The sequence below is a fragment of the Amblyraja radiata genome, chromosome 11, assembly GCF_010909765.2.
Source record: "Amblyraja radiata isolate CabotCenter1 chromosome 11, sAmbRad1.1.pri, whole genome shotgun sequence".
NCBI classification, from domain to species: domain Eukaryota; kingdom Metazoa; phylum Chordata; class Chondrichthyes; order Rajiformes; family Rajidae; genus Amblyraja; species Amblyraja radiata.
Genome location: NC_045966.1, coordinates 10314446 through 10386534, shown reverse-complemented (window position 1 = coordinate 10386534; position 72089 = coordinate 10314446). Strand labels below are relative to the sequence as shown.

The 72089-nt window shown below is 43.8% G+C and overlaps 1 protein-coding gene across 1 annotated transcript; it reads right to left on the bottom strand.

Moving 5' to 3' along the window:
• Positions 1-36814: 36814 nt before the first annotated feature.
• On the bottom strand, positions 36815-53129 carry LOC116978268 (cytochrome P450 2U1). Its single transcript, XM_033029289.1, has 5 exons — positions 52719-53129; positions 45091-45726; positions 39090-39251; positions 37824-37991; positions 36815-37417 (listed from the first exon to the last, which is right to left on the bottom strand). The coding sequence occupies exons 1-5, from the start codon at positions 53104-53106 to the stop codon at positions 37239-37241; spliced, it is 1533 nt and encodes a 510-aa protein (XP_032885180.1). The 5' UTR covers positions 53107-53129; the 3' UTR covers positions 36815-37238.
• Positions 53130-72089: the final 18960 nt, after the last annotated feature.

The following is a 72089-nucleotide window of genomic DNA, read 5'->3' as shown; positions in this document are numbered from 1 at the left end:
CACCTAACCCCATTTTTCCGCCTTCTCCCCATAACCTCTGACACCCGCACTAATCAAGAATCAATCTATCTCTGCCTTAAAAATATCCACTGAAGGCCTCCACAGCCTTCTGTGGCAAAGAATTCCTCAGATCCACCAGCCTCTGACTAAAGAAATTTCTCCTCATCTCCTTCCTAAAAGAATGTCCTTTAATTCTGAGGCTACGACCTCTAGTCCTAGACTCTCCCACTAGTGGAAACATCCTCTCCACATCCACTCTATCCAAGCCTTTCACTATTCTGTATGTTTCAATGAGGTCCCCCCTCATTTTTCTAAACTCCAGCGAGAACAAGCCCAGTGCCGACATACGCTCATCATAGGTTAACCTACTCATTCCTGGGGTCGTTCTTGTACAAGCAGCGACCAGCGATCCCCGCACGTTAACACAGTAGGGACAATTTACGTTTGTACCAAGCCAATTAGCCTACAAACCTGTATGTCTTTGCAGTGTGGGGAGGAAACCGGAGCACCCGGAAAAAAAACCCAAGCATGTCACAGGGAGAACGTGCAAACTCCGTGCAGACAGAACCCCTGGTCAGGATGGAACCCGGGTCTCTGGTGCTGTAAGGCAGCAACTCTACCGCTGCGCTACCATGCTGCTGGAAGGCTCTCAGAAATATAGTAAGTTTGTACAAATATAACAGGAATAATCAAAATGGAAAATAGAATAAAATTGTAATACTTATTATATTGTAGTAAGTCTGTGCCAACCAGCAATCACCCATACACCAGGTCTATCCTAGACACTAGGGATAATTTACAGCAGCCAAATTAACCTACAAACCCGCACGTCTTTGGTGTGTGAGAGGAAACCGGAGCACCCAGAGAAAACCCACGTGGTCCCGGGCAAGAACGTACAAACTGTGTACAGACAGAACCCGTAGTCAGGATCGAACCCCAGGGTCACAGGCGCTGTACCGCCGCGCCAGAGTGCCACCCATGTCTTTATATTTTTTGACCAAATCTTTGCTGATCTTGTTAACTTTTCCAGGTACAATTAGTACCCATCTTTTCTACTTCTCCCTTTGAAATACAATAGATAAAATCACCACTGGTTTATATGTAATTGCAATCCCCAGATTCGTCATTCTTTTGTGAACTAATATCAAATCCAGGGATAATTCTTAATGAATTTAACTTTTTACAATTTGTTTCCCTTCACCTCCGATTTATACTTCTGACATTTTGCAATTCTCTTCATCAGGTGATACCTTGGACAGTCTTGACAATGAATGAATGAAATATGAATGAAATATGAATGATACTCTATTATCACAAGTGACATGTTACAATGACAAAGGGTCAATAGACAATAGACAATAGGTGCAGGAGTAGGCCATTCGGCCCTTTGAGCCAGCACTCAATGTGATCATGGCTGATCATCCAAAATCAATACCCCGCTCCTGCCTTCTCGACCCGAAACGTCCTTCTCTCCATAGATGCTGCCTCACTCGCTGAGTTTCGCCAGCAATTTTTGTCTACTTTCGAATTTTCCAGCATCTGCAGTTCTTTCTTAAACATGTTACAAAGAAATTCTTTGTTTTGCACGCCATACACGAGGTATGCAAAGAGTGGCCACATAAAGGGCGCCGACAACGTTACAAAGTGTACAATGTAGACTCCAATTGTCTGCATCTATTCAAATCACTTTTCCCCATTAACAATTCTTCACAAATGTCTGATGTCAGAGAGCTTTCCGAGCTTTGCAATGGTCTTTTATTCAAACCTTCATGAAACACTGAGAGTCCAGAATTTAGCGATGGGAAACCTTGACAATCAATTCTATCATCGCAGAAATTTGCTACATTTGCAACTAATCTTTGCATCGTTTCACTCAAACAATTTGTTATTCACTTCAAACGCTTCCTTTTTATCCTTTCCCCTTATACTTTGTAAAATAGTTTAATTTGTGGTTGAAAGTTCTTTTTTCCTACAGACTTGGCAAATACAGCTGCTGAGTTCTCATTGTTAAATGACCCAGTGACGTCAAATATCTCCCAGGGTTTGCGGAGCTTTTTTTATCATCCTTTTTCCTGAAGTTTCTCTCTTCTCCATTTCAGCAAACCCTTTATATTTTTCTTCATTAGTACCCATTAATATCCATAATTCTATAACTACTAAGGGATGTTCAAAGGCCAGGACGTTCCTATTTCACTCCTCATCTCTCCTCTGACACCCTTTGTCACCTTTTCACCTCCACATTTCTTCTAATACTCCACCCACCTGCTAGTCACCCCCCCCCCCCCCCCCCCATCACCTAATGTCCTCAAGATGGCGGCGCTGGCTTAACAGCTGCGGCCCACCTGCAGTCCGTCTGTTTTTTTTCTTTTGTTTTGTTCCTTGTCATGTTTTAGTTAATTTTGTTTTATTATGTTGTGTATGTGTGTGGGTGGGGTGGGAGAAACATGCTTTGGTCTCTTCCTTCGGGGGGTGCGACTTTTTCTTCGGTCGTATTCCCCGTCCCCGTCTCCGTCTGCGCCGAGGCCTAATGGCGGAGCTGGCGGCATCGGAGCTGTAGCAGCGGCAGCAGCGGCGGAGACCCGACTCGGCTCCGGAGCTGTGGCGGTGGCGGCAGCAGCAGCGGCAGCGGAGACCCGACTCGGCCCCGGAGTGTGGCGGCGGCAGCGGCAGCGGAGACCAGACTCGGCCCCGGAGCGATGGCGGCGGCGGCGGCAGCGGCAGCGGAGACCCGACTCGGCACTGAAGCTGTAGCGGCGGCAGCAGCGGCAGCGGAGACCCGACTCGGCCCTGGAGCTGTGGCGGCGGCAGCGGCAGCGGCAGCAGCGGTAGCGGAGACCCGACTCAGCCCTGGAGCTGTGGCGGCGGCAGCGGCAGCGGCAGCAGCGGCAGCGGAGACCCGACTCGGCCCCGGAGTGTGGCGGCGGCAGCGGCAGCGGAGACCAGACTCGGCCCCGGAGCTGTGGCGGCGGCGGCGGCAGCGGCAGCGGAGACCCGACTCGGCACCGAAGCTGTAGCGGCGGCAGCAGCGGCAGCGGAGACCCGACTCGGCCCTGGAGCTGTGGCGGCGGCAGCGGCAGCGGCAGCAGCGGTAGCAGCGGTAGCGGAGACCCGACTCGGCCCTGGAGCTGTGGCGGCGGCAGTGGCTGCAGCAGCGGTAGCGGAGACCCGACTCGGCCCCGGAGCTGTGGCGGAGGCAGCGACAGCGAGACCCGACTCGGCCCCGAAGGTGTGGTGGAGGCGGCGGCAGCGGAAACCCGACTCGGCCCCGGAGCTGTGGCGGAGGCAGCGACTACCCGCGGAGTTTGAACCGTCGCCTCGGAGCAGAGGGAGAACAAAGAGGGAAGAGACAGAGACTTTAAGATTTTGCCTTCCACCACAGTGAGGAGGTGTTTGGTGAACTCACTGTGGTGGATGTTAAATTTGTGTTGATTGTTTGTTTTTGTCATTTTTTAAATTATATGTATGACTGCAGGGAAACAACATTTCGTTCAGACCGAAAGGTCTGAATGACAATAAACGAATCTAATCTAATCTAATCTAATCTGTATCCACCTATCACTTGCCAGTCTCTATCCTGCCCACAGCTCTAATTTCCAGTTTTCTCTCTCCCTCTACTACTATCAGTCTGAAGAAGGGTCCCGACCTGAAACGTCATCTATCCATTCCCTCCCCAGATGTTGCCTGACCCGTTGAGTTCCTTCAGCACTCTGTTTTTTCGTTTTTTCTGGAGATATAATGTGGAAACAGGCTCTTCGGCCAACCGAGTCCACGCCAACCAGCGATCTGCGTAGCTAGCACTATCCTACACGCTAGGGACAATTTACAATCTTTACCAAGACCAAGCAACCTACAAACCTGACTGATTTGGAGTGTGGAGGAAACCGGAGCACCCGGAGAAAACCCATGTGGTCACGGAGAGAACGTACAAACTCCTTGCAGCCAGCACCCGTAGTCAGGATCGAACCCGGGTCTCTGGCGCTGCAAGGCAGCAACTCTACCGCTGGGCCACCATGCTGCCCCTTTTGTTTAGCTCAAGATTCCAACACCTGTAGTTCCACATGTTTGCATGTCTTGAATCAGTAATTATTCAAGGTTATTTTGGAGGTGCTAATCAATGCCATATTAATTGGTGTAGCTGCTGTGCTGTTCCACACATCCATTTCCGTGAAGAAAATTCTAGCTTTAGGCTTTCTAATTTCTTTCCTCATTGAAGTTTTGATGAATGTCAAGCGCTAAACATTTATCTTGCTAATCGTTTTTAGCTGTGATAATCTTCAAGACATTATCAGAAAGTTATAACAGTCACTGATAAATTTAAAGATTTTAAAATGAGTTCCTCAGTTGTAACTTCTTGGAATGATCGCACTTCCACCACTCAAAGGATCTGAGCCCCAAGAAATGGCACGGTGGCGCAGCGGTAGCGTTGCTGCCTCACGGCGCCAGAGACCCGGGTTCGATCCCGACTGCGGGTGCTGTCTGTACCGAGTTTGTGCGTTTTCCCCGTGAACGCGTGGGGTTTCTCCCGGTGCTCCGGTTTCCTCCCACATTCTAAAGAGGTGCAGTTTTGTGGGTTATTTGACCTCTGTAAATTGTCCCGAGCATACAGGACAGAACTAGTGTACGGGGTGATCGCTGGTCGGCATGGACTCGGTGGGCTGAAGGGCCTGTTTCCACACCGTATCTAGTTTAGTTTAGTTTAGCGATCTAGCACGGGAACAGGCCTTTCGGCCCACCGAATGATCCCCACACATTAACACTATCCTACACACACTAGGGACAATTTACATTTTATACCAAGCCAATTAACTGATAAACCTGGATGTCTTTGGAGTGTGGGAGGAAACCAGAGCATCCGTAGGAGATTCACACGGTCACGCGGGGGAGAACGTACAAACTCAGTACACCCATAGTCGGGATCGGATCCGGGTCTCTGGCGCGGTAAGCGCTGAAAGGCATCAACTCTACCGCTGCGCCACCGTGCTAAGCTATGCAATGCGTGGAAAAACAGTGGCAGACGTTCTGTGGGAATTGGGAGGAGGATTACACGTTGTTGAGAGGTGATCTCCTCATAACTAAAGGACTAAACAATCTACAGGAAACAGAGTTCTGATCATCTGCTAAGTATACACACAAGGCATTCTGACTTCTAATAGTTGGGGATTTAGATAGAGATTTTACAGGAAACTCCTGAGGCACTGAAATTGTTGGTTAGGGTTAGCATGTTGGATATTTACAGTGTTAGCAAGGAGAATGGCATGAGAGAACACAATCATGAGCAGGAGCTTCGCGTGGAATGAAATGTCAATGCTGAAAATGAGGAAATCACCACCAATTGGATGAAATGCAAAACGTAAAGAGCTGGAAGAACTCAGGGGGCCAGGCATCATCTGCGGAGGGAATGGACAGTCGATGTTTTGGGTCGGGACGTTTCAGACTGATTGGAGCAGGAGGGAGGATATGTGGCATTTTGGGTTAAGACTCTGAAAAATCTGAAGAAAGGTCTTGACCCGAAACGTCACGTTTCCATGTTCTCCAGAGATGCTCCATCGCTTTGTGTCCTTCTAAGCAGTAGTAAATCTAGATATCCAAACAAACACTTTAGTCTAGTTTATTATTGTCACGTGTATCAAGGTACAGTGAAAAACTTTTGTTTGTGTGCTATCCAGTCAGAGAAAACATAGAAACATAGAAAATAGGTGCAGGAGTAGGCCATTCGGCCCTTCGAGCCTGCACCGCCATTCAATATGATCATGGCTGATCATCCAACTCAGTATCCCGTACCTGCCTTCTCTCCATACCCCCTGATCCCTTTAGCCACAAGGGCCCCATCTAACTCCCTCTTAAATATAGCCAATGAACTGGCCTCAACTACTTTCTGTGGCAGAGAGTTCCAGAGATTCATCACTCTCTGTGTGAAAAATGTTTTTCTCATCTCGGTCCTAAAGGATTTCCCCTGTATCCTTAAGCTGTGACCCCTTGTCCTGGACTTCCCCAATATCGGGAACAATCTTCCTGCATCTAGCCTGTCCAACCCCTTAAGAATTTTGTAAGTTTCTATAAGATCCCCCCTCAATCTCCAAAATTCTAGCGAGTACAAGCCGAGTCTATCCAGTCTTTCTTCATATGAAAGTCCTGACATCCCAGGAATCAGTCTGGTGAACCTTCTCTGTACTCCCTCTAAGGCAAGAATGTCTTTCCTCAGATTTGGGGACCAAAACTGTACACAATACTCCAGGTGTGGTCTCACCAATACCCTGTACAACTGCAGTAGAACCTCCCTGCTCCTATACTCAAATCATTTTGCCATGATATAACATTGGGGTCCGTTAAAGTCCAATTAAAGACAGTGAATAGGTCTCCAATGAGTTATACATGGACAAGTCCTGGACTTTGTCAAAGGTTCGATATGAAGTGCAGTCATGGGACTCAGTCTTTCTGAAATCTCCCTCTGATACATCTGGAAAGCATAGACTGGTGACGTTTCAGGTTGGGGGTCTTTCATCAGTCTGAGAACGGTGTATTTTTTCACAGAGGGAAAAACTTTTAGTAGTGAATTTTGATGGATCACACTGGAAAGATCAACAAATCAGGTAGCATCTATGGATAGAAAAGGAGAGTTTGGCTTTCAGGTCAATCACCTTTCAAGGTTCACCCTTTCAAGGGCATTGACCTGAAACATAACTATTGTTCTCTCCCCACATACGCTGCTGGATCTACTGAGTATTTGCACCATTTTTATTTTTACGTGGGAAGGGCAGTTACTTTCTTTACAAAATGTTTTGCTACTGTGTAATTTCTTTAATGCTATTTTTTTTTTTTTACTCAACTTTGCTTCTTTAAATCTTATCTTATAATTTACTTAATTATTGATTTCAATCTTAATAGTTTATAAATGCATCTGAATGGAAGTTCTTTGATGAATGCCGGCTTTAAGTGTTTAGACATTCCTGCTGAACATAACCAAAGGCGTGACTTCAACATTTCTTTCAACTAAAGTACCATATAATTAGACACATCAAATTAGGTAGATCAGTAATGAAATGCAGACACTCAAAAAAGGCACTTAAAAATAACCTGTTATTATTGAACAGTAATTTGAACAGACAGAAAAATTGTGATTTTTAATATTCTATATTCACAATGATTTCTTTCACTGTGCTGTTTAACGTGATGTTTACAGTATTTCCTTAGGTTGCCCAAGTTCCTTATTGTTTTTGCAGTTTCGCATGCAAGATCACTTCTTCAGGGTGATTTGCAACAAGGGGCAACTCCTTTGCAAAGTTGGAAGGGGAATTTTTGATTGATATAGGGTGATACAGCGTGGGAAACAGGCCCTTCGGCACAACTTGCCCACATGTCCCAGCTACACCATTCCCACCTGCCCACGTTTGGTCCATACCCGTGCTATCCATGTACCTGTCTAACTGTTTCTTAAACGTTGTGATAGTCCCAGCCTCAACTACCTCCTCTGGCAGCTTGTTCCATACACCCACCACCCTTTGTGTGAAAAAGTTACCCCTCAGATTCCTATTAAATCTTTTCCCCTTCACCGTAAAACTATGTCCTCTGGTCCTCGATTCACTTACTCTGGGCAAGAGGCTCTGTGCGTCTACCCGAGTTGGAGGATCAAGGCCAGTAGGAGAGACGGGGAAACCGGGGTCTAGCTTCCCGTGCCTTTGAGGTCGGCTGCAGGAGGGAACAAAGGTGGACGGGCGAGGAGAGGGACGTGGGTTCGCAGGTCGACCTGCACGTCCAAGGGAAGGTGACGGCTTGAGGCCCTGCAGCAGCCTGAGGCTCGCCTGGACCGGGCACTGCTCATAACAACTAGAGCACGGACTGCACTCTGAAAATGGCGCCAAAACATAGCGTCTCTTGCGGGCGGGATCAGTGGACTATTTCTGTACAATTTACTAATCGGGGATGTGCTTAGGTACGGCAACACTCCACTGGACTGTTTGTAAGAAAATAATTGCACTGTGTGTTTGCACTTCACACGTGTGACAATAAAAGCTGCATTGAACATTGAACCATTGATTTCTAATTGGGAACTACACCCGCAAATCTGGTCTTTACCCAACATCAGACTTACATGCACATTATACTCTTTTCCAAATGAAACTAGGCCTCCTGCGTCGAGAACACGTCTATCATAATACAGTCACGAACAAGAAGGAAAGTCTGTTGAAATTGCCAACATGACAGGGATTAAATATCTTTATAGAGTGATGATGCAGCGTGGAAACAGGCCCTTAGGCCCAACTTGCCCACACCAGCCAACATGTCCTATCTACACTAGATCTACACTACATCTGCCTGCGTTTGGCCCATATCCCTCTAAACCCGTTCTATCCATGTACCTGTCTAAATGTTTCTTAAATGATGTGATAGTACCTGCCTCAACGACCTCCTCTGGCAGCTTGTTCCTTTGTGTGTAAAAGTTACCCATCAGATTCCTATTAAATCTTTCCCACCTCAAAGTACCTGCAAATGATGAGAGTTTCTGTCACAATATTGGAGTCATAGAGTCATACAGCACGGAAACAGCCCCTTCAGCCCATCAAGCCCATGATGCCACATCCAAGAGAGTGCCATTTGCTCATAAGGTCATAAGGCCATGTGATAGGAGTAGAATTAGGCCATTCGGACCATCAAGTCTACTCCGCCATTCAATCATGGCTGATCTATCTCTCCCTCCTAACCCCATTATCCTGCCTTCTCCTCATAACCTCTAACACCTGCACTAATCAAGAAGCTATCTTTCTCTGCCTTGATAATATCAACTGACTTGGCCTCCACAGCCTTCTGTGGCAAAGAAATCCGCAGGTTCACCACCCTCTGACTAAAGAAATTCCTCCTCATATCCTTCCTAAAAGAACGTCCTTTAATTCTGAGGCTATGACCTCCAGTCCTAGACTCTCCCACTAGTGGAAACATCCTCTCCACATCCACTCAATCCAAGCCTTTCACTATTCTGTATGTTTCAATGAGGTGACCCCCTCATCCTTCTAAACTCCAGCGAGTACAGGCCCAGTGCCGACAAACGCTCATCAAAGCTTAACCTAATCATTCCTGGGAACATTCTTGTAAACCTCCTCTGGACCCTCTCCAGAGCCAGCACATCCCTCCTCAGATATGGTGCCCAGAATATGGTGCTCACATCTGGCCCATATCATTCTAAAACCTTCCTATCCATAAGTAACAATTACAGAATATTACAGAAAGGATATTGGAAAGATGGAAATGGTGGAGAAAGGATTATAAGAAATGAAAGGATCAGTCGACGCTTGAGACCTTTAAAGTAATGAAAGAGCATAATTGCGGGCCATCAATATAATTCAGCTACTCAGAAGTTAACGTGGAAATCAGAATGAACTTCTTTCTCCAGAGACGGTTGGGAAGTGCTACCCCAGGGAGTGTTTGAAGTGAACAGAATGGATGCATTTATAAGTGGCATAGGAGGGAAAAGGAATCAAAAGATTAAGCTGGTAGACAGGTGACAAAAGTCTGGAGAAATTTGAGAAGTGCATATGTTCCAGTACAGACTGGTTGGGTGTATGGGTCTGCTCCATTCTTTACATCCTGGGTAATTCGGTATAATCCTACGTAAGCCTTTTTATTCCATGCGCCTTGCAGCAACACGCTGTTATCTCTGCCTCTCCAGTGACAGATCCCGGAATGGTGTGGGTCTCTTCACAGTACAAGTCTCTCTGTCAGGCCAAAGATCAAGTAGGGGTGGCCACATAGGGCGGCATGGTAGCGGTAGAGTTACTGCCTTACAGCGCCAGAGACCCGGGCACGAACCTGACCACGGATGCACGGAGTTCGTACGTTCTCCCCATGAACTGTGTGGGGTTTTCTCCGAGATCTTTGGTTTCCTCCCACACTCCAAAGACGTACAGATTTGGAGGTTAATCAGCTTGGTATAAATCTTTCAATGTAAGATCGTCCATAGTGTATGTAGGTGGGTAAGGGTTCGGGTCGAGGCCCATCTTCAGTCTGATGCTGCCTGTCCCGCTGAGTTACTCCAGCTTTTTGTGTCTATCTTTGGATTAAACCAGCATCTGCAGTTCCTTCCTAAATGAAACTAAACAAGCAGAATACCACCTGACCCTCGCTGTTTCATCCACACAACATCAACTGCATGGCCATTATCAATATATTTTATTACCTCTTCAAAAAAAATCCAATCAGATTGGTCAGACAGGAGTTCCCCCAACAAAGCTATGCTGACAAGTAATCCCTGCCTTTCCAAGTGTAGATTATTCCTGACCCTCAGATTTTTTCCAATTGCTTCTCTACTTGTCTTGTCTCTGCCGCCTTTCTTAAATTAAGGTATCAAGTAAATGGTGCTGTACCAGACATGTTGGTCCTTGGAATGATCCCAAGGTCATGGCTAATTTAAGTGACATAAAGCAAGGAGCGGAGAGGGAGGTCACCTGGTCCAGGTTCATGACCAGAGGTGGCAATTGGAAAAAATGTGCGCAGTTTTCAGGCAGTTTTAGACTTGAGCAGGGGCAAATCGTTATTTAGATCAACAGTCTACAAATATTTACTGGTGAGCACTACATGTCAATAGTGATCACTTATTTGCAAAAAGATAAAATATGCGGGCAAGCACAGTGGCGCAGCAGTAGAGTTGCTACCTTGGAGCGCAGAAGGCTAAGGGGGGACTTGATAGAGGTCTTTAAAATGATGAGAGGGATAGACAGAGTTGACGTGGACAAGCTTTTCCCACTGAGAGTAGGGAAGATTCAAACAAGGGGACATGACTTGAGAATTAAGGGACAGAAGTTTAGGGGTAACATGAGGAGGAACTTCTTTACTCAGAGAGTGGTGACCGTGTGGAATGAGCTTCCAGTGAAGGTGGTGGAAGCAGGTTCGTTTTTATCATTTAAAAATAAATTGGATAGTTCTATGGACGGGAAAGGAATGGAGGGTTATGGTCTGAGCGCAGGTATATGGGACTAGGGGAGAATACGTGTTCGGCACGGACTAGAAGGGTCGAGATGGCCTGTTTCCGTGCTGTAATTGTTATATGGTTATATGGTTACAGCGCCAGAGACCCATGTTTGATCCTGACTACGAGTTGTGTCTGTACGGAGTTCATAGGTTCTCCCGGTGACCAAATGGGTTTTATCTGGGCGCTCCGGTTTCCTCCCACTCTGTAGATGTACAGCTTTGAAGGTTAATTGGCTTCTGGAAATTATAAATTGTTACTAGTATGTAGGATAATGCTAGTGGACGGGGTGATCGCTGGTCGGTGCGGACTCAGTGGGCTGAAAGGCCTGTTTCCGCACTGTACCTCTAAAGTCTAAAGGCTGCTTGCAGTTGTTGGGTGCCCATGACTGGAGGTTTGCCTTCATTTGACAAAAGCATACAACATGTAACAGCAGCTACCCACTCACATTAGTAAAAAAAAACTATTGTGGAACAATTATAATTAGGCTACTGAGCTGTCAGCGAGTAGAAGAAATGAAAAATTGAAATGGTATTAGTAGGTTTAGCAGCCCTCTATTTAACATTCTTTCTTGTAGAGATTTTAAGTCATGATACACCCAGTTATTCTTTATTACAAAGAAAACTCAGATGTAATATACACCATGTCATTTACCCATTTTCTTGCCTTGGTATCATTAAAAAAGTTTAGTTTAGTTTAGTTTAATTTATTTTAGTCCTTAGTCTAGTTTAGTTTATTGTCACGTGTGTCGAGGTACAGTGAAAAGCTTTTACACAAGGTACAGTGAAAGAGAGATGATGTACAATATAAGGTAGACAAAAATCCTGGAGGAACTCAGTGGGTGAGGCAGCATCTATACAGCGAAGGAATTAGCGATGTTTCGGGTCGAGACCCTTCTTCAGACTGTTGTCAGGACAATAGACAATAGGTGCAGGAGTAGGCCATTCGGCCCTTCGAGCCAGCACCGCCATTCAATGTGATCATGGCTGATCATCCCCAATCAGTAACCCAGGGACGGGGCGGGACGGGGCGGGACGGGAAAAAGAGGCAGAGACAGTAGGACTTGTGGGAGAGCTACTGTGGGGGAGGGGGAAGGAGGGAGTAAGCAAGTAAAACGAGAGAAGTCAATGTTCATACCGATGGGGTGTAAACTACCAAAGCAAAATATGTGGTGCTGTTCCTCCAATTTGCGCTGGGCCTCGCTCTGGCAATGGAGGAGGCCCAGGACAGAAAGGTCAGAACTTGGTTCGGTATGAACCTCGTGGGCCGAAGGGCCCATTCCTGTGCTGTACTGTTCTATATTTTATGTTCTATATCATGTAACTGGCATCAGCAGATGAGTTGATATTAAATATTGAGAAGGTAGAGGGAGGAATTGAATGAATCCAGGGCAATCCCATGGATTCATGTTGCATTTCATCAGGGTTAATTAGTGTCACATGTACCAAGGTCAAGTGAAAAGCTTTTTGTTGTTGGGTGCTATCCAATCAGTGGAAAGACTACACATCATTACAATCAAGCCATCCACAGTGTACACACACAGGATGAAGGGTATAACATTTAGTGCAAGATAAAGTCCAATAAAAGATAGTTTGAAGGTCTCCAGTGAGGTAGATGGGAGGTCAGGACAGCTCTTTAGTTGGTGAGAGAACGGGTCAGTTGCCTGATAACAGCAGGGAAGAAAGTGTCCCTGAATCTGGAGGTGTGCTTTTTCACACTTCCGTTTCTCTTGCCTGATGGGAGAGGGGAGAAGAGGGGCTGGACGGGGTGAGACAATGAATCCAATCACTATTTATTCTACCTGCCAACTTACTCCAATTGAAAGCAACTTCTGCAATGCTGATAACAGATGAAATCAGCGAGCTTAGCCAAAGATGATAAATTAGTCTAGTTACACAAAATTGCTGGAGAAACTCAGCGGGTGCAGCAGCATCTTTCGGCCCGAAACGTCGCCTATTTCCTTCGCTCCATAGATGCTGCTGCACCCGCTGAGTTTCTCCAGCAATTTTGTGTACCTTCGATCTTCCAGCATCTACAGTTCCTTCTTGAACAAATTAGTCTAGTTGATGGGTTAGGGGAATGGTGGGCAGGCCTGTGACTAGTGCTAGTGACGAGTGTCCATCCTTGTGGGTGGTGCTATAACGATATTTAAAAGTCACTTGGCCAGGTACACGGGCCGCAAAGGTTCAGAGAGATATGGGGCAAACGCGGGCAAATGTCCAGAAATATTACAATCTGGTTTGGGAATTGCTCTGCCCAGGACAAGAAGGCTCTGCAGAGAGTAGTGCGTTCGGCCGAACGCACTATGGGAACTTCACTCGCCCCTCTGCAGGAACTATACATCAGGAGGTGCAACTCAAGAGCCAATAAGATCATGGGAGACCCCTTCCACCCCTGCAACGGACTGTTCCAGCTGCTACGGTCAGGCAAACGCCTCCGTTGCCATGCTGTGAGAACGGAGAGGTTGAGAAGGAGTTTCTTCCCAGAGGCCATTAGGACTGTAAACTCCTATCTCACCAGGGACTAACTTTACTGTTACCACTCTACTGCTTTTGTTTTTAATTGCTGTTTTTTGGGGGGGGGGGTTCCCCTTTTTCCTTCCACCCACAATATTTAATATGTAAAAGAATATGTGATTCTGTTCCATCCTGTTTGTAGTTTGTTTGGTTGTTTGTTTGTTTGTCTTTTTGCACAAAGTCCGCGAGCATTGACACTTTTCAATTCACTGCACATCTCGTATGTGTATGTGACGAATAAACTTGACTTGACTTGAAATGCAATGAGCTTAGATGGGGCAGTGTGGTTGGCATGGGCAAGCTGGGTCGAAGGGCCTGTTTCCATGCTCTAAGACTCTGTGAGAAGGTCCTGAGATACATTGAAAAAGCCATACATTCTCATAGCAACTTATAGAACTTCAGGGTCTTCCAATGCCCTTTATAGTCTTATGTGGGCATTGTGAATTGTACTTAGGTGAAGAAAGAGCCCATATTAATAAATTGATAATTACTGAATAATCGTTTGTGAGATATCAAGTGAGCAGCAATTATTTACGAAACATGCCTAACCTCTCCACTCTGAGACTGATAACTTGGCCACAATTAATACAATATCCTATGTAATCAGGAAGAACTGTAAATACCTCTGAATCAGTCTAAAGAAGGGAGTCTGCAGAAAGGACTCGACCTGGAACGCCACCTATTATTTTTCTGCCGAGATGCTGCCTGAGCTGATAAGTTACTCCAGCATTTTGTGTCTACCTTCAGCGTAAACCAGCACCCGCAGTTCCTTCCTGCACATTTAGGCTAAAGAAGGGCCTGAAACGTTGTCTGACCAATCCCCCCACAGATACTACCCCCCCCCCCCAGCACTTTGTGTTTTGCTTCAGATTCTGGCACCTGCGATTTCTTGTGTCTCTATCACTTACGACTGTCAAACTTCAAGCTTTCCCACTGTGATGTGTGCCGTTTTCAATGTTAGTATAAAAAAAACCCCATTCTCTATCAAAGTACAGTACAGTATTTGGCAAAAAAACACCTGCCTTCTGTGAGTCAGAACCAACTGGAACTGACTCTCTTGAGGAACTGTGGGCTGATATTCTTCTTGCTAATTTTAGAAGAAAAAAAAGGTGCATGAGAGTGTAAAGCTCAAAACTGCAATCTACAATTTTTCCTAAAATTTGAAGACAAAATTTCAAGCCCATAGTGACCTTTACAAAACCTCTTTGGAAATAACGTTATGGTTCGAGAACAAATAGTCTATGAATTAACACAAAGAAAAATGATGGCAGGGTGGTGCAGCTGGTAGAGCCACTGCCTTAAGAGATCCAGGCTCGATCCTGACCTCGGGTGCTGTCTGTGTGGAGTTTGCACGTGTTCCCTGTGACCGCATGGGTTTCCTCCGGGTGCTCTGGTTTTCTCCCACATCCCGAAGAGATGTGGGTTTGTAGGTTAATTCGCCTCTGTATATTAACCCTAGTATGTACGGAGTGGATACGAAAGTAGGATAACATAGTCGCCCATTCCTTCTCCCCAGAGATCACAATGTCCCGCTGAGTTACTCCAGCATTTTGTATCTATCTTTGATTTAGACCTGTATCTGCATTTCTTTCCTACACATAGTGTGAACTGATGTTCGATGGTCAGCATGGACTTGGTGGGCTGAAGAGTGTGTTTCCATACAGTATCTCAAAACTAAAAATAAAGACCGAACCCTTGAGAAAGACAAAGTGCAAGATAATTTGTGTTCATAATTGAGAATGTACATTAAATGTTAACCGTACCAATTGAATTTAACCAAAGACCCTTTGAGAACCAACGCCTTTAACTTCATCACCATCAATTTACCATTTTAGAGATACAACGCAGAAACAGGTCCTTCAGCCCACCGAGTCTACTCTGAACAGCGATCACCCCGTACACAAGCACTATCCTACTAGGATACCTATCCTACTTCGGACAATTTACAATATTTACCAAAGCCAATTTACCTACAAACCTGTACATCTTTGGAATGTAGGAGGATACCGGAGCACCCAGAGAAAACTCAGTCACAGGGAGAACGTACAAACTCCGCACAGAGACCACCCGTAGACATGGTTGAACCAGGTCTCTGGCGCTGTAACTCTACCGCTGTGCCACTGGGCCACAGTACAAAATAATGGCCCCAAGTCAGTCTGCGCTGTCCCTATTTGTGGCTTCCTATTCAGTTGCTGGGATTTTCTGTGATCAGTCAAACTCGAGGGGAACGTTCCACATTGCATCATGATTGAAGGCTTTAGTGAGGGTGGGAAAGTCTATGTATTATGGCTGGATCTGATCCCTGCCTTTCTCTTGGTGTGATCACCAGGGGAAGATCATGCCCACTGTGTCTAATTGGACCAAAATCATGCTGTGGAAGCAGCTCCTTGACACATGGAAGAAGCAGTTCAGAAGCCCCAAGGGCGGTCACGGTGGCGCAGCGGTAGAGTTGCTGCCTTACGGCGAATGCAGCGCTGGAAACCCGGGTTTGATCCCGACTACGGGCGCTGCCTTTATGGAGTTTGTACGTTCTTCCCGTGACCCGCATGGGTTTTATCCGAGATCTTCGGTTTCCTCCCACACTCCAAAGACGTACAGGTTTGTAGGTTAATTGGCTTGGTAAATGTAAAAATTGTCCCTAGTGGGTGTAGGATGGTCTTAATGTGCGGGGATCGCTAGTCGGTGCGGACCCAGTGGGCCGAAGGGCCTGTTTCCGAGTTGTATTTCTAAACCAAACTAAACTAAACTAAACTAGAAACAAAGACCTACAGATGCTGGTCAATACACAAAAGGACACTGTATTTCCATGTGCCTATCTAAAAGTCTCTTAAATGCCACCATCATATCAACCTCAACCACCACACCTGGCAAAGGTTTCCAGGCACTCACCACCCTCGGTGTAAACAAACATGCCCAAGCATCTCCTGTAAACTTTGCCCCTCTTTAAAACTTTAAAACTATATCCTAGAGCATTTGAGTTTTCCATCCTGGGCAAAAGGGTTTGGACTGTCTACCCTATCTATTCTTCTCGGAATTTTATAAACTTCTGTCAGGTCTCCCCACAACCTCTGGCGTTCCAGAGACTACAATCCAAGTCTGTCCAACTATTCCCCGTAACTAATACCCCTCTAAACCCATGTTCTGCTGATGATCTTGTAGATAACTTTAACTCCAAAATTGTGTAAGTTATAGATGTCATTGCACCTGTTACGGTTAAAACGATTTCTGGTAAGCAAAAGGCACCCTGGAGAAAAGCTGCTTTTGTAACAGCCCAGGAAAGAGAATACCGGAAAGCTGAGCGCATCTGGCGGAAAACAAAACTTCATATTCACCATGACATCTATAAAGAGAGCCTCCGTGCCTACAATTTAGACTTAAAAAGTGCTAGAGAAACATTTTTCTCCAATATCATTAACAACAACACTAATAAGGCAAAAATCCTATTTGCAACTGTTGACAGACTGACCAACCCCCCAACACAAATACCACCTGAACTCCATTCCACGCAGAAATGCAATGAGTTTGCATTATTTTATACAGATAAAATTGAAGGCATCAGACGTGCCATCAATATCACCGCTTCAAACAAAAATGTTGGATCACCACCCTGTTTAGGCAAAGGTAACGTGGCAATGATGACATGCTTTAATGTCATAGACTCTAAAACTCTTGTGGAACCGGTGACACAACTAAGGCCATCCACCTGCTGCCTTGATGCTTTACCTACCAACTTCTTTAAGAATGTTTTTGACTGCCTAGCAATAGACATACTGCAAATAGTTAACAGCTCTCTTCAATCAGGCAATTTCCCAAAAGCATTGAAAACTGCAGTTATTAAACCTCTTTTAAAAAAGCGGAGCCTAGATGCCTCTATTATTAACAACTATAGACCAATATCAAACCTATCTTTCATAAGTAAAATCATTGAGAAAGTTGTCCTCCAGCAACTTAATCACTTCCTGGCTTCAACTGGCTGCTACGACAACTTCCAGTCAGGATTTCGACCTCTTCATAGCACCGAGACCGCCCTTATTAAAGTTGTAAACGACATCCGTCTTAACACAGACTCTGGCAAAGTTTCAATATTAATGCTATTAGACCTCAGTGCTGCATTCGACACTGTTGATCACTCAATACTTTTGGACAGGTTGGAAAAATGGGTGGTGCTCTCAGGCACAGTCTTAAGTTGGTTCAGGTCATATCTACAAGATAGGAACTATTTTGTTTCCATTGGTGACTTTGTATCAGAACCAACCAACGTGACGTGTGGAGTCCCGCAAGGTTCGATCTTAGGGCCCTCTTTATTCAACATCTACATGCTTCCACTAGGGCAAATCATGCGAAATAATAATATTGACCACCACTGCTATGCCGATGACACTCAAATCTATGTAGCGCTATCACCAAATGACTATCGCCCCATAGATCTGCTGTGCCAGTGCATTGAGCAAGTCATAGACTGGATGCGCCATAATTTTCTCCAACTAAATAAGGACAAAACGGAGATAATTGTTTTTGGTGCTAAAAAAGAAAGGCTTAAAGTAACCCAACACCTTCACTCTCTGTCCCTGAAAACTTCAAACAAAGCCAGAAATCTTGGGGTCATTATGGATTCAGATTTAAATTTCAACAGTCACATCAAATCAGTAACAAAATCGGCCTACTATCACCTCAAAAACATAGCAAGATTAAGAAGACTCATGTCAGCTCAAGACTTAGAAAAACTTGTACATGCCTTTATTACTAGTAGGCTAGATTATTGTAACGGTCTCCTTGCAGGTCTTCCGAAACTGTCAGGCAGCTACAGCTTGTTCAGAACGCTGTTGCTAGAGTTCTAACAAAGACCAAAAAATTTGAACACATTACACCAATTCTTAAATCCTTACATTGGCTCCCTGTATGTCAGAGAATTGATTTTAAAATCCTGCTGCTCACCTATAAATCACTACATGGTTTAGGACCAAAGTATATCACTGACATGCTTCCACTATATAAGCCTTCTAGACCGCTAAGATCTTCTGAGACCAATCTGTTAGTGATTCCCAGAGTAAATACAAAACATGGGAAAGCAGGATTTCGTTACAATGCAACAAATAGCTGGAATAAACTTCCTGAAGATTTAAGACTTGCCCCAACTTTGACCACTTTTAAAACAAGACTGAAAACTTTTATGTTTACTTTAGCTTTCAGCTAAATCTTAACTACATTGCACTTTTAACTTTAGCACTTTTTTATAATGCATTTTTAATTTTGCTTTTCTTTTCTTTTAGTTCTTCTATTTTATTTCATTTTATTATTTCATTTTATTGTATGACATGTTTTTATGTGAAGCACTTTGAGTCTGCCTCGTGTATGAAATGTGCTATATAAATAAAGTTGCCTTGCCTTGCCTTGCCTTATGGCCCTGTCCCACGATGCGAGTTCATTAAAAAAAAATCAAACTCGTGATAATCACGGAGAACGAACATAGCGGGTATGTCGGAGCTCGGGGACGTCTCTTAGCGGCTCGTAACGCTAACAGCAGGTACTCGGGAAGACTCGCTAACGGCAGGTAAGCTCGGGAAGATTTTTCAACATGTTGAAAAATGTCCACGAGAGCCCCGAGTACCGACGAGTGGCCATTGCCGTAAATCTCCGAGTTCGAATCAGGGCAAACTCGGGAGAGCTCTTGGAATGAACCTGTACAGTGGGACAGGGCTTTTATCCGGGCATCTTCCTGGTAAACCACCCCTGCATCTTTTCCAACGTCTCCCTATCCTTCCAGTAATGGGGCGAGCAGAACTGCACAAAATACTCCAAATGCGGCCCAACCAATGTCCTATAAAGCTATCTCGTGGCTTCTTGACTCTTATACTCAATGCTCCAACCGGTGTAAGCAAGAACTGGTTTCCTTATATGCCTTCTTTAATGAAGCTCTTGGCTGCTAAGATTTAATATTTTTACGACCATATTATATTTAAGTCCATGGTTCTCACATTGACCAGCGCACATCCCACAAAGCTGGAGTGGAACCAAGTCATCCTTGATCCCAAGGGTATGCCTATTAAGATGACTCACTAATCTATGGTTGTGAATGACATCACCCAATATGGCAGCCATCCATGCACTTAAAAAAGATAAACAACACAAAATATGTGAAGTTTTTATCCCCTTCATCTTGAAAATTTCTTTTTTCTTTTCATTACGGAAGCTTGACAATAACTCGTGTTTATCACCCAAACTTTGAAAGTCTTGACTTAAAAAGAAAACCATATCGAGTGCTATAGCTCGTGAAAAATACACAACATAGTGAAAGGTCACTTGAGCTGAAATGTCAACTGTTTCTCTCTCCACACGTGACGCCGGATGTACTGAGTGTTTCCAGCAAATTAAGTTATTATTTATAAAACATTGCTTTTGAGTTTTTCTCAGCCCCTCACACGTATCTGGATTGTATGAGAAAAGAACTGAAGTAATGAATATGACAATTGTTTACATAATACTTTGTAGTTACATTTCCAGGATTAAGCAGTACAATCTAATAGTTTCAAAACTTGTCTAAACATTACTATTTGGCCACACAAGCTACAGTTTAACCATATATAACCATATAACAATTACAGCACGGAAACAGGCCATCTCGACCCTTCTAGTCCGTGCCGAACACGTATTCTCCCCTAGTCCCATATACCTGCGCTCAGACCATAACCCTCCATTCCTTTCCCGTCCATATAACTATCCAATTTATTTTTAAATGATAAAAACGAACCTGCCTCCACCACCTTCACTGGAAGCTCATTCCACACAGCTACCACTCTCTGAGTAAAGAAGTTCCCCCTCATGTTACCCCTAAACGTCTGTCCCTTAATTCTCAAGTCATGTCCCCTTGTTTGAATCTTCCCTACTCTCAGTGGGAAAAGCTTATCCACGTCAACTCTGTCTATCCCTCTCATCATTTTAAAGACCTCTATCAAGTCCCCCCTTAACCTTCTGCGCTCCAAAGAATAAAGCCCTAACTTGTTCAACCTTTCTCTGTAACTTAGTTGCTGAAACCCAGGCAACATTCTAGTAAATCTCCTCTGTACTCTCTCTATTTTGTTGACATCCTTCCTATAATTAGGCGATCAAAATTGTACACCATACTCCAGAATTGGCCTCACCAATGCCTTGTACAATTTTAACATTACATCCCAACTTCTATACTCAATGCTCTGATTTATAAAGGCCAGCACACCAAAAGCTTTCTTTACCACCCTATCTAGATGAGATTCCACTTTCAGGGAACTGTGCACAGTTATTCCCAGATCCCTCTGTTCACCTGCATTCTTCAATTCCCTACCATTTACCATGTACGTCCTATTTTGATTTGTCCTGCCAAGATGTAGCACCTCACACTTATCAGCATTAAACTCCATCTGCCATCTTTCAGCCCACTCTTCCAACTGGCATAAATCTCTCTGTAGACTTTGAAAATCTTCATTATCCACAACACCACCTATCTTAGTATCATCTGCATACTTACTAATCCAATTTACCACATCATCTTCCAGAACATTGATGTACATGACAAACAACAGTGGACCCAACACAGATCCCTGTGGCACCCCACTAGTCACTGGCCTCCAACCTGACAAACAACCATCCACCATTACTCTCTGGCATCTCCCATTCAGCGACTGTTGAATCCATCTTGCTACTCCACCATTAATACCCAACAATTGAACCTTCTTAACCAACCTTCCATGAGGAACCTTGTCAAAGGCCTTACTGAAGTCCATATATACAACATCCACTGCTTTACCCTCATCAATTTCCCGAGTAACCTCTTCAAAAAATTCAAGAAGATTAGTCAAACATGACCTTCCAGGCACAAATCCATGTTGACTGTTCCTAATCAGACCCTGTTTATCCAGATGCTTATATATATTATCTCTAAGTATCCTTTCCATTAATTTGCCCACCACTGACGTCAAACTAACAGGTCTATAATTGCTAGGTTTACTCTTAGACCCCTTTTTAAACAATGGAACAACATGCGCAGTACGCCAATCCTCTGGCACTAATCCTGTTTCTAATGACATTTAAAATATTTCTGTCATAGCCCCTGCTATTTCTACACTAACTTCCCTCAATGTCCTAGGGAATATCCTGTCCGGACCTGGAGACTTATCCACTTTTATATTTCTCAAAAGTGTCAGTACTTCCTCTTCTTTGAATCTCATAGTTTCCATAGCTACGCTACTTGTTTCCCTTACCTCACATAATTCAATATCCTTCTCCTTGGTGAATACCGAAGAAAATAAATTGTTCAATATCTCCCCCATCTCTTTTGGCTCTGCAGATAGCTGTCCACTCTGACTCTAATGGACCAATTTTATCCCTCGTTATCCTTTTGCTATTAATATAGCTGTAGAAACCCTTTGGATTTACTTTCACCTTACTTGCCAAAGCAACCTCATGTCTTCTTTTAGCTTTTCTAATTTCTTTCTTAAGATTCTTTTTACATTCTTTATACTCCTCAAGCACCTTATTTACTCCATGCTGCCTATAATTATTGTAGATCTCTCTCTTTTTCCGAACCAAGTGTCCAATATCCCTTGAAAACCATGGCTATTTCCTTTCAACCGAACAGGGACATAAAGATTCTGTACTCATAAAATTTCACCTTTAAATGTACTCCATTTCTCTTCCACATCTTTCCCATAAAACAAAATGTCCCAATTTACTCCTTTTAAATTCTATCCTGCACACATTTTACAAACTCCAACCCATCCAGCCCATTTACAGAATGTGTTTCCCAGTCTATGTGTGGAAAATTGAAAGCTCCCACAATCACATACCTTGTGCTTACTACTAATATCTGCAATCTCCTTACAGATTTGCTCTTCCAATTCTCGCTCCCCATTTGGCGGTCTATAATACACCCCTATAAGTGTTGCTACCCCTTTCCTATTTCTCAGTTCCACCCAAATAGCCTCCCTAGACGAGCCCTCTAATCTATCCTGCCAAAGCACTGCTGTAATATCTTCCCTGATAAGCAATGCAACACCTCCACCTCTTGCCCCTCCAATTCTATCACACCTGAAGCAACGAAATCCTGGAATATTTAGTTTCCAATCACAGCCCTCCTGCAATCATGTTTCACTGATCGCCACAACATCATACTTCCAGGTGTCAATCCAGGCTCTAAGTTCATCCACCTTTCTTACAATGCTCCTAGCATTAAAATATACACATTTAAGAAACCCACCCTCTCTTATTCTCTGTTTATTGTCTTTTTCTTCTCTCTCCCCTACATTTTGGGTCAGAGTGCTACCATTCTCTGCCTCCTGCCTCACACACTGACTGCTAGCTTTCCCAATTTGAGTCCCTCCCCCCAACCATACTAGTTTAAAGTCTCCCCGGTAGCCTTTGCAAATCTCCCCGCCAGGATATTGGTCCCCCTCGAGTTCAAGTGCAACCCGTCCTTTCTGTACAGGTCGCACCTTCCCCAAAAGAGGTCCCAATGATCCAGAAACTTGAATCCATACCCACTGCACCAGTCCCTCATCCACTCATTTATCCTCCACCTCGCTCCATTCCTACTCTCACTGTCACGTGGCACAGGAAGTAATCCTGAGATTGTTACCTTTGCAGTCCTTCTCCTTAACTCTCTACCTAACTCCCTAAATTCTTCTTTCAGGACCTCTTCTCTTTTTTTACCTATGTCGTTGGTACCTATATGTACCACAACCTCAGGCTCCTCTCCCTCCCATTTCAGGATTTCTTGGACACGTTCAGACACATCCCTGACCCTGGCACCAGGGAGGCAAACTACCATCCGGGTCTCCTGTCTGCGTCCACAGAATCGCCTGTTAAAGTTTGTTAAAGTTCAAGATGAAACTTCCTTTCCTGGAGGTATTTCTCTACATATGGTCATAGAATCATAGTCATACAGCACATAAATAAGCCCTTCGGCCCAATCCATCCATGCCAACCAAGACGTCCCATCTTAGCTAGTCCTATATAAGGTCATGAGTAATAGGAGCAGAATTAGGCCATTCGGCCCATCAAGTCTACTCCGCCATTCAATCATGGCTGATCTATCTCTCCCTCCTAACCCCATTCTTCTGCCTTCTCCCCATTACCCATATGTCCATATTTGGTCAATTTCTCCTTAAGCCTTCCTATCCATGTATCTGTCCAAATGTTGTTTTAGATGATGTTATGGTATCTGCTTTATACCCATAGGCCAATTAACCTACATACCTGTACGTCTTTGGGATGTGGGAGGAAAGCGAAGCCTCTGGAGGAAACCTACGCAGTCACGGGGTGAACGTGCAAACTCCACCCTGACAGCACCCGAGGTCAGGATCGAACCTGGCTCTCTGATGTTGCGAGGCAGCAGCTCTACCATCTGCGCCATTATGCCACCCAACATATCAGACGTGATCTTATTGAATGGTGGAACAGGCAGAAAGCTTCAAATAGCCAACTGTTCCTATTTCTTATTATTGGTGTCAATAGAATACAACCTGACTAATCATTATTCTTCAAGTGAAGCTGGTACTTTATTGTGCTTGCCTTTTTTTCCAGTAAAACATATATATATACACTTCTAAGGCTAGGTTTTGAACAATTAACATCACTATGAGTCATACAGTATATGTGCTTCAACTAATACTGTAATCAAATTGTTATCTGAAGCTGCAAAAGCCCACATTTTTTAACTAATATAATAGGGGATTTTCGATGTGGATGCAAAACAGCACCAACTATAGGTGGATGTCTTCTCTGATGAGCAAGGGAGAACTAGGGTAATAGGTTGGAAGTAAAAAGAGGGAAGTACAGAGCAAGAGAAAGAACCTAAAGGAAAATGTGTATCAGGTAGAAAATCAGCTCTCACCGTGGCGCAGCGGTAGAGTTGCTGCCTTACAGCGCCGGAGACCCGGGTTCGATCCTGGCTACGGGTGCTGTCTGTACGGAGTTTGTACATTCTCCCCATGGGTTTTCCCCGGGTGCTTCCCACACTCCAAAGCCGGGCAGGTTTGTAGGTTAATTGGCTTTGATAACGATTGTAAATTGTCCCTAGTGTGTCGCATAGTGCTAGTGTACGGGGTGAGCAATGGTCAGCACGGACTCGGTGGGCCAAAGGGCCTGTTTCCGCACTGTATTTCTAAACTAAATTAAAAATGGGCCACTGTGCCCATTTGTAATTAAGGATGGTAAACAGAAGCTCATGTATTTATAAAGAAAATGAGCGGAAGTACTGTAGGTTGAAGGAACAAAAAGTCCCATTTTGACCAGGCAGAAGACAAGAGGAACGAGAGACAATCTAAGCGGAAGGCAAGATATCGGACTGAAACATACGGCAGAAGTTAAAGAATAAGCAACCGAGGCAGAAATGCAGACAAGCACCAATGATAGACACAAAAAGCTGGAGTACCTCAGTGGGTCAGACAGCATCTCTGGAGAAAAGGAATAGGTGACGTTTCGGGTCGAGACCCTTCTTCAGACCTCGACCTGAAACTTCACCTATCCCTTTCCTCCGGAGATAAATTATAGGGTGAGACAGAAACAGATTAGAAATTGAAATATAAAAGAAATAGAAGGTGAGATAATGAAAAAGAATGATACAGAAATCTAGAACTAAGGAGCGAATTACCTAAACAGAAAGAAGAGTAAAATAATGATGGGGGAGTCCAATATTTCCATTTGGTGCATTAGCAAAGAAAGAACAAAGGGAAAAATCTGAATAAGAGAATATAAATGATTCAAACATTTTTTTATCTGTTGCTCTGTTGTCTACTTCCCAACACTGTTTATTTCTCTCTACATTCTCAGTTGACCCACTTTCGGTCCTGGTTTATAAAACACCCTCACTTTGGCATTATAGGGCAAAGTGCTGGGATTACTCAATGGTCAGGCAGCAGCTGTGGAGGGAATGGACAGGCGACGCTTTGGGTCGGGACTCTTTTTCTGACTGCTGCATTTACTTTGGAATGGTCCCGACACAAAAGGTCGTCTGTCCATTCCTCCCACAGATGCTGCCTTCCCCGCGTGACATTCCAGCTTTTTGTGTTCTGCTCAAGTCCCTTGTGTGTCCTTATTTTGAGATTCTCACCCTTGTGCATTAATCCCAATCTTCATAATACAGATATCTACCGTCCTACAGTTGAGAACACTTGTTGGTCTTGGTTGCTGAGGGTCTTAGGTCCGCTTAGTCCATCTTAACCTACCTGATCTCCCGGTGGCTCAGCACTTCAACTCCACCTCCCATTCCCAATCTGACCTTTCTGTCCTGGGCCTTCTCCATTGTCAGAGTGAGGCCCAGCGCAAATTGGAGGAACAGCACCACAAACTTGGGTAGTTTACAACCCAGTGGTATGAACATTGATTTCTCTAACTTCAGGTAGCCATTCCCTCCCCCTTCCCAGTTCTCCCACTAGTCCCACTGTCTCCGCCTACATTCTTTCTTTGTCTCGCCCCCTCCCCTGACATCAGTCTGAAGAAGTCTCGACCCGGAATGTCGCTAATTCCTTCTCTCCATAGATGCTGCCTCACCCGCTGAGTTTCTCCAGCATTTTGTGTCTATCTTAGGTCTGGAATTGGCTCAGGTTCTCTCCACCACTCTATCCTCTTTAAAGTTGCTCCCTAAAACCTATATCTTCATCCAAGCATTTGGTCATCGGTCCTTGTGCACTCAGTGACAAGTTATGTTGGGAACTGCTTTTATACTTCTGACTACATAAAAGGTATTGTACAACTAATGATCACAATTGATATATTTACAGTAGACTGTAAATATCAATACATTATAATTCTGACCAGTTAGCAGTTCTATCACCACTAGATGCATCTAGAATCTGCAACATTCTACTTAACGCTCGTGGTATCTTTCGGAAAGATGTGGTGGAATATGATTTTAAAAAAAGGTTAATAGAATGATCAAGGAATTAAATATTTCAATTGAAATATTCCACAGTTTAGTACAATATTTTCCAATAATTTGTATTATTGGTGTTATTGGTGCATTTATTAATAAAATGACTATGGAAGCAACTGTTGGCATCCACTGTCATACACCCATTTACACTAATCCTATGCTCACCCCCATATTATTCTCCCAATACTACCATCAATATCACTCACTTGAACATTAGGAACAATTTATAAAAGCCAATCAACCTCCACAATCTGGAGAATTCATAAATTCATAAGCTGATAGGTTATGGGAGTAGAATTAGGCCATTCAGCCCATCAAGTTGACTCTGCCATTCAATCGCAGCTGATCTACCTTTCTCTCTCAACCCCATTCTCCTGCCTTCTCCCCATAACCTTTGATGCCCTTACTAATCGAGAGCCTGTCAATCTCTGCTTTAAAAATACCCATGACTTGGCCTCCACCAGTGTGTGTGGTAATAAACTCCTCAGATTCACCACCCTCTGCTGAAGAAATTCCTCAACTCCTTCCTAAAGATATGTCCTTTTATTCTGAGAATTGATATGATAACTGATCACGAGGGACTGCTTAAGAAGAAGTATATGCCAGAGTATTTGTAAGTACTCCAGGGCCTGAAAAACAAGACATAAAATGAAATATGTAAGAAGGAACAGCAGATGCTGATTTAAACCGAAGACGGACACATAAAAGTTGGAGTAACTCAGCGGGGCAGGCAGCATCTCTGGAGAGAAGGAATGGGTGACGTTTCGGGTCAAGCCCCTACTTCAGACTGGTTATAGTCTGAGAGATATAGACAGTGATGTGGAGAGATAAAGAACAATGAATGAAACATATGCAAAAAAGTAATGATGATAAAGGAAACAGGCTATTCTAAGCTGTTTGTAGGGTGAAAATGAGAAGCTAGTGCGACTTGATTGACGGAGGGATAGAGAGAGAGAGAGAGAGAGAATGCATATTTTGCTTGGCCAGCTTACAGCCCAGTGGTATGAATATTGATTTCTCTCACTTCAGGTAGCCCCGGCATTTCCAGAAGTGGATGGCACTGTGGCGCAGCAGTAGAGTTGCTGCCTTACAGTGCCGGCAAACCCAGGTTTGATCCTGACTACAGGTGCTGTCTGTACGGAGTTTGTACGTTCTCTCCATGACCGTGTGGGTTTTCCTCAGGTGCCCGGGTATGAGGATTGATGGAAGGCACGGACTCAGTGGGCTGAAGGACGTGTTTCCGTGCTGTAAACAAAACTAAAATAAATGACTTAGAGCAAAAACACAAAGTGCTGGAATAACTCAATGGGTCAAGCTGCATCTCTGGAGAACATGGATGAGTGACGTTTCAGGTAAACCAGTATCTGCATTTCTTTGTGAGTCCAGGGCATTATTCAGAATCAATCTGCAGTGGGTATAGGAAATGAGTCATATATTTGATCACCATTTTATAAGAGTTGCAATGTGCAGTCTAGGCTTACCTGTGAAGCAATTTAATTGCCTCTTCTAGGATATTTCAAAGAGCAGGCTTTTGGAATTATATGCCTACATGAAAGTCTGCCTCTGAGGTTGAGGGGTGAAAATCAGAGGGGAAAAAGTAATGAAAAAAATCCCTGTCGTTAGCACATCTTCCGTGGCCAACAATGGGCTATTATGGACTCCACCGTTCCTGAGGTCATCTGTTGCTAGCCCTGTTTGGTTCTGACCTTTGCTCACCTCCAGCACCCCACCCCCACCTCTATCTTTCAGTCTGAAGAAGGGGTCTGACCCAAAACGTCACCAATTCCTTTTCTCCACAGATGCTGCCTGACCCACTAAATTACTCCTGCATTTTGTTTCTATCTTCGGTATAAACAAGCATCTGCAGTTCCTTCCCACACATTTTGTCCGTACCAGGTCCCGACCCAAAAAGTCATCTATTCATGCTCACCAAGGATACTGCCCGCTGAGTTACTCCAGCACTTTGTGTCTTTCCTTGGTAAACCAGCATCTGCAGGTATATTAGTTTGTTACAGTTGGCCTCAACCTTTTTGTTTCCTGCTTTTGATACAAAATCCCTGTTGGTCAAAACTATCTGGTTTGCAAACAGATGATATTAAAAACTCATCACAGGCACTGTCAGATGTAGTTGTTTTTTAATCCACTATTTCTTCTTCACAACAGAGATGTAATTTGGAAATATCCAGTGATTACCATCTATGAAATGATTACCTGACAGTTACAATTATCCAATTGTTACCCCATTGATATGAGATGAAAAACAGATGCGTTCAGACAGGCAGCTGATCCATTCGACCACATTAACTAGACAGTAAAGCTGAAATTGCCTTTATAATCCTTTCCGCATCTCTACTTCCCAGAGGCTTTTATAACTTAGGTTTGACCTTGCGTGACCATTACCTCCTGAATCACATTGTCTTCTGTCTGATACTTCAAATATTTTAATTAAATGATTTCTCAGAACAGTTTAGTTTAGTTTATAGTTTATTATCGTCACAGTGAAAACCTTTTTTGTTGCGTGCTAGCCAGTCAGTGAAAAGACTACACGTGATTATACATCGGTAGCAAAGAAAGCAAACTCAATGCTAGCATTTATTTCAAGAGGGATGTAATGCTGAGGCTCTATAAGGAGCAGGTAAAGCCGCATTTGGAATATTCTGAGCAATTTTGGGCACCATTTCTGAGGAAGGATATGCTGGCTCTGGAGAGGGTCCAGAGGAGGTTTACAAGAATGATCCTAGGAACGAATAGGTTAACCTCTGGTGAGCGTTTGGCTACACTGGGCCTGTACTCGCTGGAGTTTAGAAGGATGAGGGGTGCCCTTTTGAAACTTACAGCATAGTGAAAGGCTTGGATAGAGTGGATGTGGAGAGGATGTTTCCATTAGTGGGAGAGTATAGGACTTGTCATAGTATCAGAATTAAAGGACGATCTTTTAGGAAGCAGATGAGGAGAATTTTTTTTTTGTCACAGGGTGGTGAATCTGTGGAATTCTTTGCCACAAATGGCTGCAGAGGCCATGTCAGTGGATATTTTTAAGGTAGAGATAGATAGATTCTTGATTAGTACAGGTATCAGAGGTTATGGGGAGAAGGCAGGAGAATGGGGTTAGGAGGGAGAAATAAATCAGCCATGATTGAATGGCAGAGTAGACTTGATGGGCCGAATGGCCTAATTCAGCTCCTATTCCTTATGACTTTATGATTAAAATCAAGCCGTCCACAGTGTACAGATACAGGGTAAAGGGAATAACATTTCTTGCAAGCTACAGTCCAATTAAAGATAGTCCAAAGGTCTCCAATGAGGTAGATAGTAGGTCATGACTGCTCTCTAGTTGGTGATAGGATGATTCAGTTGCCTGATAACAGCTGGGAAGAAACTGTCCCTGAATCTGGAGGCAAGCGATTTCGCACTTCTATACCTCTTGCCTTGTGGTAAGCTCCGGAGTGCTTAGACCGCCGACTCCAACATCGCGGAGCTGTGGTGGCAGGGCTTCCATTTGCAGGCGGCGCTGACTTTAACATCGCGGGGGCCTGGGATCTTTCGCCGAGGTGTTGGATCTCCGTCCAGCTCGGCCTGTGGACTTCGGAAGCCGCGGTCTCCGGTAGAAAGCGGCCGATTCAGAACTCCAAGCCGCTGAGAGTGTTCTTCCAAAGCCGGAGCGCCATCATCCGGCGAGAGGGCCTGAAACATCGGGCCTCCGCTGCGGCGACCTCAATAGGCCCCGACCACGGATGAACATAGAGGAAGAGGACTGAACTTTTATTGCCTTCCCTCACAGTAGAAAACGTTGATTCCGCTGTGGGGCGACGTTCATGTTAAATTCTATAGTGTGTTGTGCTTTTCTTTTAATTTGTATGGCTGTATGGCAACCCAAATTCTTCTATGTACAGCACTTTGGTCAACATGAGTTGTTTTTAAATGGGCTATATAAATAAAATTGATTGCTTGATTGATTGCCTGAGGGGAGTAGAAGGAGTGTCTGGGGTGAGACTGGTCCTTGATTATGCTGCTGGCCTTGCTGAGGCAGCGTGAAGTGTAGATGGAGTCAATGGAAGGGATGTTGGTTTGCGTGATGGTCTGGGCTGCCGTGGACCTGAATTTTATAACACATTTTTCTCGTTTCTGGCCTGCCTGATTTGATATCAGGGTCTGTGGAAGTGATGTGTGGGAAAGAACTGCAGATGCTGGTTTAAATCGAAGGTAGACACAAAATGCTGGATTAACTAAGCGGGACAGGCAGCGTCTCTGGAGAGAAGGAATGGGCGACGTTTCGGGTCAAGACCCTTCTTCAGGGTAGTGGGCGGTACAGAGATAAAATGTAGTCGGAGATTTGTCCGCGGGCAGGAAGAATCACAGAGGGGTTTTCTGTTGAAGTGATATTTTATTGCACAACTGCTGAAAGATCTGCTGATAGCATTTAAACAAAGAACAGAGTGTAAACACAGCAGTCTGAAGAAGGGTTTCGGCCCGAAACGTTGCCTATTTCCATCGCTCCATAGATGCTGCTGCACCCGCTGAGTTTCTCCAGCATTTATGTGTACCACAGAATACATAATATTCTTTTAAACTAGCCAAAAGAATGCTGAGAAACCTAGAGCTGTCAAGAGCACCCCCTTCAGGAAACACGAGTCACAAAATCATAGCACTCAGTCAATATCACTTTTCTATATTGCATTATTTTGTTAGTGCACATTAAAGGAAGTCAGATAATTTTGGCAAGATTTCAGATGACACTGCCATACCCTTTAAGTTACAGTGCCCTCCATAATGTTTGGGACAAAGACCCATCGTTTATTTATTTGCTTCTGGACTCCACGATTTGAGATTTGTAATAGAAAAAATCACATGTGGTTAAAGTGCACATTGTCAGATTTTATTAAAGGACATTTTTATACATTTTGGTTTCACCGTGTAGAAATTACAGCAGTGTTTATACATAGTTCCCCCCATTTCAGGGCACCATAATGTTTGGGACACAACAATGTAATGTAAATGAAAGTAGTCATGTTTAGTATTTTGTTACATATCATTTGCATGCAATGACTGATTGAAGTCTGTGATTCATGGACATCACCAGTCGCTGGGTGTCTTCTCTGGTGATGCTCTGCCAGGCCTGTATTGCAGCCATCTTTAGTTTATGCTTGTTTTGGGGGATAGTCCCCTTCAGTTTTCTCTTCACCATATAAAAGGCATTCGCAATAGGGTTCAGATCAGGTGATTGACTTGGCCACTCAAGAATTGACCATTTTTCTAGCTTTAGAGAGAATTTTTCTGTCATCAGCCATGGAGGTCTTCCTTGGCCTGCCAGTCCCTTTGCGATTAGTAAGCTCACCAGTGCTCTCTTTCTTCTTAATCATGTTCCAAACAGTTGATTTTGGTAAGCCTAAGGTTTGGCTGATGTCTCCAACAGTTTTATTCTTGTTTCTCAGTCTTATAATAACTTATTTGACTTTCATTGGCACAACTTTGGACCTCATGTTGATAAACAGCAATAAAAGTTTCCTAAGGTGATGGAAAGACTGGAGGAAAGACTAGGTGCTGCAAGCTCTCTTTTCCCCCGCATTAAGGAGGCAATTAAACACACCTGAGCAATTACAAACACCTGTGAAGCCATGTGTCCCAAACATTATAGTGCCCTGAAATGGGGGGGACTATGTATAAACACTGCTGTAATTTCTAATTGGTGAAACCAAAATGTATAAAAATGGCCTTTATTAAAATCTGACAATGTGCACTTTAACCACATGTGATTTTTTTCTATTACAAATCTCAAATTGTGAAGTACAGAGGCAAATAAATAAATGACGGGTCCTTGTCCCAAACATTATGGAGGGCACTGTATATGCAAACTCAGATGGGATTCATTCGAGTGCTATGCTTTATTTAATATCATTATCTAAAACCTGTTGACAGTTTTAGTCTGTCTCCTGAGGGGACTGAAAGTTTTAGAAGTCAAGAAGTTGTGCTTCATAAAGTAATTAAATGAAGTAAACCAACTTTCATCCTTAGTAACTGTTTGCTGCTCCACACTGATCATAGTGTCTTGTACATAAAAGATACTTCAACCTACAAAGCATATATAAACTTAAAATGTGGCCTATAATTACTATAAAACTAATTTAAATGGTTATACCTCTTCTTTGAAGAGACATGTGGAAGTCATATTCTTATGAGAAAGATTATATGTTAAAATTAAGTATCAAATATAGCTCCTTTTATGCTTCCTGTGTTTGATGTCTGAAGTTATCCAAATTCTGACCAAATGTACTCTTTGTTACATGGTTTTGTAAATCCACATCCATCAAGACTTGGATTTTGCAAAACGAAAATGAAATCATAAAAAATAGACTTGTGTAGGCAATGAGGAATGCATTGGTTAAAATATTTAAAGGGGGCTCGAGAGAGGGTCAAGAGTGTTTTATTGTCCCGAAACAGAACAATTAAATTCTTACTAGCAGCAGCACTACATATTACTCTGTAAAATCCATAATAAACAGCAAAAAAAAGTTATTTATATTTATCTATTTATAAATATATATATATATATATATATATATAATATATATATATATATATACACAAACAGACAAATAAATGGACAATAGTAGTGCAAAGTCAAAAATGATATCCCCAAGTCTATATAGTTCAGTGCCTATTTGGAGGTTGTCGTGTTTAACAGCTTGATGGTTGCAGGGAAAAAGCTGCTCCTGAACCTGGACATTACAGTTTCCAGGCTCCTGTACCTACTTCCCGATGGCAGGAGTGAAATGAGAGCATGGCCAGGGTGGTGTGGGTCTCAGATGATGCCGGCTGCCTTTTTGAGGCAAGGACTCTCATCTCAACGTAAATAAAGGTTTAATGAATCGTTTTATTAGTGTACAAGATACAAAATGATGATATACCTTCATCCACACATCAACTGGAAACAGTACCATCATGACAGAAATGACATGGATTCATCACACAACTATAAAGTGCATTGAACTCAGTGATAACCAGGTGAACATTTCCCGCCAGTATTTCTTGTGCGTTTTCATCGCAGTGCATTCAACCCTGCGCTTAGCAAACATAGATTCAAGAGCAATGATTGATGCATCAGAAGCTTAAGTGGTGTCTTGCTTTTCACGATTCCTGACGACGGGTGCTGTCTGTACATAGTTTGTACAATCTCCCTGTGACCGCATGCGGTTGCTACGGGTGCACCGGTTTCCTACCACACTCCACAGACGTACAGGTTAGTAGGTTAATTGGCTTCAGTGAATTGTTAATTGTCCCCAGCGTCTGTAGGATAGTGCTAGTGTACGGAGCGATTGCAGGTCGGCGTGGACCGGAGAGCCGAAGGACCTGTTTCCATGATGCATCTCTAATGTCTAAAGAGTATTGTTAAATTAATATTATTATAATTGACATTTGCTAGTCACAAAGACTGAGTTGAGCTACAAAAGGTCACAGAGTGCTGGAGTAACTCAGCAGGTCAGGTAGCATCTCTGGAGAACATGGATGGGTGGCTTTTTGGGTCAGGACCATTCTTCAGACCTCTGTGCTTTCAGCTGCTCTCTGGCTCCACAACCCTCTGTGCCTCCTGACTTAGTTGAAATAATCATTGTGCTACTCGTATTAATATTCACTAACCAGATTTTAGTTTAGTTTAGCTTACAGATACAGCGCGTAAACAGACCCTTCGGCCCACCGAGTCCACGCCGACCAGCGATCCCCGCACATTAACACAATCCTAAACACACTAGGGACAATGTTATACCTATTCCAAGCCAATTAACCTACAAACCTGTACGTCTTTGGAGTGTGGGAGGAACCCAAAGATCTCAGAGAAACCCACGCAGGTCACGGGGAGACCGTACAAACTCCGTACAGACAGCACCCGTGTTGAGGATCTCTGGTGCTGCAAGTGCTATAAGGCAGCAACTCTACCGCTGTGCCACCCCAGATCTACATGTAGATGATGGGTAATTGTTTATGGTATTCTGAAGGCCTTTTGAGATTCACGGTCATATAGCAAATTGAGCTTCTTTGCATTTCAATTTATTTCCAAAAATTACTTTGACTTTGATTATTATTTCAAATGTTAGCAGGGATCAAAACTAAACTCCAGATGCTTCATGAAAGTTAGTTAAAATGGAATCCGAGTACAAATGGACTAACAAACTGATTTTTTAAAATATACTAACTCGCAGGTTTTAAATTAATTCTAGTTTCAGTATCAGTCGATGTTAAAACAGTGACTTTATATAATGGATATAAACAAGGCAGTTGCAGCTGTTAAGGTTGTTTTTGAAATTTCTGTTATGTACTTAATGATGTTTATGGACCAAATTACAGTTTTACACAGCAGAATCCCATTGAAAGCAACTAATTCTAATCCTCTTGAGATTATGAAGTTCTTTGCTGATTTTGGCAATAATAATGATTGAATTCAATGATACTTTATAATTGTATTGGGTAAAATCATGTAGCAGACCTCACCTAGGCAGAACGCAAGTGCCGCCATGTTTTGGCGCTGACAGAGTAGTTATATCAGTAGTTATATCACCAATGAAGATAAGTGAGTCAGTACCTTCAGCAACCATACATGCCCAAGCCATAACACCCCCACCACCGTGTTTCACAGATGAGGTGGTATGCTTTGGATCTCGGGCAGTTCCTTCTCTCCTCCATACTTTGCTCGTGCCATCACTCTGATATAAGTTAACATTCATCTCATCTGTCCCCAAGACCTTTTTCCAGAACTGCAGTTGCTCTTTTAAAACTCTATGACATACAAACTTGCTGACCAATAAGAAAGAGAAGAACAAAGAGAAGGTATTCACAAAAGAAAACAGATTTCTGGAGTAACTTAGTGGGTCAGGCAGCACTCTGTCTAACTGCACTGGTGACTTTGCCTTGGAGTTAAGACAGGAACAAAAGATGTACAGCATGTAGAAACGAGGAACTGCAGATGCTAGTTTACAAGAAAGCACATGGAGCTCTGGAGTAACTCAGTGGGTCAGGCAGTATCCCTGGAGAACATGGATAGGTGACATTTCAGGTGTGGAACCTTCTTCAGACTGATGAAGGGTCCCGACCTGAGATGACATATCCATGTTCTCCAGGGATGCTGCCTGACCCACTGAGTTACTCCAGAGCTTTGTGTGCTTTAAGATAATTATTTTGGTCAGAGCAGAGTGAAAAGAACAACGAGAGAGGCTGGGTGTTGAAGATGGGAGAGAAATACCCTGTACACTAGCACTATACTACACACTGGGGACAATGTACAATTTTTACCAAAGCCAATTAACCTACAAACCTGCACGTCTTTAGAGTGTGGGAGGAAACCCACATGGTCACGGGGTGAACGTACATACTGCGTACAGACAGCATCCATAGTCAGGATGGAACCCGGGTCTCTGGCGCTGTAAGGCAGCAACTCTGCCGCTGCCCCGCTGTGGCGCATCGTTTTTTTTTCTCTTTCTTCTTTTCAGGAGAGAGGAAGAGTATTTCTCTGTGTTCTATGTTCTATCAGGACAACACCAATACTAAATGCAACACACATAGCCTCTGATGCTGCTTAAGCCTGGTATTAATGCAACAATTACTGAAGCTACATTGTTTAAGGCAGCTTTTACAACACCAAATAAGTTCTGCTGCTGCTTCACTTCTTCTGGGAATTAATAAACGGGAAAAAAGATTTATTCCATCTGATCCACATCCTCGCAGAGAAAATACTGGCTACACTTCGGCTCAATATTTACTCGTGGAATGTGACATCCTCCAGCACTGTAAGAAGTAAATCTCGAAAAATGTAATCACTGGACTAATGACCAAGTTTCTTTTGATGCACTGGAGCTGATCGCTGAATGTGTGAAGGTTAACGTCCCTCCCAATCTGAGCAAACTTCCACTGAATTCCGCCAGAAATTTGCATAAGTTATGGCTGCAAATATAGAGAAGTCAAAATGTAGAAACAAGGAACTGATTAATACACAAAAGGACATAGATTCTGGAGTGACTCAGCCCAGTTGAGCCCAGACCAGGTTATGAATTACTTTTCCACTGCACGGAAAAATTAGCATGGTCCTTATGTATCGCCACACGTAATGTGGCCGGTGATATCAGGAATATATTTGCATCTTACTTATCTCGTGGAATGGAAGCAAAACTGTTTAAGTTGCAAGCTGTAAAGCAGCATCCTCATCACGTTCCTGTGGAAGGTCAAGCTTATGCATATTAATAGTGTGCGATGGGCTTAAGGCAATCAAATTGCTCGTTCTTTACAGGAAACCCGCCGACAGAAAACTAATCTCATTGGTGAGTGTGGAGAAGATCTGGAAGCTTCGGGCGAATTGAACTATTCGTGAATTTCTTTCTTTCTTTTTTTTTTGAGCGTGAGAAAATCTGTGATCAGCGTGAGAATTGTGCGAAATGCGTGAGTCTCACGCTCAATGTATGAGTCTCACGCTCAATGTATGAGACTCAAGATAAAGTCTAGTAAAGTCCGATTAAAGAGTGTCCAAGGGGCTCCAAGGAAGTAGACGGTAGCTCAGGACTGCTCTCGGGTTGTTGATAGGATGGTTCAGTTACCTGGGAAGAAGCTGCCCCTGAATCTGGAGGTGTGTGTTTTCACACTTGCCTGATGGGAGAGGGGAGAAGAGGGAGTGACCGGGGTGAGACTGCTCCTTGATTATTCTGGTGGCCATGCCGAGGCAGCGTGAAATGTAGATCGAGTCAACGGAAGATGGTCTGGTCTGTCTCCAGTAGTATCTTCTGTAAGTTATAGTGGACATAATATATACAAAATACTTCAGAGATATCACCTTCCTTCATTGTTGCACCTGGTAAGCCTGCAGGGTGTTCCAGTAAGTAGGTCATCTCTTGACAGGAATGATTTTGAAAGGATGTGGAGATAGAGTGAGGCCGAATCGGCCGGTCATGTTTGGTGCATCTTCAGCTTCAGGAAGTTTGAAGGAAAATGACTGCAGGAGGCTGCTGAAGATGAGGAACAGCTCCATCTTTGCCATCTGCTCTCCCATACAGATCCTTTTGCCTGATCAAAAACAAAACACGTCCAATCAATGCAAAAGCAATCAGAATTGTATCATTTCTCAGCGGCATTCCAGTGACACAGAGCATATGATGGCTCCATTCCCATTACTGCAGATACTTTAATGGCATACGTCTCCTTTCTTAGGTAGACTTGTGGTATCACTAGGGCCCTTATATGATTTCAGTAAAACAGTTCTCCTGGTAGTCATGTCCTCTTGAAATGAAGGCCAAACACCGTTTGCCTTCTGCTTCACTTGCTGCTTCTGCATATTAACGTTCAGAGGTTTGTGCAGGACACACAGAATCTTCCGAGTACACGATCCACTTCCTCCACCGACAAATGATACTGTTCAAATTTAGGGTAAATGTTAAAATTGGAATATTACACTAAAAAAATAAACCCTTACCTATTCCAAAAGGCATAAAAGCTTCATGTTTTACCACATTTCCATCCGCATCCAAGAATCGAGAAGGGTTAAATTCATCAGGTTTCTCCCACATGCTTACATCTCTGTGGACTGACCAGAGATTTGCAATCACAATGCTTCCCTTAGGAATGGTATAACCTTTAAAGTCTGGGAAAAAAGTAAAATAAAAATTATCATACTTTTGAAAAATCTATTTTTCTTTAATTCCAAAATGCCTGTGATCAATCATAAGCTTAGATATCAAAATAGGTTATTTCTGAGTGCCTTTCAATTAATTCCTCTGCTCCACAGCCAGGATTTGAAAACTTAAAACTTTTCTCGATTTCCCAATTCTGATGAAAAGTCTTTAACTTCAAACATTAACTCTGTTTCTCTTTCCAGAGCTCTTGGCTGAGCTGATTTGATTTTATATTATACAACTTTGTTACAGCCTCAAAAGGACACAGTGCTGGAGTAATTCAGTGGGCCAGGCAGCGTCTTTGTTTCTGCCTCGTTAGGTTATGTCAATTAATAATTTTAGTTTATTTTAGAGATACAGCTTGGAAACATGCACATTGAATCCATGCTGACCATCAATCACTTATTTATACCAGTTCTCCGTTATCCCACGTTTGCATTAACTCCCTGCACACTAAGGCCACTTTTTACAGAGGCCAATTAACCTACAAACCCGCACGTCTTGGAATGTGGGGGGAAACCGGAGCATGCGGTGGAAACCCACGCGGTGACAGGGAGAACGTGCTAACTCTACACATTCAACACCTGAGGTCGGGATCGAACCTGAGCCACTGACACTGTGAGGCAGCAGTTCTACCACCTGCACCGCCCTAATGAAAAACTGCAACACACAGATCATCATGTGATTAATAGCCCTGTCCCACTGTACGAGTTAATTCAAGAGCTCTCCCAAGTTTAAAAAAAATCAAACTCCTTGAAGCACATAGAATGTACGTAGCGGTTCTCTTAGCGGCTCGTAGCGCTAACGGCAGGTACTCGGGAAACACGGTAAGCTCGGGAAGACTCGGGAAGATTTTTCAACATGTTGAAAAATGTCCATGAGAGCCCCGAGTACCTATGAGCGGCCATTACCGTAAATCTCCGAGTTAGAATCAGGGCAAACTCGGGAGAACTCTTGAATGAACTCGTACAGTGGGACAGGGCTTTGACTGCATGGAAACTCCAGCAGAAAAGTTGGTTGATCTTCGATAGTTTCTTGTGTAATAACTGTTCATTCAGCACACTCACCTACTGTTTCTGATGCCATGTGCGGAATGGCTAATGGAACAACTGTGGTCATCCGTTGAATTTCCATTATTGTTGCTTCTGTGAATGGCATGTGATGTTTGTCTTTGATGGACGGAGATCTGGACTCACCAACAACAGCCCTGATCTCATTATAAACCTGTTCTGCAAAAAATAGGAATGTCGTTTACAACCAATCCATCCTGCTTTGCATGCTCAGAGATGGTTATGTTAGAGGTTTGTCTTAGAGAATTATGAGCGGGATAAAACTACGGAAAAATTTGTAATTCATGAGCATTGGGATGAATTAAGAGGCAGGTGCTACACAAAATGGCAACTTCCAACAATGAGACAGGCTCTGAAGAACTGATCTGGACATTAGGACATCTATGTTTGATTATTATCTTTGGGCATTTTTGATCTTGTATGGAAATTGAGTAAGTTAGATGTTCTCTTTTCAAAAAGTAAAACTCTAAACATGAACACTGTACATCAGTATAATACAGTAGTTGTATTAATAGGTTTCATTGCTTTCAATGATACAGCATGCCTTCTTCCCTCATTCATCAGTTTACAACTCCGATTCCCCTCAACAATCCTGACAAAGCACCATGCAAATTTTGGACCTAATATATTGGAAGAATAAATTAACTTAACAGTATTCTTGGCATAGCTTTAAAGTTAAACTTCAGTTGGCCTTCAAAAGTCAGTCAAACCTCCCTTCAGCAGTTTCAACAAATATAATTTCTCTCCTAACTCTCAATAATTTCTTTCCCTTCCCATCATAAAATAATTAATCTTCCATCAGTCTTGCAAGATTTGCTGTGCCACGCACCATTTCCTCATTAAGGTACAGTGGCAACGTTTGATCTCTGTTTATTTCAATTTCACAGAGTTTGTGAAGTAAATATCTGACTCACACTTTCACTGTTCCTCTCTTCTTGTGGGAACGATCTTCATTTCAAAATCTGTGCTCCAGAGTCTGTTAACTATTTATGGGTAGCTGATGGGTCATGTTATTCATGTCCCAAGTGCAGTAAATAACCCCTCAGTGCCTGACAGAACTATTAGCAAACAATATTTGACATTTAGTTACCACGTTGGGATAGTTCATTCAAAGAGATGAGGTGCATCTTAAAAGTAGGAAAAATAGGTAAAAGGCTGGGGATGAGAACAATAGAGACTGAATTTCAGAGCTCAAGACCTTGACAGTTAAATACATAGATAGTTAGTCATACAGCATAGAAATGCCAACTCTTCCATACTGACCAAGTAAGCAGGTTCCATTTGCCCTTCCCATCAATGTATCTGTCCAAGTGTATTTTAAATGCCGTTATAGTACTTGCCTCAACTACCTCCTATGGGAGCTCATTCCAAATATTCACCACCATCTGAGTAACAAAAGTTGCCTCTCAAGTTCCTATTTACTCTTTGCCCTCTCATCTTAAATCTATGTCTTCTGGTTCTTGATTCTCATAACCTGAGTAAAAGACAGTGCATTCATCTTATCCATTCTTCTCAAGATTTTTATACACCTCTATAAGATGTTAGTGAAAGGGCAAATAAACTTGAAGATGTTGCAATGACCAGAGCATTACAGATATCTGTGAGAGAGATGTAGAGCTGGAAAATACAAAAATAATGACCAAAAAGGAATCCGCTCCCCGATGGGCCGCTACGGAGACAAGTGGCAGTTCACCCACAGCCCGAGCGGGTGGGCCTGGGGGTCGGTGTCCGTTGGTCCTGACGTCTCCAGCCACCCCCCTGGACAGGAGCTGAGACTGGGAACTGTACCGCCCTTGCCCCCTCCCTCTGCAACTGCAAACAACCCCACTCTCCAGCTCACCTAACCCACCCATCCCCCCCCCCCCCCCCACCTTTCCCTCCCAACCCCAGTCCCGTCCCGACCCCCTGGGAAACTGAAGGGAGCGACTGCCCCGGGGCGACTGGCACTGACCTGCTGGCATCGCCGACGTGAAGACAGTGCAAAGCCCCCGCGCCGGTGCAATGGGCGGGGAGCTGGAGAGGGGAGGGAAGGGGTCACACACATGGCCGGGAAGCAGAGGGGTGTAGGTGGGGGTGGTGACAGATAGGGCCAACAATGAGTGGAGAAAGACAGAAACACCGACGTGCAAAGGAGACCTACAACAGTGCATGATCTCTCTCGCGTTATGGCAGGTGATTGTCGCTGGGAAACTGAAGGGAGCAACAATCTGCTGCTGCCTGCCCGCTGAGTTAAAGAGTTCCCACGGTAGACTCACGATACACTAAGGTAAACGCACGGGCCACTACGTTCTTACAACGAGTTAAAATGTTTCAATTCTTAACCACAAGAGTAAAATTGACTCGTGGAAAATGTTAAACATGTTTGATTTTTTGCAAGAGTCGACAAGTTTCACGAGTACCTGCCGTTAGCGCCACGAGTCTCTAAGTTGTGTCCACGAGTTCCGTACGTTAATCGTACGTTATTACCACGAGTTTTAACTCGGGGTACCTCTTGTGTCAACTCGCAACGTGAGACTCAGCTATTAGATGGACTTTGGAATGAGAATTTTAAAAGCAAGGTACGACGTAACTGTTTAACACCAAGTATGGGATCTGGGACAATGGCAGCAGAGTGTAAAGATCAAGTTCACAGGATAGATCAAAGGAGACTGAAAGTGAAAATTATCAAGTTGATAGAGAACAAAGGTATGGTCGAGGGTTTCAGGTGCAGGTTGGTGAGTCATCATGTGTGGGAAGGAACTGCAGATGCTGGTTTAAACAGAAGATAGGCACAAAATGCTGGAGTAACAGTGAGATAGGCAGCTTCTCTGGAGAGGAGGAATTGGGTGACATTTTGGGTCGAGACCCTTCTTCAAAGTCTGAAACGTCACCCATTCCTCCTGTCCAGAGAAGCTGCCTGTCCCGCTGAGTTACTCCAGCATTTTATGCCTATCTTTGGTGAGTCATCGGTTTGACTGCAGAAAAGTCAATGACACACTGCATATACCTTTGAAGCATCTCTTGACCAAGGTCACAAATAGTGTAGATCTGCCTTAAAATAATTGCCACTGTGAGGGCTGGAGCCGATTGTTAAAAAGCAGCTTTTACTGAAGACGATGACCCTAACTTGCTAAAGAAAAAGCTTAGTCCATATTTGCACTGGTTAATCAAACCTATGTCGACTGAACAATGTACATTTGCTGAAATATAATTCTAGGTCCAGAACTTCAATGCTCTTGCCTTATGCAGTGAGGTTAAGCCACCGTGGCTATTCCAGCACAACATCCACACATCAAACAATGGATGACTTTAACCGCAGACTAAGTACCAACTGCAGCTTTGCAAAGCATGAAAGCTATTGAGTTTTTAGAATTCTTTTAAATATTCAATATATTTGGAAATAATATAAAATTAACTGGACAATTTAAAAAAAGATTACATCATTTCAACCACTTTTAAATAATCAAAAACATTACTGAAAATACAAATAACCAGAAAAGAAACTCGAGCTACTCTCAGTTTAGTTTAGTTTATTGTCACGTGTACCGGGGTATAGAGAGCAGCTTTTGTTGGGTGCTAACCAGTCAGCGGAAAGACAGTACATGATTACAATCGAGCCATCCAGTGTACAAAAGAGTGGAGCGATTGTAAGGTGTGATTGCAGATCCACCTCTGTGACCAGCACACAAAGAGTCACCTGGCTTGGGTGTCATCTTAGACCTTGATTCTTACCGTTGTTCCTCCATTCAAATGAGTGGGCTCAGGGATTCTCATAGACATATATCATATGTGTAGGAAGGAGCTGCAAATGCTGGTTTAAACCGAAGATAGACACAAAATGCTGGAGTAACTCAGCAGGACAGGCAGCATCTTTGGAGAGAAGGAATGGGTGACGTTTCGGGTCAAGACCCTTCTTCAGACTGAGGGTCTGGGAAGAGGGAAACTGGTGGTATGAAAAGTTCCAGAACAAATCACAGCCTGTGCCGATTACTCAAGAAAGGTGGAGATTAGACAGGCTAGATGCAGGAAGATTGTTCCCGATGTTGGGGAAGTCCAGAACAAGGGGTCACAGTTTAAGGATAAAGGGGAAATCTTTTAGGACTGAGATGAGAAAAACATTTTTTACACAGAGAGTGGTGAATCTCTGGAATTCTCTGCCACAGAAGGTAGTTGAGGCCAGTTCATTGGCTATATTTAAGAGGGAGTTAGATGTGGCCCTTGTGGCTAAAGGGATCAGGGGGTATGGAGAGAAGGCAGGTACAGGATACTGAGTTGGATGATCAGCCATGATCATAATGAATGGTGGTGCAGGCTCGAAGGGCTGAATGGCCTACTCCTGCACCTATTTTCTATGTTTCTATGTTTCCACAATGGTCCATTGTTGCCTGTGGAAGAGGTGCAAGTCTGGGTTAAAATGTGCTCATAGAGCCGGAGAACAGGAAGAATCACAGAGGGGAGAGCAACAAGTGAGAGCATTGCAGTAATATCTGTCGGAGAGAGGAGGAGAACTTCTTCAAAGTCGATATACCTTGAAGAGATTTTGCAGTGGAGCAGATCAAATGTGTAGGATGGTTCTGCGGGTTCCCAAAATAGAAGTACGGAGACATTTAACACGCTTGTGTTTTATCACCAGAATGTGCAGCACTGTCAGAAAATCCACCAACATTTCCACCCCAATGGTGTTGCTCTTATTAATATTTAGTTGTAGGAAATGTCTGTTCTAGCAGTACATGACAGGAGACAAGGTGACTAGATGGAGACTGAGAAGGGACTGATATAGAGATGTTGAAATAGAAATGGGAGTTATTACTAGACCTATTAAAATAAATCGACACAAAATGCTGGAGTAACCTTGCCGGTCAGGCAGCATCTCTGGAGAAAAGGAATAGGTGACGTTTCGGGTTGAAACCCTTCAGACTCAGTGAGTTCCTCCAGCACTTTGCTATTTGCTCCAGATTCCAGCATCTTCACCGTTTTACACCTCCTTCATTAGGGTTAGCATTAAGGGCCTGTCCCACTTGGCCGTCATTTACGCGACAGGCCAGTAGCGACTGACACGCGACAGTCGCGCGCGTCATCATGCGTCCGCACAGCCGTCTGGAGCGCATGACATCATTTGAAGATAGACACAAAATGCAGGAGTGACTCAGTGGGACCGGCAGCATCTCTGAAGAGAAGGAATGGATGACGTTTCGGGTCGACTCTTCTTCGGTCTGAAGAAGGATCTCGACCCGAAACGTCACCAATTGCTTCTCTCCCGAGATGCTGCCGGTCCCGCTGAGTTACTCCTGTATTTTGTGTCTATCTCCAATCGTCTTGACCCCGCTCTGGGAGTAGGAGTGACGGCCGTGAGCCCCAGGCCGAGCTTGGCGATCGCATTGCCTGCTTCTGCTGCTGATGGAGGTGAGATGTTGCGCCGCGCCAGGGTGTCCCACTTGGCTGTCATTTACGCGATAGGCCGGTGGCGTGCGAAGATTTTGTGCAGATCGAAATCCTGGAGCGCTGCGCGATACTGCGCACAACTCCACAGTCCTCCATGCCACGCCATGCGTCCGTCCCGCGCTACCCACATGCTACCAGGTCGCGTAAATGGCGTGCAAATGACGGCCAAGTGGGACAGGCCCTTAAGCTTTGCCAACACAGCATTTCTCCCTTTGTTTCACAGATCATTATTTCATCTGTCAGTCTGATGAAGGCGTCCCGACCCGAAACAACACCTATCCGTATTCTTCGCAGGTGCTGCCTGACCCACTGAGTCACTCCAGCGCTGCGTGTCTTTTTAAATCATCATTTCAACCTTTGAGAACAGACGATGGGAAAGCTTTTATGCGTTAAAAAATATAAACGTTTCACTTGGCTGAGACAATCCTAATCAATGAAATTTTGTTGCTTAATTATACAATCCAATATCCATAGCAGGGATATTGTTTTTTGTCATGTGCATACAACATCATCCTTCCACCTAAATATTTACAATATTGCTACAATTACTCCATTGTTAAACATGGTTGATCAGTACCTTGAACTCCTGGATACGATGCCATTATTAGAATAGCCCACAGCAAAGTGTTCGATGTTGTATCAGTCCCCGCTACAAAGAGATCACTAATTATGTAAAATAAATAATCTTCACTGAAGTTCGTGTCTTGGTTTCTTTGCATTTCACAGTCTACTTCTTTCAGGTAAAAATCAATAAAATCACGTGGGTTTTCAGGGTCCAAAGTCTTTCGGTGAGCAGCTATGATATTTTTCAGGAAAGATGTGACATCCTTTACTGTTTGGGAAAATTCCTTGAAAGGCCCAAAAGGTAAATACTGAAGGAAGGGAAATACATTGATGAGTATTGCAGGACTGTTTGATGCTAGCTTCATTCCTCGAGCAATTTGATGCAAAACGATTCTAAACTCCTCATCTTCATAGTCAAACCGTTTACCAAGGCACATGGAGCAGATTATGTTTGACACGGCATTGTTTATGATGTGGAAAGGAGAAAACGCTGTCCCCTCTGCGTCGTAAAGCTCTGACTTCACAAATTGCAGTTCCTCAAGGATTTTAGGCTCGAGATCAAGTTTCCCAAAACCGAAATGCCTCAGAGTCGAGAGAGAAAACTTTCTTTGCTCCTTCCAGACCAAACCATATGGCGCAAAGACTATACCTGAAAATAAACACAGATGTTAATTCATGCTTTACTTTAAGGAGCACTTACATTCCCCTAAATAGTTCACCATGTTAAGACAATTTTGTAATCATATGTTAAACAGCAAGAGGAAGTATCACCCAGTTGTATTTTAGAAAACTATTGTTTTAATGGAAGTTTGTGAACTAAATCAGGGTGCATCACAACTTCTATCCATGCTAGTACCTTGCCTCTAATACCATGGACTCCTATCTTGTTCAGCAGCCTCACGTGTGGCATCTTAAAAGTCTTCTGTAAATCAAACAACTCTCCTTTGTCTATACTGCTTGTTACCTGCTCAAAAAAGTCCAACAGATTTGCCAGGCAAGATCTTCCCTTAACAAAACCGTGTTGACTTAGGCCTATTTTACCATGTGCTTCCGGTACCCCAAAACCTCATCTTTAATAATGGACTCTAAATTTTTAACAACCACAGAACCACAGACTAACTGGCCTACATTTCATTTTCTTTACCTCACTCCCCCCTTAAAACAGTTGAATAACATTTTCCCATTTTCCAGTCCTCTGGAACCATTCCTGACTCTAGTGATTCTTGAAAGATCACCTCTAATGCTGCCACAATCTCTACAGCTACCTCTTTAAAAATCCTGGGGTGAAGTCCATTGGGTCCAGGTGTCTTATCCATCTTCAAACCTTTCAGCTCCCCAAGCACCTTCTCCTCAGTAACAGAGACTACACTCACTTCTGCCCCCTGACTCTCTTGAAGATGTCTGCAGCCCCATCTATGCTAGTCCCACCTGCCTGCCTGCCTGCGTTTGGCCTGTATCCCTCTAAACCTTTCCTATTCATGTACCTATCCAAATGTCTTTGAAATGTTATAGCAACTGCCTCAACTACCTTCTCTGGCAACTCATCCATCACCCTGTGTGTGAAAATAAGTTGCCCTTCAGGTTCCTACTAAATATTTCCCCTCTCACCTTAAACCTATGTACTCTGGTTCTTGATTCCCCCACAAGGAATATATGGGTTGTACATAAATCAGGCATTTGTAATCTGGGTAGGACCTACACTTCAGGCTTACTAGATGTACTGTACCTCATGATAGGTCTGAAACCTGAAATATCAATTCTCTCGCCACCGAGGCTGTACTTCCTCGCTGGGATTGCCGAATTATCCCAGCGTTATTTAACTACACTTTCACAGCTGATTGGCTTGAGAAATATAGTCTTTGATCCTGAGAAAGATCGCTGGGCAATTGGACGAAGAACTGTCACATCTAACATTACAGCATCCCCTAAGAAGTGTAAAGAAGTTTGAGCCAAAAGTACATAATCAAGGACTTGCCACACTCTCCACAAATAGCAGCGAGGACTTTGATTTGTACGAAACTCATCCTACTTATGAAATGAATGTTTTTGTTTGAAATATAAATTGGAAGAACCCTCAGGAAAGTTACAGGAATTTGACCCCACTCCATTGAGTTGATGCACCAAGTGTTGCCACCATGAGACAATTATACAGAGCATCACTTTGTTTTCCAAAAGGCAAGACCAAGTGCAGACTGAGCGATCGTTTCGCTGAACACTTACGTTCAGTCCGCCTTGGCCTACGCGATCTCCCGGTTGCCAAACATTTTAACTCATCTTCCCATTCCCACACTGACCTTTCCGTCCTGGGTCTCCTCCACTGTCAGAGTGAGGCCACATGCAAATTGGAGACACAGCACCTCATATTTTGCTTGGGCAGCTTACAACCCAGCAGTATGGATGCTCATTTATCGAATTTCAGGGAACCCCTTCATTCCCATTTCTTTCCCCCCCCCCACCCCTCCACCCCCAACCCTGGTCGTCCTACTAGTTCCACGGTTCACAACCTTGTATCCCTTCATTATCACCTCTTCCCCAGCCAACAATGAGCCATTATGGGCTCCACCCTTCCTTGGTCATCTGTTGCCAGCCCTGCTTTGTTTTGGCCTTTTCTAATCTCCAGTTCCATCCCCTCTACTTTCAGTTTGAAAAAGGGTCCCGACCCGAAACGCCATCCATCCTTTTCCTCCAGAGATGCTGCATGACCTGCTGAGTTACTCCAGCACTTTGTGTCTATCTTCGGTATAAACCAGTATCTGCAGTTCCTTTCTACACTTCATTTTCCAATATCTTTGAAAGATCACCACATTTTCAATCTATCACAATTCCTCATTTGATCAAGGCCACATGCATACTTTCCACAATATCTTTCTAACCATGAAGGAAAGCTAGCCTCCATTGGAAACCACACTCAGCAACTATCTAAACAGTGACATTGCTCATGACTTGTATGTCTACGACATGGGGCAACAGCTCCAGCTATGACTGGAATCTGCCCCCGCAATACTGCGAAACTTCTTTGAACTACCATTACATCGTCATTACAGGATAAAGTTTCACAAGAAATTGATTCTAATCTACTCTGTAAATTACCCAGAAATTTTACACGACTGTAACATTTATCAATTTTGATTTTTTAATGGAATCAGTGAAGACACTGAAGTGAGAAGTGTATGAGGGGAACAATTTGTTTCCCTTCAGGTATTCGTTGGGTGGCTACCGGAGTTTTGTTTTCCTTTTTTACATTTTGGACATATTTTTTTTGCTTGGGGAAGGGGTTTTTGCTTATTTTTATTCCTTTATGATCCTTTCTTGTGCTGTTGCCTACCACTCAGCTTTTCAAGCTAACAGTGGTCATTGTTGTCACACCTTATGGAATTTTATTTATTTGAAGTAACGTATTTGAAGCATTGCGTTTCTTCTGCTAGAACCAATGATAATCGTTTCTGAATTGGCATACGAACTGCATTCCAGATTCTCTTTTAGAACCATACAGCACGGAAATAGGCCCTTCGACCCAACTTGTCCATGCCGATCAAGATGTCCCATTTGAACGCATTTGGCCCAAATATCCTTCTAAACCGTCCCTATCCACGTACCATGCTTTCCTTTCAGAACTTTCAAGAGGTGGGGTACTAAAATGGTTCCCATGTGCGTGATTGTTCTTTCGAGTTTCTGTCTTTCCCAGTCAGGATATCTTTGCCTTTCACCCTACAAGGCTACAACTGTGATTGGAACTTAAACATTTCCAATAATAAATAATATCATTTATAACTTAAATTTTATCTTCAAATCTTTTGCTACGTTATCTGTAAAGTAAGCACTGAAGAGCAATTATCTGTAAAAAATAATAATTCACAAACAACTAGCAGGAATATTTTTTAAATAATTTATTTTGTGGAGTCGCTAGCAGCCTAGTCTGTGGATTGCTAAAGGTTGTTTGCATGAGGAAACTCATTTATACTTTTGCTTTTGACAATTTTTTTTTTGGAATGTGGAATGATGAACAAAATTAATTTCATTAAAATTGTGTCAAATAAAAGTAGGATAAAATTCTCCAAATAAGGACAAATATTGTTTTTCTCCAATTAGAAAACCTGCTAATGATATCCAGAGAATGTGCAGATTTAGAAGTGAAAAAGATAAATTGATTTTTTTTCTGTGAAATTCACCTCTACGTGCATTATAGTCTAACATATCTCCTCCACACATGATGGCAAGAATTTAGCATATCCTCATTCGGGCAAGTGTTCACATCCAACTTTACAGGCACCCTTGTGCCTTTTATAGGCCATCTACAATGATTTAATTTGGTCATTTATGCAAAAGAGCAAGTGTGACAATTTATAGAACTAGTACAGTATCTCCTTGGAATGCAGGAGGATGAGGAGTGATCTTATAGAGGTGTACAAAATCATGAGAGGAATATGAGAGTTCATGCCCAGAATAGGGGAATCAAGAACCAGAGGGACATAGGTTTAAGATGAGGGGGAAAGACTTAATAGAAACCTGAGGGGCAACTTTTTTTACACAAAGAGGTGTAGGAATATAGAATGAGCCACCAGAGGAGGTTGTTGTGGCAGGTACTATCACAATATTTAAAAACATTTGGATAGGTACATGGATTGGCTAGGTTTAGAGGGATATGGTCAGGTGGGATTAGTATAGATGGGGCATGTTGGTTGGTGTGGGCAATTTGGGCCAAAGGGCCTGTTTCCACGCTGTATGAATATATCTAGTCAATTTAAAATTGAGATATTTAAAAGACACAAAAATTGTTTTAAATCACCTAAATTAAAGAATACCTGATTCACTGCCAATGCTTTGCACAGAAATTCTCAAACACATGCCTTTTTGCATCTGGAAGTCAATGAAATCAAGCGCACATGGAGATTAACATCTGCTAAATTTCTTTCAATCTTGTCTTGTTAATATAATCACTATTCCTTCATTGACATTAGGCCAAATTTCCCCTGTGCAGCAGCATCTAGAAAGCAACTTTGATCAGCACAATAGCAGTTCTGGAAATGTGCTCATCATCACTTTCTCATGGGGAATTCAAGGGTGGTATTAATGGTAGACACAAGGAACAGCAGGTGCTGCAATCGCATGTAGAACACAAAGTGCTGGAGTAATTCAGCAGGTCAGGCAGCATCGCTAGAGGGAATGAATAGCAGACAGTCTTGGTCAAGACCCTTCTTCAGAGCCCAAAGACCAGAAATGCCACCTATCCGTGTCCTCCAGAGATGCTGCCTTACTTGTTGAGTTACCACAGCACTTTGTGTTCTACGTGGTATTAATGGTAGCCTTGCCGGTGATACAATTATTCCTCCAGCACACACATTTCCGAATCAGTTCCGATACTGTCAACCTCAAACACCATCAAACCAATTGGTACATTCATCCACTGGCACTCTATAATTGATTTATAAATTGACATCCCTTCACAATATCTCTATTCCCTTTAACCTGCTTATACAATGACATCCATTAACGTTCTCTTTAACCACATGGTAATCTGTCATAAACTGGCACTTCATCTGGATATCATTGTGATATTGCATCTAGCTGGGTAGCACACTGCCAAAGTTTAGCACTAATAGTCTAGAATAGTTTCATCCATAGCACACTTTTTTTTTAAACTATTCAATACGCTATTTACTAATTAAGAGCAAGATTAATCCAAATGGCATTATAGCTGGTAATAGCTGGTCTGATTTTAACCTCAACTCAGCATTCTCCTATATCTTGATAATCTCATCACCTTGTTGATCAATTATCTGCTTTTGCTTGAAGAAGAGTTCCAAGTACTCGGAACCCTTTTAAACATTTGGTATTCTGACATGAATACTAGGATTATCATAATACTAGTATTATGACTAGTGTGGATGGGACATGTTGGACGGTGTGGGCAGGTTGGGCCGAAGGGCCTGTTTCCAAGCTATATGACTCTATGAACAGGCACTTATCTTTGTTAACAATCATCGCAGTGATGCAGCTTTTGGTGAAGCAGCCTTTTTCAATAACGCCCCAAGTTGTGGAATACCCTAGCCAGGGCTATGACAGACATCCACTCAGTTTACATTTTTAAATGGCATCTAAAAATTTATCTTTTTAATCAAGTTTTTAACTGACTTTCCGTTGTCCTTTTGCACTCTCAATTTTATATTTTATATTTTTTATACAAATATGTGCTTTTTATGTTATTAACTGCCTATGTCCTTACTGTTTTTAATTTGATTTTTGTTTAGACCTGGTTTTTTTTGTGGCAAGCACTTTGGGTTGCATTCAATTGGCATTGGTTCACCAGACTGATTCCTGGGATGTCAGGACTTTCATATGAAGAAAAACTGGATAGACTCGGCTTGTACTCGCTAGAATTTAGAAGATTGAGGGGGGATCTTATAGAAACTTACAAAATTCTTAAGGGGTTGGACAGGCTAGATGCAGGAAGATTATTCCCGATGTTGTGGAAGTCCAGAACAAGGGGTTTAAGGATAAGGGGGAAGTCTTTTAGGACCGAGATGAGAAAATCATTTTTTACACAGAGAGTGGGAATCTGAGGAATTCTCTGCCACAGAAGGTAGTTGAGGCCAGTTCATTGGCTATATTTAAGAGGGAGTTAGATGTGGCCCTTGTGGCTAAAGGGATCAGAGGGTATGGAGAGAAGGCAGGTACAGGATACTGAGTTGGATGATCAGCCATGATCATATTGAATGGCGGTGCAGGCTCGAGGGGCCGAATGACCTACTCCTGCACCTATTTTCTATGTTTCTATGTAAGAAAAGTGCTATACAAATAAAGTTATGATTATTATTATTTTACTGATTAATACAAACTAATCTCCTGGATCTCTTAAACTGGTTGGTATCCTGACATCCACAAACATTCTCTTTAAACAATTGCACACTCTCACTTGCTAAAACTCTCCTTCGCCAGTATACTGTGACAGCGTACTCTTCACTTTGTAACTATTTTGCACACCATTCTCCAGTGCCACTGTCTTTAGCCGATTGCTACACTGTCACATATCAACAATATACTGTCACCTACTGGCATGGTCTGTTACGACTGTAATTGTCATCTGTTGACACACACATTAATTGAATAATAAAACATCACTGGCTTTCAATGAATGGTACCCTGCCACTCATTGACATGCTCTTGAACTAGATGTTACTCCCATCACCCACTGGCACACTATTTTAATGAGAAGGTATAATGTTACTTATGTACGCTCTTTTAACCAGAAAGGATACTATCACCTTCCAGCACTATTTACAAGGGATACTATCACCTATGGCGCACTTTTAACAAGGTAGTAACTGAATGTAGCTCTTTAACCAGATGATTATCACCCATCAGCATCATCACTCTTGAACCATTTGGCATCTATTGGCATCTTTTTCTCTCTTGTTTATTATATTGTTTACAATGTACTATGTTTACATATTCTGTTGTGCTGCTGCAAGTAAGAATGTCATTGTTCTATTTGAGACATATGACAATAAATCACTCTTGACTCTTCTCCAGAGATGCTGCGTGTCCCGCTGAGTTACTGCAGCACTTTGTGCCTATCTATTCACTGTACCTCGGTAGATGTGACAATACATTTGACCCTTCCTCAGACTAAGGCTCTCTAACCTTTGCGCTGAGTTATGATGGTGACGAGGGGGATGGTCGGCCGGTCGGAGAAGACGTCGGCTCTGCGCTGCAGGGCGTCCCTGACCGTCTGGAAGCCGCTGAGCACCACCAGGAGGCGGCTGCCCAGCCACAGGCTGCACACGCTGCCGTGGGCCCGGCCCAGGGCGTCCAGCAGCAGGTGCGGGGGCAGGCGAGGGTCCAGGCCCAGGTCTAGGCCTAGTCCCAGTCCCAGCACGGCCCACCACCGCCTCGGCCCGCCAGGGGGAAGCTTGCAGCCGCCCCCAGCCCGGCGCTTGAGCAGGTAGCGGGTGAGCAGGAGCACGGCGACGGCGGCGAGGAGGAGGTGGGAGGAGGAGGAGGAGGAACAGCCGGTGTCCAGGGCCGCCATCTTGGGCCCGCCATGACGTCAGCGGCCGGGGTTGGGCCTTCACAGTGGGAGACGCTCCAGATGTGGAGGGGGGGGGGGGCAGACAGATGTTGGGGGAAGACAGGTGTTTGAGGCAGCTGTTGGGGCAGAAACAGGTGTTTGAGGCAGCTATTGGGGCAGAAACAGGTGTTTGAGGCAGCTATTGGGGCAGACAGATGTTGGGGGCAGAGACAGGTGTTTGAGGCAGCTGTGTTCAAAAGGGAACTGCAGATGCTGGAATATCGAAGGTACACAAAATTGCTGGGGAAACTCAGCGGGTGCAGCAGCATCTATGGAGCGAAGGAAATATGGAGCGATGGAGTCTGAAGAAGGGTTTCGGCCCGAAACGTCGCCTATTTCCTTCGCTCCATAGATGCTGCTGCACCCGCTGAGTTTCCCCAGCAATTTTGTGTACCTCCTGTTTGAGGCAGCTGTTGGGGCAGACAGATGTTGGGGGCAGAGACAGGTGTTTGAGGCAGCTGTTGGGGCAGAAACAGATGTTGGGGGCAGAGACAGGTGTTTGAGGCAGCTGTTGGGGCAGAAACAGATGTTGGGGGCAGAGACAGGTGTTTGAGGCAGCTGTTGGGGCAGAAACAGATGTTGGGGGCAGAGACAGGTGTTTGAGGCAGCTGTTGGGGCAGAAACAGATGTTGGGGGCAGAGACAGGTGTTTGAGGCAGCTGTTGGGGCAGAAACAGATGTTGGGGGCAGAGACAGGTGTTTGAGGCAGCTGTTGGGGCAGAAACAGATGTTGGGGCAGTTTCAGGGCAGATACAGCTGTTGAGGGGCAGTTACAGTTGGAGGGCAGAGACTGAAGTTTTCAAGAGAGAGTTAGATTTAGCTCTAAGGGCGAAAGGAATCAAGGGATATGGGGAAAAAGCAGGAACGGGGAACTGATTTTGGATGATCAGTCATGATCATATTGAATGGCGGTGCTGGCTCGAAGGGCCGAATGACCTACTCCTGCACCTATTTTCCGCCCGAAACGTTGCCTATTTCCTTCGCTCCATAGATGCTGCTGCACCCGCTGAGTTTCTCCAGCATTTTTGTGTACCTCCTATTTTTCAATGTTTCTATCTTGCTGGACAACAGCTGGGGGGACTAGCAGCTATTGGCGGGGGAAGAAACAGATGTTGATGGCCAGTGGCCACTGGGGTAGAGGGGCTGACACAGCTGTTGAAGGGCTAACACAGCTGTTGAGGGGCAGATACAGTTGTTCAGAGCCAGATACAACTGTAGGGGGCAGATACAGCTGTGGGAAGGGGGGAGGCAGATATAACAGTTGTGAGGGAGATAGCTGTTGGGAGGGAGAAAGATGTTGGGGACAGAAACAGAGGTAGAGTGAAACAGAAGCACAGCTGTCCAGGCAGCAGGTGGAAGGGAAGTAGCAGCTGTTGAGGGGGAGAAATAGAAACACAGCGGGCTGTTCAGCAGCATGGTGAGAACAGCTGGGGAAGAAATAGAAACACCTGGCTGAACAGTAGCTGGGGGGCAGTAGCAGGTGGGTGAGGGGGATGGAGATACAGATGTTTGGAGCCAGCAGCAACTTGTGGAGCAGTAGCAACTGTTTGGGGAAGGTACAGGTAACAGAGAAAATCAGAAGCAAACCCAGCTGGGCAGCAGCTGTTGGGGAGCAGAAAGAAGCATAGCTGGCCGGACAGCATCTGTTGGTAGAGAATCCAGCAAAGGGTAGTGGGTATTTTACACAAAGGGTAGTGTGTTATGGAACAAGCAGGTAGCTGAGGTAGATTCTACCATAACATTTACGGGACATTCGGACAGGTACACGGATAGGGTAGGTTTAGAGGGTTATGGGTAAGCGTGGATAGGTGGGACTGGTATATATAGGACATGTTGGTTGGCGTGGGAAAGATGGGCCGAAGGGCCTGTTTCCACGCTGTATGAATCTTAAGAGAAGCTTAGCTGGCCAGGCAGCAGCTGTTAGACCTATGAGAGAGAAGCGAGTGTCACCAAACTTCTGAATTCTCTGGGGTGGAACCCTCTCCAAGACAGACATGAAGCTCACCGTTTGACCTGTTTTTACAAAATGTTAAATGGTCAGCTATAGTTACCCAACCAGATGCAACTACATTTAAAGTAGCTCTTTCTTCCCAATGTCCCTTTCTGGCTTAATCCCTCCCTTCACCACCTCCAGTTTAAATTCCATTTGGAATATTTTGGAGGACCAAGAAACCAAGAACCAAGAACCAAGTTAGAAGGGAAACCGGTAACTTCCAGCTCAAAAATTTAATTAATTCCTGAGAGTGAGTACGTTTTGTAGCAAGCGGAGTGTTGTGCACTGTGCCTGCAGAAACGTGTCACCAAATTTTGCACTTCAACCAAGTGCTTGGGAAAGCCCCAGAGGGTAGATTCATGGGAAGAGTAGTCTCAGAATGTACTGAGGGGGAGAAGAAGGGAGGCTATAAGATCGTATCATTGAGTAAAGCGAGATAAGAAGCGTAAAGGCAAACAAAAAGACATAGCAAGTTATTAGGAAGTTCAATGCTGTGATGGCCTTAATTGCAAGAGAATTTGAGTGCAGGAGGGAAAGTCATCTTGAACAAAACACAAAGTGCTGGAGAAACTCAGTAGATCAGGCAGCATCTGTGGAGGGAATGGACAGGTGACGTTTCAGATCAGGGACACCCATTCCATCATAGTAGAATGGGTACAAACAGGGTATTGAATACAATGTAGCACATGGTGGATTCCAGGGACCAGTAATCCCGTGGGGGCTATGGGTGAGTGGTGGAATATTGCGTTGGGGGACCAGGCCTCCCGTGCGACAGGGAACCAACGGGTCCCACTTGGTCTAGTGAGGCTATAAAGATAACTATAAATAAAAAGTTCTAAACATTCTGTATGGATGCCTGGTATCGATGAGGGGTAGGGTTGTACAAGGACAGCAGAAAAAGAGCAGATTGGTAAATGTCTTCAAAAGGATCAGGCTTAATAATATGCCATGTTTGTAGATTCACATTGAAAATTAGAAAGTGTACTATTATGGTCAAGATTTCAGACAGCTGTTTAGAGTTTTTTTTAACCAAAGAAAAATAATTTATTTCTCTGGACCACCCAATGTGAAATAACCGGGTAATAACAGTTTGCATTTTCATTAATTTTTATCCAAAGATGGTCTGCTCAGTATTGGATTTCACCAGTAGACCAGCATTTGTCATTTCTGCCTATCTCCTCCTGAGTTTACCACTATCACTAAAGCTAGCCTTCAGCCAATTTGATTCAGTCCATGCGATAGCATGAAATGGCAGAACATATTGAATAGAACAAAGATATTGCTTACAGACAACATCAGCTGCGGGGAAACAAGAAAGATAGGCACAAGATGCTGGAGTAACTCAGCAGGACATGCAGCATCTCTGGAGAGAAGGAATAGGTGACGTTTCAGGTCGAGACCCTCCTTCAGAATGCAGATGCTGGAATCTTAAGCAAAAGGTGAAGGGTCCTACCTGAAACATTACCTATCCATGTTCTCCAGGGATGCTGCCTGACCCGAAGAAGCACTTTGTGCCTGAATTGATTTGGCTTTGAATGGTTCTGCTGTGCCAGAGCACCATCAAGTGGACATGATGAGTTAATACAGTTTTTAATGCAACAAACTTGAGATGAGCCCAGCCATTTCCAAACTTTCCAAGTCATTTAAGATGCCACCAAACAATGGGGAAACCCATTCTCGAACTTAAAAAACAAAGAGCAACAAGATGTGCACAATGCCAGTATCCCTCAGGTGGGCAGTCTGAAATCCACAATTTTCTCCTAATCCAAAGATCAAGACTATTTATGAAAGTCAGTAGACACAAGGTGCTGGAGTACAGTAACTCAGCGGGTCAGGCAGAATCTGGAGGAAGAGTTTAAGAAGGAACTGCAGATGCTGGAAAATCGAAGGTAGACAAAAGTGCTGGAGAAACTCAGCAGGTGCAGCAGCATGTATGGAACGAAGGAAATGGGCAACGTTTCGAGCTGAAACCCTTCTTCAGACTCTGAGTCTGACTCTGAGTCTTCAGAGTCTGAAGAAGGGTTTCGGCCCGAAACGTTGCCCATTTCCTTCACTCCATAGATGCTGCTGCACCCGCTGAGTTTCTCCAGCACTTTTGCCTATCTGGAGGAAGAGGATGGGTGATGTTTTGGGTCAGGACCCTCCTTCAGTCAATGCTGTTCAATTATACTTTATTGACATTTGTACCTAGATACAGTGGAATTGTTTGTTTTGTATACAATCCAGTAAAATCTTACTATTCGTATGTTATTTTTGTCTAAGACCAGAATGCTCAGAATGGACCAGGCATTTGTAAGCTAGGAGAGAGCACCTATCCGCTTTGATAAACTCATTGATAAACTTGGAGTGGTCAAATATTTCTCTCCTAATAAAATGAAAACTGATTTCTATAATTACCATTATTCAGCTTTTTAGCTTTAGCGTTGAGAAAGCAACACTAAACATCCAGTGGAGGATTAATGAATGACCATGTTTGGGGTGATCTCTGGAGGAGATTACTAGGAGCACAGGAGAACAGAATTCTTCTCACACGCTGAATTGTTTCATTCAGAAGTTATACAATAATAATGTGAGGCAGCGACAAATGGTGAACAGAATAAGTGGGAGCTTATTTAAGGTTTTATTTTTTGCTTGCTTCAGTCCTATTACTTCTGAACAAGTCACTAAGACCAGCATCCTAGCCATGCTATAGGACAAATGAGTCAGTAGGAGGGTTGGCATGGACACAATGGGTGAAGGGCCTGTTTCCCTGCTCTCTGATCCTATGACTATTATTCAGCCGAGTGGTCTGTCCATGATTATTACTGTTTGCAATTTGGAACAGTGGGCCCCAGTTGTGGAATTGCTTGACTTCATCGATACCCAGAGAAATGTTGAGAAACTTATGGAGTCATAGAAGTCATACAGCATGGAAACAGGCCCTTTGGCCCAGCTTGCCCATGCCGACCAAGATGCTCCATCTACACAAGTCTCATCTGCCACGTTTGGCCCATAGACCTGTAAACCTTTTTTTTCTCTCTCTCTCTCTCTCTCATTTATCATATTGTTCACAGTGAGTTTACATATTCTGTTGTGCTGCAGCAGGTAAGAATGTCATTGTTCTATCTGGGACATATGACAATAAAACACTCTTGACTCTTGACTCTACCTGTTCAAATGTCTTTTATCGGCTTGAATGTTTTGGATCCCGAGTCGCAACGTAACCTATTCATCTTCCCCAGAGATGCTGCCTGACCCGCTGAGTTACTCCAGCACTTTGTGGGGTTTTTTTTGTAACACTGCACCTGCAGTTTCTTGTGTTCCCACTCAGTTAGTAAGTTCTATTTTGGCAATTGCTGTCTCTCAATGCTGCTTACTTTAATGGATCTAAATTTACACTGACTGCTCCTTAACAAGTAATTCGATCCACTAAATGATGCCTGAAGTGGAAAGCAGTGTGTGTAGCCTGTGTTTAGTCCCAACTCAATAATCTAATCATTTGTATGAGAATGTTGTGAAGATTATTGTGAATCAACATTGGAGGACACATACTTAAGATTTTAACATTGAATATTCTATGTTCACTTAAATACAAATAGAGCCTACTGGAAATGCTCAGCATGTCAGGCTACACCTGAAACATTAACTCTGTTTCCCTTCTGACTGATGTGACCTTACCTACTGAGTACTTTTTAAAATTTAGATTTACAGCATCGGGAATTTTTTTTTGATTATCAATATTCCCCATTGCAAATTATTAATGATTCCTGGCTCACATTGTTGGTTGATTGTGCCTGATAGACGGAGGAGCAAAGAAAATATGAATAAATATCAAGAATAAATTGAGCTTTTCAGCTTCAGACGGAAAGAGTCCAAGTCAAGGGCAGCACACTGGTGTTGCAATAGATACCTGAGTGAAAATTAATTTGTGTCGGAAGAAACTGCAGATGCTGGTTTAAACTGAAGATAGACATAAAAAGCTGGGGAAATTTAGCGGGGCAGGCAGCATCTCTGGAGAGAAGGAATGGGTGATGTTTCGGGTCGAGACCCTTCTTCAAACTGGTTAGGGATAAAAGGCAAACGATTGATATCGATGGTGATGTGGAGAGATAAAGAACAATTAATAAAAGATATGCAAAACAGTAACGATGATAAAGGAAACAGGCCACTGTTAGCTGCTTGTAGGGTGACAACGAAAACTTGGGTGCGGGAGGGATAGTGAGAGAGAGAATGCCGGGGCTACCTGAAGTGAGAGATATTAATATTCATACAAATGAGCTGTAAGCTGCCCAAGCGAAATATGAGATGCTGTTCCTTCAATTTGCATTTTGCCTCACTCTGACAATGGAGGAGACCGAGGACAGAAAGGTCTGTGTAGGAATGGGAAGGAGAATTAAAGTGTCCAGCAACCGAGAAATCAAATATTTAATTATTTTAGATTACTTTGAGAATAGGTGTTTCAGAGGGAAACATAATAATCTTGAAACATGCAGAGGAAGAAAAAGAATCATGATAATCGTTCTCTTTAGGTTTAGTTTAGTTTAGAGATACAGCGCGGAAACAGGCCCTTCGGCCCACCGGGTCCGTGCCGACCAGTGATCCTCGCACATTAACACTATCCTACACCCACTGGGGACAATTTTCTTTTACATTTACCAAGCCAATTAACCTACAAACCTGTATGTCTTTGGAGTGTGGGAGAAAACCGGAGATCTTGGAGAAAACCCATGCAGGTCACGGGGAGAACGTACAAACTTCGTACAGAGACAGCACCCGTATACGGAATTGAACCCGGGTCTCCGGCGCTGCATTCGCTGAAAGGCAGCAACTACTGCAGCGCTACCGTGAACTGCCCATATAATATGGTAAATTATGGTAAATACCATTTAGATATTGCTTAAAGAAGCGTAGTAAAATTGATACGTAGGAGTCTGTAATGCTGGAATCTGAAGCCAAAGACAAACTACTGGGAAGGGTCTTGACCCGAAATGACACCCATTCCTTCTCTCCAGGGATGCTGCCTGAGTTACTCCAGCTTTTTTTGCTGGTATTTCCTGCTGGTATTTTTTGCTGGTTTCAGCAGATCAGGCAGCATCTGTGAAGGCAAATGGACAGACGACATCTCAGTTCAGATGAGTGAGTGTTGTACTTTGACGATGAGGTCTTACGATGGAAAGGTAAACAGACGCTGTTCGGTCAATCACAAGTCCTGTCCTCACCACCATCAAAGGGATCTACAGGAGTCGTTGCTTCAAAAAGCAGCCAGTATCAACAAAGAACCACACCATTCTGGCCATGCTCTCACTTCGCTCCTACCTTCGGGAGGAAGGTGCAGAAGCCTGAAAACCATGACCACCAGGTTAGAATAGCTCATTTCCAATAATCACCAGGCTCAAGATTACTAAACAACACAAAACCCAGCAAATATGAACATCTATGGACTGTCTTTGGTTGCAGTAAAGAGTTCAATTTTCACACCAGAATCAAGGTTATTAATATTTTTAATTTATTTTATTTTATATATTATGGCAGAGCTGGTAGAGATGCTGCCTCACAGCGCCTGAAATCCAGGTTTGATTCTAATCTCGGGTGCTGTCTGTGTGGAGTTTGCGCCGTTCACCCTGTGACTGTGCGTTTCCTCCATGTCTTCCCACATCCCAAAGACTTGCAGGTTTGTAGGTTAAAGGGCCTGTCCCACTTGGGCGTCATTTGCGTGTCATTTACGCGACACATTTACGCTTGGCGTGCATTACGCGCGCAAGGTGCGTGGTGACATAGGCAGTGACGCGCGGTCGCGCGCGGCGCCCCGGGATTTGGTGATTCACAAAATCTTTGCGCGCCACCTGCATGACGTGCAAATGAAGCCCAAGTGGGACAGGCCCTTAATTGGCCTCTGTAAAATGTCCCCTAACGTGTAGGGAGTGGATGCGAGAAAGCGGTAACAAAGAACTACTGTGAACGGGTGATCGCTGGTCGGCGAGGATTCGGTGGACTGAAAGGCCTGTTTCTATGCTGTATCTCTAAACTAATCTAAACAAAAAAAATCTGTGCCCATTGCATTTACAGGACTGTTAACTTGCTGCAATCTAGAATGCCATTGATCTGTTGTCAGTACATATGACGATCAAACACTCTTGACTATATTTTATACAAATGTTGAAGATAACAATTGTGGACCCACTACATAGTGCTCATATCTCATCAGAGAAGACAAGTTTGTCTTTTATATAGAAAGCAAAGAAACGTTGCCACAGGGATAAGATGTGCTGTTCTGTAAATAACTAATGGCAGGAGCTATACACGAAGGCAAGGCATTTCCATTGTATATCTGTGTGGTGACATTTCTTGATAGAAGTATTTTTGATTTCACTACCCACAGATCACTGGTTAAACCTTCAAGATCTTATGGGCAAATCATACAAATGCTCCAAATGCATTTGGAATATCTGGAGTGGAATAGTATGTGATAGACCGACCTCCCGTGAGTAGCCCGCCTCACAGATCAATAGAATGGGCGATGAGCAAGAGCATATCAATGTTTTTATTTACATATCTTTCATTCATTTGTTCTATATCTCTCGATATCACCGTCTATATCTGTTGCTACCCTTTCCCCAACTCTCTGTCTGAAGCTGGGTTTCGACCCGAAACGTCAGCTATTCCTTTTCTCCAAAGATGCTGCTTGACCCGCTGAGTTACTCCAGCTTCTTGTGTCTATCGTCTTTTTTTATTATTTGTTTTCATGCATGCCAGTTTATTGGGGCAGTTTGTCCCGATACGCAGGATGTTGTGGAGTCTACATTTAATTAACTGCTGGTTCCATATCTGAGACAACCTGCACCAATGGCTCATTTTTCCACAACATAAATAGGACCTACTTGGCACATCGAGGGGATAGACTTCCCCTGGCATTAATGAGCTCTTCCTTAAATGGATGGTAACAGATGAATGCAAGGCTTTCTTTTTTTTTGTTTAGAGATACAGCACGAAAACTGGCCCTTCGGCGCACCAAGTCCACACCGACCAGCAATCCCTGTAACACTAACTCTATCCTGCACACTGGTGACAATTTACAATCTTTACTGAAGCCAATTAACCTGCAAACCTGTACATCTTTGAAGTGCGGGAGGAAATCGGAGCACCCAGGGAAAACCCATCCGGTGATGGGGAGAATGCACAAACTCTGTACAGACAGCATTCGTAGTCAGGATCAAACCCAGGTCTCTGGCACAGTAAGGCAGCAACTCTACCACTGCACCGCCATGCCGCCCTATGGAAGGTTGGATTATACCTGTCCACTGCAGGGTGGGATTGGCTGCATGGTCTGAAGCCTGCTCTGTGTTATAGACAATAGACAATAGATGCAGGAGTAGGCCATTTGGCCCTTCGAGCCAGCACCGCCCTTCAATATGGTCATGGCTGATCATCCCCAATCAGTATGATATTCAAAAACTGTTCTTTAAATGTCTCTTTATTCACATCATTGCTTCATGTTCTTTAAGAACCGTCTGGGTGAAGCAATAGTGGCTTTAGTGTCAATTCCTGAATAGAGTGGGTATTTCCATTACTCATGTGCTCCATTGCTTGAGCCAATTGCATGAAATGTTTCTGCTGGGCCACTGAAATCCCAGCAGTTGTGGAGAAAATAGATGTATGGGGCATGTTTTTACACAGAAGATGATGGGTGACTCTGTAGGAAGGAACTGCAGATACTGGTTTCCACCGAAGATAGACAAAAATGCTGGAATAACTCAGCGGGACAGGCAGCATCTCTGGATAGAAGGAATAGGTGACGTTTCGGGTCGAGAGCCTTTGTCAGACAGTCAGGGGAGATGGAGACACAGATAAGGAAATGTAAGGGTGTGAAAACGAGACATCAAAGGGGATGCAGCTCAAGGAAAATGTAGAATAGATCGTTGTTAGCTAGGAGAAGGTGACAAACAAAGCATACAGAGATAAAATTTAATCGGGGACAGTTAGACTGGTCGGAGAACTAGCAAGGGGGTGGGATGGAGAGAGAGGGAAAGCAAGGGTTACTTAAAGTTAGAGAAGTCAATGTTCATAGCAATGGGGTGTAAGCTGCCCAAGTGAAATATGAGGTGCTGTACCCCAGGACAGCAAGGTCAGTGTGGGAAGTGTTTAGCAACCGGGAGCTCAGGTTGGATTAAGCGGAGGTGGCTGATACACACTGCCATAAGTGCTGCTTGAGGCAAATATGACAGCAGCATTTGAGAGGCTTTTAAATGGGCACATGGATTTGCATGGAATTGAAGGATATGGCTCAAATGCAGGCAGATGAGGCATCGTGTTCAGCTCAGACATTGAGGGCCAAATGACATTGAGGGCCAGACTGTTCTATGTTCTGTGAGGAGCTAATGCAGAGACAAATGTGGAGTTTGCCCATTTCTTTCAGCTTAAAATGGAATTGCTTGGACTTGGCACATGTCGTGTCAAAATCAAAAGGGCAGTCTTTAAATAGAGCAGGCCTGAAAGCTAACTTGATTTAAAGTACTAACGATTAGTGTGTAACAGGAATATCACCTTGGGCATTGTACCTAGTCGTGATGGGTTCTAGTTTAGTTTACTTTATTGTCATCCCGCTTGGAGTGCATACTGTCGTTGTGTCCTTGGGCAAGACACTTCACCCACCTTTGCCTGTGTGTGTCCTTGGGCACGACACTTCACCCACCTTTGCCTGTGTGTGTGGATGTAATTATGTGAAGCACTTTGGGGTCAATGCAAGTTGACTAAAAATGTGCTATATAAATAAAGAAATGTAATGTAATGTCATGTACCGAGGTACAGTGAAAAGCTTTTTGTTGTGTGCTATTCAGTCAGCGGAAAGACTATACATGATTACAATACAGCCGTCCACAGATGCAGGATAAAGGGAATAGTGTATACTGCAAGGTAAAGCCCAGAAAAGTCCAATTAAGGATAGTCCGCGGGTCTCCAATGATGGTAGCTCAGGACCGCTCTCTAGTTGTTGATAGGATGGTTCAGTTGCCTGATACAGCTGGGAAGAAACAGTCCCTGAATGTGGAGGTGTGCGTTTTCACACTTCTGTGCCTCTTGCCTGAAGGGAGGGGGGAGACGAGGGAGTGACCGGGGTGAGACTGTTTCTTGATTATGCTGCTGGCCGTGCCGAGGCAGCGTGAAGTGTAGATGGAATCAATGGAAAGGAGAAGGGTTGCTGTGATGATCTGGGCTGCGTGCACAAAATGGTAATGAGGTAAGATGTGTCGGCTGGGCAAAGAACCAAATGTTTTCAAGGTTCCATCCTCTGTCATCACGGGATCAGGGTCAGAGTCTGTCACAATCATTCCTTGCCTTTTTATTATTTCTCCCAGAGTTCGAATATTTGTACACACAATGAACTGCAAATGCTGGTTTACAAATAAAAAACACAGCGTGCTGGTGTAACTCAGCAGGTCAGGCAGCATCTCTGGAGGTCAAGGACAGGCAATGCTTCGTGTTGGGACTTCAGATTACTGTCTGAAGAAGGGTTCTGACCCAAAGCCTTGCCTATCCATGTCCCCCAGAGATGCTGTCTGACCTGCTGAGTTACTCCAGCACTTTGTGCTTTTCTCATATTTGTAATTGGCACTGGCTGCATGTTAAGAGGTTGGTTTAGTACTTCCTTTAATGTCCCTTACTCATTATACACCAGCTCCTCTTCCTGTGACTGCGTCTTTAATTGAGCCGACATGAGACATGCACTGCCAGGTTTGGACAGGCTGGCAGTGTGGTCAGCTGCTCTCTGAGTCACAGATTATTTTTTCTAATTTCCCTTTTAGCCCCTACTGATTCTAATAGACATCAGTACATTGTTGCAGAGTGGATTAATTTTAGCATTTGTTTAATCGATGATTTATTCTCTTGTCTCTAGATTTTAATTTGTATCACACCCTCTTCCAATTAATATCTCACGCAGCGCTAATATCTCATGCCTAATCTTCTATTTTATCCTTCTGTGATTTTTGTCACCTTCTGTGTAAACTGGTTGTAAGTGGACCCTCACCATAGTCACTATATTCCCTTTATTCCCTTATTTCCTTTATCCTGTATGTATACCCATTTTGGTATTTAAACAACTAAAATATAATGGCTGTAATTTCTAACACTATCTTACTATTTTAAATTGTACTCTAACTCTTAAGAGCTCAGTTCATAACGTCCCCACTCCAAAGTCTGATCCTTTTATCGTTTACTTAATTTTACTTAGATTTAGTTGGGATCTAATCCTATGTCCCCGTTTCCCTTACCCTTTCTATCGAGGGATATTTTTCTTCCCGTCCCCTCTTGGCGTACTGCCTCAAGTCTGGGTCACGACCGGTACTTTCCCTACGAGCAAGGTTTTCCCTGTCCGGATCCCGTTTGTTAGGGATCCTGCCGACTACACCAGATTGTCCGAGAAATCAATCGAGGTTAGACACAAAAAGCTGGAGTAATGCCCCTGTCCCACAGGAAACCTGAACGGAAATCTCTGGAGACTTTGCGCCCCACCCAAGGTTTCCGTGCGGTTCCCGGAGGTTGCAGGTGGTTGCCGGAGGTTGCAGGTAGTGGAAGCAGGTAGGGAAACTGACAAATCCTCCGGGAACCTCACGGAAACCTTGTGTGGGGCGCAAAGTCTCCAGAGGTTTCCGCTCAGGTTTCCTTTAAGTGGGACAGGGGCATTACTCAGCGAGTAGGTAATCGAGGACTCAGACTTGTGGAGAGCGAGACTTTATTACGTGATATGATGGAGGAACTGCCCCGGGAGATAGTTCCTCAAGCATACAGATGGCCCGGGTTTATATACTGCCGAACAAATAAACATATGTGCCACATATCTTAGTTCCTTAAACAGTTTATTCAGGGAGTTGCGATTTTATCGAAATTGCCTAAACTACATTACTCAGACCTGTACATCGTCACTGTTGGTTTTGCAGTAACAGATAATAACATCACGCACAAAGAAACAGATATCTGCACAGAATGCTCCAATCATTCGGCCATGGCTTTCCTAAGGACCATGCGGCATCTTTAGTTTCGCAATACGTGTGGACAAGCTGAACAGTTAAAGTTCAGCAAAATTCTCTAAAAATAGCACACAACGAAAAAGCTTTTCCCTGTACCTCGATAGTTACTCACTTACTTACTGCCTATTATGCCTCCTGGCATGTAGGGCAGCAACGAAGGTCCTCCACTCAATAGTGTTGATTCCTTCAGTTGCTGTTTTACATAACATATTTGTTTTACGAGACAGGGTTGTTAGCCCTGTGCTGAACCTCCAACTTGGAGGACCAGTGGATCGCTCCGTCTCGCCTCTACCCTTCGACCTTTCCAGCATGGGAGACCATAACAGGAGACGAATCTCCCGCTGGCATAGCTCTAGGGGTCACTGAGACACACAAGCTCCCCGACCACGACAAGGTTGCAATCCAATGTACCTCGATACACGTGACAATAAATGAAACTACACAAAATATTTACAGGACCCAGACACAAAAAGCTGGAATAAGTCAGCAGATCAGGCATCATCCCTGGATCAAAGGAATAGGTGGCGTTTCTAGTCGAGACCCTTCTTCAGAGTGAGATTCACAGTATTTTGACAAACCAGGATGCTTTTCATGGGTTACCCACCGTCCAAAAATGTATTTTTCTCCTTTCTGACCAAATGACCTTGTTTGCCAAATGACTCGTCTGAAGTCTCACACTATTGCTTCTGAATAAGAAAATAACTGTCCCATTTTGGGTAGACACAAAATGCTGGTGTAACTCAGCGGGACAGGCAGCATCTCTGGAGAGAAGGAATGGGTGACGTTTTGGGTCGAGACCCTTCTTCTATCCCATTTTGGGTACCTCCAGTAGCCATGTGGGTTCTTATTATCCTGGATTGTGTAGGTGCAGAATCTGGAGATTGATACAAATTTATATTTGATACGGGCTCTGTATCATGAAATGCTATAACATTTACAGCAAAGTAACTAACATGAATTATCTGTGGAGATTGTGGCATTGTTCCAAATTATCCCTTTAGCCTTGAAAGTGAAATTTAAAGAAAATCATTTTCAGAAATAACATAATTTAAAAGATGACCTTGGGAACTAGATACATATTACTTTAGAACAGAATTTGGGTGCATCCCACTGTGCTGTACCCACTGCACATCCTAATGAAATTGGCAGCAGATACATGGAAAATTTGGTGAAAGCAAATTATGAACCAAACAAAACATGTTGCTGATTTTTCTTTAGCTATAACACAACATTGCACTTTTGCACATATAACCATAAAACAATTACAGCACGGAAACAGACCATCCCGGCCCTTCTAGTCCGTGCCGAACACATACTCTCACCTAGTCCCATCTACCTGCACTCAGACCATAACCCTCCATTCCTTTCCCGTCCATATACAGTACCTATCCAATTTATTTTTAAATGATAAAAACTGAAATTTTTTATCAGTTCAAGTGAATTATCAGTGAATCAAAGTTCACCCTCATAGAGTCATCCAGCACGGAAACAGGCCCTTCAGCCCAACTTACCCGTACCGAACAAGATGCATATCTATACTAGTCCAACGTGCCTGTATATCACCCATATCACCTTTCCTACCCATGTACTTGTCCAAATGTATTTTAAATGTTGTTGTTGTTGTAGTACCTGCCTCAACTATCTCTGGCAGTTCGTTCCATATACCCACAACCCTCTGTGTGAAAATGTTGCCCCTCAGGTTCCTATTAAATCTTTCCCCTCTCACCTTAAACCTGTGTCTTCTGGTTCTTGATTATCTTACTCTGGGTAAAAGACTCTGTGTGTTTCGCCTATCTATTCCTCTCACGATGTTATACCTCAAATGATTGATTCACTGGCGTAGTGCTTGAAAGACTCTGTGCGTCATGTCCTGGAAGATTGAATATACAATAAACTGAGTGTATGACGGTGTAGAAATCGGTTCTCTGTGTTGATGAGATTAAAATGAGTTGCCCTGCTGCTGAAAGCTTCTGTGAAACAAAGGAATAGTTGACATAAGGCCTTTGTCCTTGTGCAGTGTCCTCCGAATATTACATGTGAAAAATGCTGACTACACAACACCAGCTGTCAAGGCCGTTCACTCAGCTCTGAATCAGATTGTTAGGCTGGACTTGCTCTCGTAATGATATTGTTCATGCAACTGAAACACCGATCTGCATGGAACGAACTGGATCCGTCATGAGATTTGTACACATAGACTCAAATGAAAGAGGAAAAAATTAAACTGAATGCTTGTTTGCCTGAATCCAGTCCTGCTATTCCTCATCTGGCATTGTTCCCTGTTGGAATGTGAACATGTGCAAATGGCAGCAAATATCTGTATTACTTATGGGTGTGTGCATTTACAAACAACCTTTGTCCAGGGTCAGATTTGGAGAATGACAATTTGAGCAACGTACTATGGAGCTGATTTGCTCATAGAACTGTGTCTCACATGACTTACTCCGCTTAGGGCACTGGGAAAGAAAAAGAGAGTTAGCGTTGTAGAGGTAGAGTTGCTGCCTCACAGCGCCAGAGACCCGGGTTCGATCCTGACTATGGGTGCTTGTCTACGGAGTTTGTACATTCTCCCCATGACCCGAGTAGGTTTTCTCCGAGATCTTCGGTTTCCATCCACAATCCAAAGACGTGCAGGTTTGTAGGTTAATTGGCAAGGTATCAATCTAAATTGTCCCCAGTGTGTGTAGGATGGTGTTAATGTGCGGGGATCGCTGGTCAGTGCAGACTCGGTGGGCAAGGGTCTGTTTCCACGCTGTATCTCTAAACTAAACTAGACCATGGTGTGGCTAATAGAGTTGTTGCCTCACTGCACCAGAGACCCGGGTTTACTCCTATCCTTGGGTGCTGTCTGTGTGGAGTTTGCGAGTACACTCTGTAGCTATATGGGTTTCCTCCGGGTGCTCTGGTCTCCTCCCACATCCCAAAGACGTGCAGGTTTCAGAAGTCAAGAGATTTTATTGCCCCAAATCTATATTGTTTGGAGCCTATTTTGAGGTTGTAGTGTTTAATAGCCTGATGGTTGCAGGGAAGAAGCTGCTCCTAAATCTGGACGTTACAGTTTTCAGGCACCTGTACCTTCTTCCCAATGGCAGGAGTGAAGTGAGAGCGTGGCCGGGATGGTATGGGTCCTTGATGATGCCGGCTGCTTTTTTTAGGCAGCAACTCTTGTAGATCCCTTAGATGGTGGGGAGGTCAGTACCCGCGATGCACTGGGCAATGTTTGCAAACAGACAAATTAGAATGGGTTAATTGGCCACTGTAAATTGGTCTTAGTTGGTAGCTAGTGGATTCAAAAGTAGGTTAACGTAGAACTAGTGTGAACTGGTCGGTGTGGACCGTGTGATCCGGAGGGTCATTCAATCAATCAACCTTTGTCCGCATTCTATTGGAAGTTTTTTTGACTTGAAACATTAACTGTTTTTTCAGTCCACAGATGCTGCCTAGACTGCTAGGTATTTCATGTATTTTCTGCTTTTATTTCAGAATTTGACCTTATGCAGGCGTACAAAATCATGAAAGGAATAGATTGAGTAGACGCTCAGAACCTCTTGCCCAGAGTAGGAGAATCGAGGACCAGAGAGCGTAGGTTTAAGGTGAAGGGGGAAAGATTGTATAGGAATCTGAGGGGTAGCTTTTTCGCACGAAGTGTGGTGGGCATATGGAACAATCTGCCGGAGCAGGTTGATGAGTAGATGAGACAGGGACTATTGCAATGTTTAAGAAGCAATTAGACAGGTACATGGATAGGTACACAAAATTGCTGGAGGAACTCAGCGGGTGCAGCAGCATCTATGGAGCGAAGGAAATAGGCGACGTTTCGGGCCGAAACCCTTCTTCAGACTTCTTCACCACTGCGATATCTCTTCAAGGTATGCCTACTTTGAAGAAGTTCTCCTCCTCTCTCCGGAGACAGTTTCACCACTGCGATATCTCTTCAAGGTATGCCTACTTTGAAGAAGTTCTCCTCCTCTCTCCGGAGACAGTTTCACAACCTCCTCTATCTGCAGTTCCCTTTTGAACACAGGTACATGGATAGGACAGGTTTAGAGGGATATGAGCTAAGCACAGGCAGGTGGGACTAGTGTAGATGAGACATGTTGATCAGTGTGGGCAAGTTGGGCCAAAGGGCCTATTTCCACACTGTATGACTCGATGACTGTGACTAATTCCAGCATTTGTAATTAATTTTTGCATTTGGAGGAAGTAGTCTACTTGACAGAAAGCCCATTAACATAAATTTAAAGTTGGTTGACAGTTTGAAGTCTTTTGTTTGACAGAAGAATTAAGTTAGAATTTAATTTCCCTTTCTCTCTTATATTTTCTGTTGAGCCGGAAGGCATACATCTGGGCGTATTAAAGTGTGAATCAGTAACAGGCAGTTTTCTTAACTGTTTAGGAGATTGAGGAGGGATCTTATAGAAACTTACAAAATTCTTAAGGGGTTGGACAGGCTAGATGCAGGAAGATTGTTCCCGATGTTGGGGAAGTCCAGGAGAAGGGGTCACAGTGTAAGGATAAAGGGGAAATCCTTTAGGACCGAGATGAGAAAAAAAAAATTCACACAGAGAGTGGTGAATCTCTGGAACTCTCTGCCACAGAAGGTAGTTGAGGCCAGTTCATTGGCTATATTTAAGAGAGAGTTAGATGTGGCCCTTGTGGCTAAAGGGATCAGGGGGTATGGAGAGAAGGCAAGTACAGGATACTGAGTTGGATGATCAGCCATGATCATATTGAATGGCAGTGCAGGCTCGAAGGGCCGAATGGCCTACTCCTGCACCTATTTTCTATGTTTCTATTTCTGTTAAATAGTCAAATGTCTAGTCTTTATGTTATTTAGTTTAGTTTAGTTAAGAGATACAGCGCGGAAACAGTCCCTTCGGCCCAACGAGTCCGCACCGTCTAGCGATCCCCGCACATCAACACTATCCTACGCACACTATGGACAATTGACATTCATACCAAGCCAGTTAACCTAAAAACCTGCACGACTTTGGAGTGTGGGAGGAAACCGAAGATCTCGGAGAAAACTCATAATGGGTTTTATAATGGGTTAATTGGCAGGCCACGAGATGAAGGTACAAACTCCGTACAGCAGCACCCGTAGTCGGGATCGAACCCGGGTGTCTGGCGCTGTAAGCGTTGTAAGGCAGCAACTCTACCACTGTGCCACCATGCGGCCCGCTGTTGATTGCTGTTGTGCTACCATAACTTTAAACGAGAGGAGATCCAACAAGACATGTTTCAGAAACGACTCATTATTACTTTTATTTAGAAACTCAAAATTCCACAGAATTAGCACGGGGTGCACCAAGGATCTATGGTGTTTAAGGTGCAGGATTCAGCCACTAAGTACAATTGTCAGGATGCATCACAACAAGGTTTGGGAACAGCTCCATCCAAGACCGCAAGAAATTACAGAGAATTGTGGATGCAACCCCCCCGACCATCACACAAACCAACCTCCATTCCATTGACTCCATCTACACTTCCCGCTGTCTCGGCAAGGCCTCCAGCCCAATCAAGGACCAGTCTCATCCCGGCCACTCCCTCTCCCATCAGACAAGAGGTGCAGAAGTGTGAAAACGCACACCTCCACATTCAGGGACTGTTTCTTCCCAGTTGTTATCAGGCAACTGAGCCATCTTATCACCAACAAGAGAGCGGTCCTGAGCTGCCATCGACCTCATTGGAGACCCTTTGACCATCTTTAATCGGACTTTGCTGTTGTTTATCTTGCACTCCACGTTATTCTAAGTATTATATAAATCCGGGCCGTCTGTACTCTTGAGGAACTATCTCCCGGGGCAGTTCCTCCGTGATACCATGTAATAAAGTCTCGTCTCCTTAAGTACGATTCCTCGATTGATTTCTTTGACAGCTATCCAGTCAGCAGAAAAACAATATATGATTACAATTAAGCCGTCCAGTATACACATACAGAACAAAGGAAAT

Bases quoted from the DNA above. Each gene is read 5' to 3' on its own strand.
- LOC116978268 (XM_033029289.1), bottom strand. From the start codon at position 53,106: ATGGCGGCCCTGGACACCGGCTGTTCCTCCTCCTCCTCCTCCCACCTC. The intron at 45,727-52,718 runs GTTAGAGAGCCT...GTTTATTTTCAG, and splicing joins CATCATAACTCAGCGCAAAG to GTATAGTCTTTGCGCCATAT. The intron at 37,992-39,089 runs GTGAGTGTGCTG...CTTTTTTCCCAG, and splicing joins CATGGCATCAGAAACAGTAG to ACTTTAAAGGTTATACCATT.